The sequence below is a fragment of the Mesoplodon bidens genome (genome assembly GCF_964165515.1).
Source record: "Mesoplodon bidens genome assembly, chromosome: 18".
NCBI lineage: Eukaryota > Metazoa > Chordata > Mammalia > Artiodactyla > Ziphiidae > Mesoplodon > Mesoplodon bidens.
Window position 1 is genome coordinate 38,782,404 of NC_138175.1, and position 66,475 is coordinate 38,848,878.

The 66,475-nt window shown below is 48.0% G+C and overlaps 2 pseudogenes across 2 annotated transcripts; both read left to right on the plus strand.

Moving 5' to 3' along the window:
- Nucleotides 1-7,307: 7,307 nt before the first annotated feature.
- On the plus strand, nt 7,308-28,197 carry LOC308605734 (zinc finger protein 541-like; annotated as a pseudogene). Its single transcript has 11 exons — nt 7,308-7,756; nt 9,408-10,937; nt 11,336-11,339; nt 19,675-19,738; nt 20,332-20,474; nt 20,880-20,983; nt 22,221-22,296; nt 22,853-22,941; nt 26,439-26,579; nt 26,763-26,944; nt 27,062-28,197. The product of its transcript is annotated as a zinc finger protein 541-like (transcript).
- Nucleotides 28,198-31,190: 2,993 nt separating this feature from the next.
- LOC308606362 (zinc finger protein 541-like) lies at nt 31,191-55,189 on the plus strand (annotated as a pseudogene). Its single transcript has 13 exons — nt 31,191-32,867; nt 34,516-36,384; nt 38,123-38,181; nt 38,393-38,552; nt 39,773-40,097; nt 46,645-46,708; nt 47,302-47,444; nt 47,851-47,954; nt 49,193-49,268; nt 49,827-49,915; nt 53,428-53,568; nt 53,752-53,933; nt 54,051-55,189. The product of its transcript is annotated as a zinc finger protein 541-like (transcript).
- Nucleotides 55,190-66,475: the final 11,286 nt, after the last annotated feature.

Genomic DNA, 66,475 nt, shown 5'->3' on the forward strand with positions numbered 1-66,475 from the left:
CAGCTTATTGGGATGGATACCTAGAAGTGCGATGGCTGGATGGTATGGTAAGGCCCTGTTTATGTTTAGCTTTGTAAGAAACTGCCAGTGTGGAGCCCTTTCAGAGCCCTTGTTCCCCAAAGCATCTCACTCTCCAGCTTTTCTCCCTGGCTTTCAGTGCTGTCTGTTGTCGGCCTCAGTTAATATCCTTTGCCCCAGGCTGCAGTGACTGGTTGACTGCCTTGAATGTTTTTGACAAATGCCTTCTCCATGGCCACTCTCTGCTCTGAGCAAATTCTGAGTTAGACACAACTCAGAAGACAACTCCCAAAGGCAACACCTTTTCATTAGACCTTCAGAAGCTATTTGACAGGTCAGGACAGACAGCCTCAGTTCTTTGAGAACAAGGTTCTGTCTGCTCCCTCCCACACCAGGAACCCACAAGAGAAGGGGGGTGCTGTCTTCAGAATCACTGCTGAGTTGGAGAGTGGGGGAGCAGGAGTGGTTCATTCACCTTTCTCTTGATAAGTGTTTGCTTGGTTGCTGTAAACCTTACTATTTTCCACAGTTCAGACAAGGTAGATTGTTTTCACTGTTTCTATGCTGGCATGGGTGGGAAGTTTTTAAATTAGTAATTCAAGCTTTTTACCCTTATAGGTCTTTTCAGATAGTCTGTTTCCTCGAGTCAGTTTTGGTAATTTATATCTTTCTAGAAATCTGTCCGTTTTTCTCTGAGTTGCCTAATTTGTTGGCATGCAGTTGTTTATAGTATTCCTTTACAATCCTTTTAATTTTGTAAGATCATGAGTGATGTCCCTTCTTTAATTTCTGATTTTAATATTTTGACTCTTTTCTCTCTTTTTCTTTTTAGGATCAATTCTACTAGTTTACATGTTACATAGTTTATTCCTTTTGTCTGGCGGTTACGGTTAGATTCTTTGAGTGTGAATACTTAAAGTATGAAGTTAATCTTCATCTTTCTTTTTGTTTTTACTAAATGATTCAAAACCTGTGGTAGTGTTTGAGCCAAAGTCTACAAGGTACAGTCTTATGCCTTGTCTGGAAAAGTCTGTGTAGACTCTTGAATACTGGTTTTCCTGTGCATTGAGTTCTGCGCTGACTCCTGCCTTTCCTCAGTCTGCAGGTGGTGGGAGTCCTTGTCTTCTAGCCTCGTTTCTGTTGAGAAGTTGTAAATGATCTGCCTGGTCTTCCTGGTAGTCTTTAGGGTTTTCTCTTGGTCTTTAGGGTTCTGCAGTTCTGCTTGTGTGTCGAGGAGTGAATTCAATTTTTTTTTGTCCTGCTCTGGCCTTGCAGTGCTTGTTCATGATTAACCATATACCTTCAAGAATCATATCTTTAAGTCTGGAGCCCTGTGTTTCCGCAGTTCTGGAAATCCCTCCGCCATCCTGAGGTACCATGTCTTCTCCATCCTCTCCTCTTCCGTTTCAGGACCCCTTTAGGCATATGTTGGGCTTTTGCATTTGCTTCTTCATTTGTATTTTCCATTTGTTTCTCTCTCTGCACTGAATTCTGGGGGAGAATTATCTTCAGATTGCTCTGCCCGTTCGTTATTTGTCTCTTCAGCACTGTTTATCTGCTGTTTAACCCTCCCAGTGAGTTTTAAATTTAAAAGTCTTTCATTTCTAGAAGTTTCATTTGTTTCTTTTAAAAAAGTCCTTGCCCCTTGTGTCTTCTTCTTTTCTCTGCTAGGTTTTGTTGTCTCTCGTCCTGTTTTTAACTAGTTCTTGTGATGCTTTTCAAGGCTTGTGTGCGGTGTTTTTCTTTCATTTATTTAGTTTTCCTGTGGATGGCTTGGCTCTTCCAGGGTCCCAGGTCTCCCTTGCCTGTGAACTCAAGTCCCTGTTTCCTTTTCCATGTGTTTGTTACAACCTCAGGTCCCAGCCTCCAGGGTAGTGCCCTTTAAGAGAAATATAATATGAGCCACGTATATAATTTAAAATTTGCAAATAGCCACATTAAAAAATAAAGAGGTAGATGAAATTAATTTTAATAACATTACATTTAAGCCAGTAGATCCGAAATATTATCATTTCAACATGTAATCAATATGAAAATGAATTATTTGGGGTACTAAGTCTTCCAAATCCAGTGTATTTGACACTCACAGCAGGTCTCAATTCGGGGCCACATTTCAAGTGTGTCATCACCACATGTGACTGGTGGCCACCATATTGGATGACAGTTCCAGGCCCTGTATTGGAGTCTGACTTTCCCCTTGGGCCAACTTGTGCTCGCACCTGTGGCTTTGAGTTTCCTCATTGTTGCTGGCACTTGGGGTCTTACCTGTCTCTTGAGCTTGACTCTGTATTAAAAATGGTCTTTTCTCATATCTCTATGTGTTTATAGTTGGAGAAAGAGGTCAGTTTAGTCCACCATGTTGACAAAATCCTTTCATTTATTCCTTACAACAATCTTTTTTTTTCTTCTTCTTCTTTTTTAAAAATTTTTATAGGGGTATAGTTGATTTACAATGTTGTGTTAGTTTCAGGTGTACAGCAAAGTGAATCAGTTATACATATACATATATCAACTCTTTTTTGAGATTCGTTTCCCATATAGGCCATTACAGAGTATTGAGTAGAGTTACCTGTACTATACAGTAGGTTCTTATTAGTTATCTGTTTTATATATAGTAGTGTGTATGTCAATCCCAATCTCACAATTTATCCCTTCCCCCCACCATCCCCTGGTAAACATAAATTTGTTTTCTACATCCATGACTCTACTTCCGTTTTATAAATAAGTTCATTTGTATCCCCGTTTTTTTAGATTCCACATATAAGTGATATCATATGATATTTGTCTTTCTGTGTCTGACTTACTTCACTCAGTATGACAATCTCTAGGTCCATCCATGTTGCTGCAAATGGCATTAGTTTGTTCTCTTTTATTGCTGAGCAATATTGCATTGTATATATGTACCACATCTTCTTTATCCATTCCTCTGTTGATGGACATTTCGGTTGCTTTTTCCTTACAACACTCTTATGATGGAGGTACTCTTACGCTCAGTTTACAGATGAGGAAACTAGGGCTCATGGACCTTAAGTGACTTGCCCAAGGTCATGTGGCTGTTAAGTGGCCGAGAACAAACCCCCATACAGGTCTGTTTGAATTCCAAGTCCACGCTCTATCCACCACGTGTGTTGCCATCTCATAATTGTGATTCCTCCTCGTTCATTCTCAGGAAATAAACACCACCAAGAGCTCTCTCCTCCCTGACTCCGTACACAGCCTTGCTTGTCTAGAGAGTAGCTGTTGGCTGAGACCTGGTAGTGGAGAGCCATGGACCAGTGCAGCCTGGGGGACAAGGGCACCCTTCCATCCGAGATGCACCTCCCTTCGTTTCCCGAGAGCCAGGCGCTCAAATGCGGCGACACCCTCAACCGGGATCTGGGGCCTGGCTCACGAGACCTGCTGTACGACGGCCTGAGCCACTTGGACCTGGACCCCAGCCTCCTGATGCCTGACGCGCCCAGCGAGATGCTGGAGGACAACTTGGATGCCCTGTCCGTGTATTCAGGGAAGGACAGTGACTCCATGAAGCCGCTGGTGGAGTATGCAGATCCGGAATCTCAGACTGCCTTACAATAATACCCACTCTGCTTTCCCCCCAGAGTGCCAGCAGTAAGAAGCAAAAGAAGAAATGAAAGTAAAAGCACTTTGCAGGCTGGGAAGCACTGGACAGATGGTAGTGATTTTTACCAATACTGTTAGAATACCTTCCCACAGCCCATTGATGCAGTTCTAAGTCTTTCTCTTCCGCAGCGGAGGAGCAAAGGGAGAACTAGTGGAACAGTCAGAGACGTTGGTTACATCACCTTTTGGTTTACCTTCAGACTTCCGCCATAGGATAAATTTGATTTTTGTTTTTAACCCACTTCATGGGTTCTTGGGTAAGTTGCTTAGAGCTCCTTCGTATTTATAATCACACCACACGCATGGAAGGCCACATCCGGAACAGCCCTGCAGAACAAATGTCAATGTTAATTGGGATCAGCAGCTCAAGAACTGTCCTGCATACTCGCTAGAATGAAAGACTGCCGAGGCCCGCACTCCACACAATGTAGACAAGCCGTTAGCCTTGTCCCCGTGTTGGAACCATGGCTAAATGTGAAATCCTAGAAACCAAGGCCATCCTTGGTATTGCAGGTGCTGGGCCAGGCCTGGTTACAGTAATTAAGGTTCTCAACCTGAACCACAGAAATTACCTAAAAATGCTGCTAGGGTGAGTACGTGTGCGTTTTGCTGGGCAGAGAAACTGTGATATTTCACCAGATTTTCATATGGGCCTGTGCCCCCCAGTGAATGTTACAAAGCATTAATCTAGTTCAATTTTTCCTCATTTGTTTTAAACTTGAGGATTTTTTTTTTTGGTTACCTTATTAAAAAAAATCCACTGAACGTTAAATTTTAACTCTTTACACTTCTCTAACTTAAATTCAGATTCATACAAATGGATATGCTTATATATTTTAATTAGAAAGTGATATATATTTATATAGAAAAGTTAGAAAATAAAGAAAAGTAATAACAATTAAAATCCCCACCATGGCTCCCACACGTGGATTTTTTAAAAACGTAGGTGAGGCCACTAGGGTACACATGGTTTTGCAGAGATGTATTAAGTGTCTAATTCATTTGAAGTTTCTAAAACTTAGTGAGTCTGCTTTCTTACATGAAGGTAGACTATTCGGTGGTCATTGTAATGGTTATTCCATTGTATTGTCGGACCATATTCTTGCCTGATAGACTGTTAGAGTGGATCTGTGAATAACTTTTCCATTGACTTTTCTCTTGGATGAGTTCTTCGCACATATTCCTCCCTGTAGGCTTGCTGGTCGGAGAACACACACAGTTTTAGAGCTTGTGCACATGCTTTCTGGGAAGAGCAAGTGGCTTCCTGGGCCAGTGACTCTGTGCCTGTTTTTCAGTGTCCCTGCCAATTGTTTTGAAACCACATTTTGTTCTCTAGTTTAACAGTTGCTTTAATAAGCATTTAATTAATTTATTTATTTTTAGAGAAAAACTTCTGTTTGTTTATTTAGGCTGCGTTGGGTCTTCGTTGCTGCACGCGGGCTTTCTCTCTTTGTGGCGAGCGGGGGCTACTCTTCTTTGCGGTGTACGGGCTCTTCATCGCGGTGGCTTCTCGTTGCAGAGCACGGGCTCTAGGTGCACGGGCTTCAGTAATTGTGGCAGGTAGGCTCAGTAGTTGTGGCTTGCGGGCTGTAGAGTGCAGGCTCAGTAGTTGTGGCGCACGGGCTTAGTTTCTCCGCGGCATGTGGGATCTTCCCGGACCAGGGCTCGAACCCGTGTCCCCTGCATTGGCAGGCGGATTCTTAACCACTGTGCCACCGGGGAGGTCCTAATGAGCATTTGATGTGATTTGATTTGATTTTTATTTATTTATTTTAAATACTCATCTTTTAAAAAAAAAATTATTATTATTTATTTATTTGGTTGCACCAGGTGTTAGTTGTGGCAGGCGGGCTCCCCAGTTGTGGTATGCGAACTCTTAGTTGCCACATGCATATGGGATCTAGTTCCCTGACCAGGGATCGAACCCGGGCCCCCTGCATTGGGAGCGCGGAGTCTTATCCACTGTGCCACCAGGGAAGTCCTCTAATGAACATTTTAAAAGTAAGTTATCAAGGCAAGGACTTTCCCACATGGGAGTCCTATTTTCCCTCATTTAAACTGTTAGAATCATTCGACCACTCAACACAGCAGCTTTTCGTATGAAGAAGATGTAGACCAGACAGGTTAAGTGACAAATGGCCAGAGACAGAGTTGGGATGAGAGTCGAGGTTCCTTTCTGCTGTGTCTCTCAAGCTACATGTCAGCCACAGAGAATTAGCATTTGGGGTCCTTTAGTGCAGTATGCACGCCCTGACCTGTTGGATTCTTGGGTCCAGCCTCTGCTGCATCCTAGATGAAGGGCAGTTTTTAAACTTGCTATCACGTGAGGCAGTCTAATCCATCTTAAGGGGTAGAAAAATCTTCCATGATTCATCCATCCAACAGTTACTGTGTGCCTACGAGTACAGGAATGGGAATCCCAGGAGCTAGGAACACAGCAGCAAGCCTGCAGAGTTCTTAGGTCTTGTATCCACTGTCCTTACGTCTCTAGTGATTTAAAATCAGCTTCCCTATACTTTTTTTTACACATCATTTTAATATAAATTTATTTATTTATTTTTGGCTGCATTGGGTCTTCGTTGCTGCATGTGGGCTTTCCCTAGTTGCAGCAAGCGGGGGCTACTTTTCGTTGCGGTTCACGGGCTTCTCATTGAGGTGTCTTCTCTTGTTGCGGAGCACGGGCTCTGGGCGCGTGGGCTTCAGTAGTTGTGGCTCGTGGGCTCTAGAGCGCAGGCTCAGTAGTTGTGGCGCACGGGCTTTGCTGCTCCGCAGCATGTGGGATCTTCCTGGACCAGGGCTCGACCCCATGTCCCTTGCATTGGCAGGCGGATTCTTAATCACTGCGCCACCAGGGAAGTCCCTCTCTTTACCTTTTATTCATCAAATGTAGCTCTGCCCCTTGTAGCAAGACAGAAGCAGTGTGCTCCCTCCTCCACATCCTGGCCCTTCAGCTACTTGAAGACATCTCCCTCTCCCACATGGACATTCCCAGTCTCTTCACCTGTTCCTCTGATGAGGTGATTCGTGGAAATGCCTTTTATCATTTACCCAAGAAGTACATAAACATGGAAAATTCAGATATACAGGAAAAGGAAAATTAAGTTGATCCATGATCCTACCAATCAATCCCATTCTGTTTGTTTGTATTCAAATTTATTTGTCCCTTCTAAAGACTAGATCATTCGGTTTTTCAGCAATCCTCTTGTTAGTGGCACAGCACTTAGTGGTATGGCATGAACATCCTTTCACGTCATCGGATATTTTCCTACAGTTGTATCTTAAATGCCTGCGCCATAGACCATTGAGACCAGAATGCAGTCACCCACCTGCCCTCGTGTCAGTTATTAGGTGGTTTCTCACATTTCACCAGGAAAAACAATGCTGCAGTTAACTCGCTTGCAGTTCACTGCAAGATCTCCGTTAATTTGTACAGATCTGCCTTAATTTGCTTAATTAAAAAACCCAGAGTGGAATTGGCTGGGAGAAAGGACTTAAACTTTTCTAAGATTTTGCATTGTGCATTTCTGGATTGCACTTGCAAGTGTGCTGTTGATGTTACCGTCATGAAGTCCTGCCTGTTGAGTCACTCTGTCCTGGAAGCACTCAGACTGTTGCTGTCCCCTCCCTTACCCCCCAAGTGTGGCTTGAAGATTGGGTGCCGCCCTGGAGGGGTGGCCTGACCAGGGTCCCTTCTCCCCCTCACCTGGTGCTAAGCCTGGTCTTCTCTGCGAGTGCGGCTGCTGAAGTTGGGGTTCTCGGCCAACTCCCTGAGTTGGACTCAGCTGCTGAAGTTGGTCCGAGGGTGGTAGAGTGCTTGCGCCCGGGCTCCGATGTCCCCGGATGTCATAACCTATGCTTTCTCCCTCTGTCTAGACCTGGGGCTAGGCGTGCTCAAGGTGCCCAAAGAGGCTAACGAAGGAGGCAGGGCCACGTCTGGGAGCACAAGGAAAGGAAAGCGGCAGCACAGGTCCCCTCAGAACCCACTCCTGGACTGCAGCCTCTGCGGAAAGGTGTTCAGCAGCGCCAGTTCTCTCAGCAAGCACTACCTGATGCACAGCCAGGAGAGGAGACACGTGTGCAAAATCTTCAGCAAGGCCTTTAAGCGTCAGGACCACCTGTATGTAGGAGTCTGGTCGGGATGTCTGTTCAGGGGGCTGCTGGGGGCTGGGCATGTTCCCGGTTCTTTTGCATCCCCTCCCATCCACCTGCACCGCCCGCCACCGTCGGGTGTCCCAGGTGTGTGCAACCTGTTCTCCTTCCACGGCCAGTGTTTGGGGGGGGCAGGGCCTACACTGCCCTGGACAGCCCGCCCTCCCCAGCCTCCAGATTCACTCCAGTGAGGAGAATGCCGCTGCGATTTGCAGACAGGACCCTTGTGCTTTAAAAACACACTCCAGAGGCAATTTTGTCATGGAGGGAGTTTGGCTAACTGTGTAGAGAAATTTTCAGAGTCCCTGGTAGGTGTCTGAGCAGAACAGATATGCACTCCATGAGGAATATACGTTGGGATAACACCAGGGCGTAAGGGGTTCTGCGATGCCTGTTTCTAGAACATGGCAATGGAGAGTTCACTCTTTTTTTTTCCTTTTTAAATTACCCCTTTTATTAACTGTTTTTGTTTATACTTGACTTTAAAAAGCAAGGTCAGTGTAAGAGGAGCAGAATTCCATTTGTTCTTCATGTCTTAGAAATGATAAGCTTTTCTTGCTGCCGAGGGAGGAGAGACAGACTTTCAAACTGAGAGACTGGTACGTGGGAGAGGACGATCCCTTGCATGTTTACAGCTCTCCCAGCCTTTACTGACGCTTTGATGGATCCCGCTTTCATTGTATCCTCTCCCCTCTCGCCATTAAGGATGGGAAATGATTTACTCCTGTCACAAGCTGGTAATAGTTAGGGATAGAAAGTGGGTCTCCGGATGCCCTCTCTGCTGCTTCCCTCAGATGGAGGCCAAGGGTCCACGTTTGGGAAAGGGTTTCATTATTTACTGGGTCCCATTGATTAGAACCATCCGGAGTAGGATTGTTGGGAACCCAGAAGGTGATTTACCCATTTGTTTATAATATGTTAATGCAGGTATAAGTATGATGTAAATATAATACATACTTGCATTCTTTTATATTTGCAGAAATTATAGGCAAATTTGCCTTTTTCTTTTTCTTTTTTTTTTTCTTTTGCTGTGGGGCTCCCAGGTCACTGTCTAGAGGACTCCTGTGGGAAGGCAAAGACTCCTTTGTTCAAGGAAGGATCATCCCCAAGTTAGCATGTCCTCAAGTGCGTTCCCAGAACTCTGGTTGTCTGGTTCTCGGGGATGCTAAACGGGTCTATTTAAAAAAATGGTTTTGTGGGCAAATAAGTTTGAGAGACATGGAAAGTTCAACAGATCTCTCTTTATCTGCTCTGTGGCTTTTCAGTTTGCTCCTAGGAACCTCCAAGAAGTAAAGAGTGTTTTTCCCAAACTTATTTGCCAGCTGAGCCCAAGTCCTCAGGGAGCAACTCTGGAGACTGGTGTTCCTTAGGAACCCACTTTGGGGAACTCTGACTTGACTCCCACTGATTTTTTAAATCTCAGATTAGGGGTTTGCTTAGGGGTGAGGGTAAGAGCTCCCCCTTCCAGAGGGCTTTGGCCATAGCAGGGGTCTTTCCTCATAGGGTCTGAGCACAGTTTCTGAGTTGTGATGCTGCTGCCCCCTGGGGACACGCCTGGGTTCCTGCAGTTAGTGACCCACGCCGAGACACCCACTAACTTTCTCCTCATGTGATTCCAGGACTGGGCACACGCTCACCCACCAGAAGACCAAGCCCTTTGTGTGCAGTGCGCAGGGCTGCAGCAAGAGCTACTGCGACTACTGCTCCCTGCACTGGCCACAGATGGAGCCGGGCACGGACGTGTTCACAGCCATCCACTCGTGGGCAGTGGAGAACGGCGGCCCAACCCAGCTGAGCCGAAGCTGCCCCTGCTCCAGCCCCCACCATCCCTGGAGGGCTGGCCCGAGGGCGCTCTCCTGCCCGCCTGCCTACCTCTGTTCCATAGCCAGACTGTCCCCGCCAGTTCCCAGCCATCAAACCACAGTTTCCAGTGGCTCTGAAACCTGTCGGGCTGCCCTACGAGCAAAGGAAACAGTATGTTTGTCGTCCACAAGCCCTCTGCAGTGCCGTCCCAGGAGGGCTCCGAGCCTGGCCCCGGGCTCAGCAGCGACTCCCCTGCGGGGGAGCCCTCCCCCAGCCGGGGCACCGGTCTGGAGGCCATGCCGCCCTTCCCTCCCACGCTCCTGAAGGCACCAGGGGAGGCCGCCCTTCCCTCCCACGCTCCTGAAGGCACCAGGGGAGGCCTTGGGTGACCCCAGATATGTCAGCATCAGCGGGGAAGACGACTCCTGGGCTTCCAAGAGGCGCAAGTTCGACTGCGACTCCTCGTGGCAGAACCCTGGTGAGCCTGGCCCCCAGGGCAGCCCAAAGTCCAGCGGCCTCCCATCGGATGCCATGCCGCTCTTCCGGCAGCTGTTCCTGAGGTCTCAGGAGTCTCTGGTGAGCCACGAGCAGATGCAGGTGTTCCAGATGATCACCAAGTCCCAGCGGATCTCCTCCCACACCCAGGTGCCGCCGCCTCCTCCCAGCTTCCCACACCCGACGGCAAGCAAATTGCCCTGAAGTCACTGCAGGGGCTGTGGCTACAGTAGCCCCCGCCTATGGCGCACACTGTTGACTCTCTCCATGCTGGCCCCATGAACCCTGAGCCAGAGGGATCCCTAACCCGCAGGAGAAAATCCAAACCTGCTTTCCCCACAGAGGCCTCCCCCAGCAGAGTGAGCCAGGACACAAAGGGAAGACCAAAAGTGGCTGCTGCTCCACCTGCCCTCACAGTGTCGTCCCTGGACCCTCCTGGGAAGCCAGACATCTCCTCTCTGGCCAAGCAGTTGAGATCCTCGAAAGGGACCTTGGGCCTGTGGGACATCTTCTCCCCCGGGGCGCTGCGACAGACCCAGTTAGGAGGAGAGGAGCCATCCAGAGCCCACCTCCCACGGAAGCAGGCTCAGGCTGAGAATCGCATGGCTTCCGGGGCCACAAAAGGTGAAGAGGGCCCGGCCTGCTCCAAGGGCCGAGGATACAGGCTCATCTCTGGCAACTCCAGGGCCCAGCACTTTTCAGGCTTCCGGAAGGAGAAGGTGAAAATGGATATGTGCTGTGCGGCTTCTCCAAGCCAGGTAGCCATGGCCTCGTTCTCGTCGTTGGCCAGACCTCCAGAGGATCCTCCGTGGGACTCCAAGTCCAAGCGGATGATATTCAACAGGATCCAGGTACCAGGGCCCTCTCACGGGAGCTGACTGTGCGGGAGGCAGAGTCTCGTCCTTACCTGTGTCCGTGTTTCTGACTTGTCCAGGCACTGTATTTAACCTCAGCAAATCCTCAGATGCAGTTTGTTTACAGAGGGGGGAATGAAGGTCCAGAGAAGTGATGGTTCCTCCCATCACCCTCCACTCTGCAACACACACACACAACAGAACAGGGCTTTAGAGTTGTCAGAGACACTTTGCATCATGTTTCTTCACTAAACTTTTGCTATTTGCTTTCTTTCTGCCTTTTGCTTCCTTTTGGATTTGCCTCCTTCACTTCTTCAGAGCATGTAAAGGCAGAGCTCCTTTGCCCTTGATATTTGTACGTGAAATGCTGTATCTATTCTGGTGGTGATTCACAGGTCCGTAAGTCCGACTTGGCCCTTGCTGCAAGCCTGGCGCCGGTCCGCCCTTTTGGAGCAGCTTGGGTCCTCCCACATCGTGCCCATGAAGTCCTGGTCGCAGAGAGCTTGGCCACATCTCTTCGTGATGTTCTGAGGTCCAGCATCTTTCCTGTCACACCACAGCTACCTCCTCCTCTTTTTTTTCACAGCTTTAATATTCACGTGTCATCTAATTCGCCATCTTGAAGTGCACCATCCAGTTTGTTTACGAGGTTGTGCACCCATTGCCACTCTTTGCCAAAACACTTTCATCACCGTAGAAAGAAACCCCACACCCTTGGTTGTCACCCACAATCTCTCCAACCCTCCCAGCCCCTGTCAACCATGCATCTACCTTCTGTCTCCATGGATTTGCCTCTTCTGGACACTTCATGTGATTGGAATCCTAATGCTGCCTGGCCTTTGGTGTCTTTTGCTTCTTTCACTTCACATGATGTTCTCAGATTCCTCTGTGCTGTAGCACGGGTCAGAACTTCACTCCTTTTTATCGCTGGTAAGTTGTTCATTGTATGGATACACCGTATTTTATTTATCCATTCATCAGCTGACAGATATGTGGGTTGTTTTCACTTCTTGGCCATTGTGATAACGGTGCTATGAACATTTGTGTACAGATTATTGTTTAGACACATGTTTTCATTTCTCTTGGGAAATACCTAGGAGCGGAATTGCTGGGCTCTAGGGTAATTCTATTGGAGGAAGTGCCAGACTTTTCCAAAAAGCTGTGCTGTTTTATATCCCTACCCAGAGTGTATGAGGCCTCCAGTTTCTCTGCATCCTCACCAACACCTGTTATTGTCCAGTTGGTTCTTTTGATTACAGCCACCTTAGTGGGTGGGAAATGATAATCTTATTATGGTTTAATTTGCTTTTCCCTGATGGCTAATACTCCTGAGCATCTTTTAATGTGTTTATTGGCCATTTGTATATCCTCTTTGGATAAGTGTCTCTTCAGAGTCTTTGCCCATTTTTAAATTGGGTTGTGATTTTATTTTTGAGCTGTGAGAGTTCATTATGTATCACAGATACAGAAATATACATAGTCCCTTATCAGATACATGATTTGCAAATTCTTTCTCTTTTTTTTATTTTTTTAAAATTTTTTGCTTTATAACAAATTTAATCAGTTATACATATACATATGTTCCCATATCCCCTCCCTTTCGCGTCTCCCTCCCACCCTCCCTATCCCACCCCTCCAGGCGGTCACAAAGCACCGAGCTGATCTCCCTGTGCTATGCGGCTGCTTCCCACTAGCTATCTACCTTACGTTTGGTAGTGTATATATGTCCATGCCGCTCTTTCACTTTGTCACAGCTTACCCTTCCCCCTCCCCATATCCTCAAGTCCATTCTCAAGTAGGTCTGTGTCTTTATTCCTGTCTTACCCCTATGTTCTTCATGACATTTTTTTTTCTTAAATTCCATATATATGTGTCAGCATACAGTATTTGTCTTTCTCTTTCTGACTTACTTCACTCTGTATGACAGACTCTAGGTCCATCCACCTCATTACAACTAGCTCAATTTCATTTCTTTTTATGGCTGAGTAATATTCCATTGTATATATGTGCCACATCTTCTTTACCCATTCATCCGATGATGGACACTTAGGTTGTTTCCATCTCCGGGCTATTGTAAATAGGGCTGCTATGAACATTTTGGTACATGTCTCTTTTTGAATTATGGTTTCCTCAGGGTATATGCCCAGTAGTGGGATTGCTGGGTCATATGGTAGTTCTATTTGTAGTTTTTTAAGGAACCTCCATACCGTTCTCCATAGTGGCTGTACCAATTCACATTCCCACCAGCAGTGCAAGAGTGTTCCCTTTTTTCCACACCCTCTCCAGCATTTATTGTTTCTAGATGTTTTGATGATGGCCATTCTGACTGGTGCGAGATGATATCTCATTGTAGTTTTGATTTGCATTTCTCTAATGAGTAAAGATGTTGAGCATCCTTTCATGTGTTTGTTGGCAGTCTGTATATCTTCTGTGGAGAAATGTCTATTTAGGTCTTCTGCCCATTTTTGGATTGGGTTGTTTGTTTTTTTGTTATTGAGCTGCATGAGCTGCTTATAAATTTTGGAGATTAATCCTTTGTCAGTTGCTTCATTTGCAACTAGTTTCTCCCATTCTGAGGGTTGTCTTTTGGTCTTGTTTATGGTTTCCTTTGCTGTGCCAAAGCTTTGAAGTTTCATTAGGTCCCATGTGTTTATTTTTGTCTTTATTTCCATTTCTCTAGGAGGTGGGTCAAAAAGGATCTTGCTGTGATTTATGTCATAGAGTGTTCTGCCTATGTTTTCCTCTAAGAGTTTGATAGTGTCTGGCCTTACATTTAGGTCTTTAATCCATTCTGAGCTTATTTTTGTGTATGGTGTTAGGGAGTGATCTAATCTCATACTTGTACATGTCCCTGTCCAGTTTTCCCAGCACCACTTATTGAAGAGACTGTCCTTTCTCCACTGTACATTCCTGGCTCCTTTATCAAAGATAAGGTGACCATATGTCCGTGGGTTTATCTCTGGGCTTTCTATCCTGTTCCATTGATCTATCCTTCTGTTTTTGTGCCAGTACCATACTGTCTTGATTACTGTAGCTTTGTAGTATAGTCTGAAGTCAGGGAGCCTGATTCCTCCAGCTCCATTTTTCGTTCTCAAGATTGCTTTGGCTATTCGGGGTCTTTTGTGTTTCCATACAAATTGTGAAATTTTTTGTTCTAGTTCTGTGAAAAATGCCAGTGGTAGTTTGATAAGGATTGCATTGAATCTGTAGATTGCTTTGGGTAGTAGAGTCATTTTCACAATGTTGATTCTTCCAATCCAAGAACGTGGTACATCTCTCCATCTATTTGTATCATCTTTAATTTCTTTCATCAGTGTCTTATAATTTTCTGCATACAGGTCTTTTGTCTCCTTAGGTAGGTTTATTCCTAGATATTTTATTCTTTTTGTTGCAGTGGTAAATGGGAGTGTTTCCTTGATTTCACTTTCAGATTTTTCATCATTAGTATATAGGAATGCCAGAGATTTCTGTGCATTAATTTTGTATCGTGCAACTTTACCAAATTCATTGATGAGCTCTAGTAGTTTTCTGGTAGCATCTTTAGGATTCTCTATGTATAGTATCATGTCATCTGCAAACAGTGACAGCTTTACTTCTTCTTTTCCGATTTGGATTCCTTTTATTTCCTTTTCTTCTGTGATTGCTGTGGCTAAAACTTCCAAAACTATGTTGACTAAGAGTGGTGAGAGTGGGCATCCTTGTCTTGTTCCTGATCTTAGTGGAAATGGTTTCAGTTTTTCACCATTGAGGACGATGCTGGCTGTGGGTTTGTCATATATGGCCTTTATTATGTTGAGGAAAGTTCCCTCTATGCCTACTTTCTGCAGGGTTTTTATCATAAATGGGTGTTGAATTTTGTCGAAAGCTTTCTCTGCATCTATTGAGATGATCGTATGGTTTTTCTCCTTCAATTTGTTAATATGGTGTATCACGTTGATTGATTTGCGTATACTGAAGAATCCTTGCATTCCTGGAATAAACCCCACTTGATCATGGTGTATGATCCTTTTAATGTGCTGTTGGATTCTGTTTGCTAGTATTTTGTTGAGGAGTTTTGCATCTATGTTCATCAGTGATATTGGCCTGTAGTTTTCTTTCTTTGTGACATCCTTGTCTGGTTTTGGTATCAAGGTGATGGTGGCCTCGTAGAATGAGTTTGGGAGTGTTCCTCCCTCTGCTCTATTTTGGAAGAGTTTGAGAAGGATAGGTGTTAGCTCTTCTCTAAATGCTTGGTAGAATTCGCCTGTGAAGCCATCTGGTCTGGGCTTTTGTTTGTTGGAAGATTTTTTATCACAGTTTCAATTTCAGTGCTTGTGATTGGTCTGTTCCTATTTCCTATTTCTTCCTGATTCAGTCTTGGCAGGTTGTGCATTTCTAAGAGTTTGTCCATTTCTTCCAGGTTGTCCATTGTATTGGCATAGAGTTGCTTATAGTAATCTCTCATGATCTTTTGTACTTCTGCAGTGTCAGTTGTTACTTCTCCTTTTTCATTGCTAATTCTATTGATTTGAGTCTTCTCCCTTTTTTTCTTGATGAGTCTGGCTAATGGTTTATCAATTTTGTTTACCTTCTCAAAGAACCAGCTTTTAGTTTTATTGATCTTTGCTATCGTTTCCTTCATTTCTTTTTCATTTATTTCTGATCTGATTTTTATGATTTCTTTCCTTCTGCTAACTTTGGGATGTTTTTGTTCTTCTTTCTCTAATTGCTTTAGGTGCAAGGTTAGGTTGTTTATTCGAGATGTTTCCTGTTTCTTTTTTTTTTTTTTTTTTTTGCGGTACACGGGCCCCTCACTGTTGTGGCCTCTCCCGTTGCGGAGCACAGGCTCCGGACGCGCAGGCCCAGCGGCCATGGCTCACAGGCCCAGCCGCTCCACGGCACGTGGGATCCTCCCGGACCACGGCACGAACCCGTGTCCCCTGCATCGGCAGGCGGACTCTCAACCACTGCGCCACCAGGGAAGCCCTCCTGTTTCTTAAGGTGGGATTGTATTGCTCTAAACTTCCCTCTTAGAACTGCTTTTGCTGCATCCCATAGGTTTTGGGTCGTCGTGTCTCCATTGTCATTTGTTTCTAGGTATTTTTTAATTTCCTCTTTGATTTCTTCAGTGATCACTTCGTTATTAACTAGTGTATTGTTTAGCCTCCATGTGTTTGTATTTTTTACAGCTCTTTTCCTGTAATTGATATCTAGTCTCATAGCATTGTGGTCAGAAAAGATACTTGATACAATTTCAGTTTTCTTAAATTTACCAAGGCTTCATTTGTGACCCAAGGTATGATCTATCCTGGAGAATGTTCCATGAGCACTTGAGAAAAATGTGTATTCTGTTGTTTTTGGATGGAATGTCCTATAAATATCAATTAAGTCCATCTTGTTTAATGTATCATTTAAAGCTTGTGTTTCCTTATTTATTTTCATTTTGGATGATCTGTCCATTGGTGAAAGTGGGGTGTTAAAGTCCCCTACTATGAGTGTGTTACTGTCGATTTCTCCTTTTATGGCCGTTAGTATTTGCCTTATGTATTGAGGTGCTCCTATGTTGGGTGCATAAATATTTACAATTGTTATATCTTCTTCTTGGATCGATCCCTTGATCGTTATGTAGTGTCCTTCTTTGTCTCTTGTAGTAGTCTTTATTTTAAAGTCTATTTTGTCTGATATGAGAATTGCTACTCCAGCTTTCTTTTGGTTTCCATTTGCATGGAATATCTTTTTCCATCCCCTTACTTTCAGTCTGTATGTGTCTCTAGGTCTGAAGTGGGTCTCTTGTAGACAGCATATATATGGGTCTTGTTTTTGTATCCATTCAGCCAATCTGTGTCTTTTGGTGGGAGCATTTAGTCCATTTACATTTAAGGTAATTATCGATATGTATGTTCCTATTCCCATTTTCTTAATTGTTTTGGGTTCGTTATTGTAGGTCTTTTCCTTCTGTTGTGTTTCTTGCCTAGAGAAGTTCCTTTAGCATTTGTTGTAAAGCTGGTTTGGTGGTGCTGAACTCTCTCAAGCTTTTGCTTGTCTGTAAACGTTTTAATTTCTCCATCAAATCTGAATGAGATCCTTGCTGGGTAGAGTCATCTTGTTTGCAGGTTTTTCTCCTTCATCACTTTAATTATGTCCTGCCACTCCCTTCTGGCTTGTAGAGTTTCTGCTGAGAGATCAGCTGTTATCCTGATGGGGATTCCCTTGTGTGTTATTTGTTGTTTTTGCCTTGCTGCTTTTCATATGATTTCTTTGTGTTTAATTTTTGACAGTTTGATTAATCTGTGTCTTGGTGTACTTCTCCTTGGATTTATTTTGTATGGGACTCTCTGTGCCTCCTGGACTTGATTAACTCTTTCCTTTCCCATATTAGGGAAGTTTTCAGCTATAATCTCTTCAAATATTTTCTCAGTCCCTTTCTTTTTCTCTTCTTCTTCTGGAACCCCTATAATTCGAATGTTGGTGCGTTTAATGTTGTCCCAGAGGTCTCTGAGACTGTCCTCTGTTCTTTTCATTCTTTTCTCTTTATTTTGCTCTGCAGCAGTTATTTCCACTATTTTATCTTCCACCTCACTTATCCGTTCTTCTGCCTCAGTTATTCTGCTATTGATCCCATCTAGAGTATTTTTTATTTCATTTATTGTGTTTTTAATCGATGCTTGATTCATCTTTAGTTCTTCTAGGTCCTTGTTAACTGTTTCTTGCATTTTGTCTATTCTATTTCCAAGATTTTGGATCTTGGAAATAGAATCTTGGATCATCTTTACCATCGTTACTGTGAATTCTTTTTCAGGTAGACTGCCTATTACCTCTTCATTTGTTAGGTCTGGTGGGTTTTTATCTTGCTCCTTCTCCTGCTGTGTGTTTTTCTGTCTTCTCATTTTGCTTATGTTACTGTGTTTGGGGTCTCCTTTTTGCAGGCTGCAGGTTCGTAGTTCCCGTTGTTTTTGGTGTCTGTCCCCAGTGGCTAAGGTTGGTTTAGTGGGTTGTGTAGGCTTCCTGGTGGAGGGGACTAGTGCCTGTGTTCTGGTGGATGAGGCTGGATCTTGTCTTTCTGGTGGGCAGGTCCAGGTCTGGTGGTGTGTTTTGGGGTGTCTGCGGACTTTTTATGATTTTAGGCCACCTCTCTGCTAATGGGTGGCGTTGTGTTCCTGTCTTGCTGGTTGTTTGGCATAGGGTGTCCAGCACTGTAGCTTGTTGGTCGTTGAGTGAAGCTGGGTGCTGGTGTTGAGATGGAGATCTCTGGAAGATTTTCGCCGTTTGATATTATGTGGAGCTGGGAGGTCTCTTGTGGACCAGTGTCCTGAAGTTGGCTCTCCCACCTCAGAGGCACAGCACTGACTCCTGGCTCCTCAATTTGGGATGATTTGTTGTCTATTCATGTATTCCACAGATGCAGGGTACATCAAGTTGATTGTGGAGCTTTAATCCGCTGCTTCTGAGGCTGCTGGGAGAGGTTTCCCTTTCTCTTCTTTGTTCTCACAGCTCCTGGGTCTCAGCTTTGGATTTGGCCCCGCCTCTGCGTGTAGGTCGCCGGAGGGCGTCTGTTCTTCGCTCAGACAGGACAGGGTTAAAGGAGCAGCATCTTCGGGGACTCTGGCTCACTCAGGCCGGGCGGGAGGGAGGGGCATGGAGTGCGGGACGAACCTTTTGGGAGGTCTGGGGTCTTCGGCCAGCGTTCAGTAGGTGTTCTGTAGGAGTTGTTCCACGTGTAGCTGTATTTCTGGTGTATCTGTGGGAAGGAAGGTGATCTCCGCGTCTTACTCTTCCGCCATCTTACCCGGAAGTTCATAGATTCCTTTTCTATTCCATGCAATCTTTTTATTTTATTTTATTGTGGTGTGAACAGTTAATCTGTGATCTGCCCTTTTAACAAAGATGTAAGTGTGCAATACAGTATTGTTGACTATAGGTACAATGTTCTACAGCAGATTTCTAGAGCTTGATTAATTGAAACTTTATGCCCATTGATTAGTAACCTCCCATTTCCCACTGCCCCAACCCCTGGTAACCCCTATTCCACTCTTTGATTCTATCAATATGAATTCAACTACTTTAGGTACGTTATATAAGTGGAGTCATGCAGTATTTCTCTTTCTGTGACTGGCTTATGTCACTTAGTATAATGTCCTCAATGGTCATCCATGTTGTTGCATATTACAGAATTTCCTTTTAAGGCTAAATGGTATTTCATTGTCTGTTTATGTCACATTTCCTTTATGTGCTCATCTGTCAGTGGACATTTAGGTTGTTTCCACATCTTGGCTATTATGAATGGTGCTGGAGTGAACATGGGAGTTCAGATATCTTTTTGAGGTCTTGACTGCAGTTCTTTTGGATGAGTACCCAGAAGTGGGTTTGCTGCATGATATGGTAGTTCTACTTTTAATTTTTGAGGAAACTCCATACCCTGCAATCTTTGTTTTGTCATTTTCAATTTTACATTGGATTAGAGTTGATTTACAATGTGTTAGTTTCAGGTATACAGCAAAGTGATTTTGTTATACATATTCACATATCTATTCTTTTTGAGATTCTTTTCCCATAGAGGTTATTACAGAGCATTGAGTATAGTTCCCTGTGCTATACAGTAGGTCCTTGTTGATTATCTATTTTATATACAGTAGTGTGTGTATACCATGCAATCTTGAAGAGCCTGCTTTTAGCTGCTCTAGAAAGGCAGGCAGAAAGGGCCTCATGGGTCAGTTGTAGCCAGTCTTCTTGAGGCTCTTCTTTGGGTGTTTTCCAGATCACATGGACGGCTCTTTTGGCATCTATGTGGTGAAGGACAACAGCAAGATCAGCACTGAACCGTGAGTTGGAACAGACTTAGGACCTGAGGGTCCTTGCAATGTGGGGATGCTTTTACCCTCCTTGCATTCCAGTGTCGGTTTTTCCCAAGGGAGCCTTCATCACGGGAAAGTCAGGTCTAGATCCAGAGCCTCCCTAGGAGCGAAGTGGTGGATGTTTCCAGGCATTTCCCCAATATTCCTTCTGTCCAGACATACCATAGTTGTATCTCTGGGGACAGAATGCCCAGCACCCTGGGGTTCTAGATAGAATTGATGATGGCACAATGAGATACTCTTTTGTAGCTTGGATGTTACCTTGGATACAGAAGAATGCCAGGTATCAGCACATACCTCCCCTGTCCTAGACCCCGAACGCGTGAAGCCAGAAATCTGGCGATAAAGCAAATTGGAGGAAGGAAGGAAGTATCCCTCAAGAGGTCTCTGGAATACCTGCGCGTGTTTACTGGGCTGATGAGCACTCCCTGTGTCTGAGAGATGGCCAAAAGGTGGGTTCCACAGCCCTGGTGAGCAGGGCTCACTGCACACCTCTCTTGTATTTCCCATCTTGGTCACACACATGTGTCTCTATGTCCGTGTGTGTGGCCTCATTTCAGACACATCAACACAGGAAGCCAGTTTCAGGCTGAGATCCCAGAGCTCCAGGACAGATCACTGGCTGGAAGTGACGAGCATGTAGCTACTCTGGTCTGGAAGCCATGGGGAGATGTGATGACCAACCCGAAAACACAGGATAGAGGTGGCTGAGACTTTGGGGCCAGGTTCCCGAGGGCCCTCCTCCATCCCCAAGGGTTTTCTCCTCCCAGTTCTCACCTTGACCAAGAAGCAGTGATCCCCAGGCGGGGGTGGGGTGGGCAGAGCTGGCCTTCAGCGCAGGACTGCTTTGCTGTGCTGCAGTCCCTTGGCCCACCTCTCCTCTCACCCAGTAGCTGGGCAGGCCATCCAGAGCGGGTGCCAGGAGCAGGGTTTCTGCCCATCCTCCTTGTCCCTCCCTTCCCTCAGCCTGCTTTTAGCAGAGAGATGAGGGAGATGGTGACAGGAGCCCCCCGCCCCATCTGTGCTGTTGGGGAGGTTTCCTCTCTGGCACTTGCTGACCCTCTGTGTCTCTTCTCCTTCCCGCTGCCGGGCTGCCTGCTGGAAATAGTGACTGAGCTCTTCAACGTGGCCTGCTCCAGCGTGATGCCGGGCGGGGGCACCAACCTGGAGCTCGCTCTGCACTGCCTGCATGAAGCCCAGGGCAACATCCAGGTGCGGTGCAGGCGAGGGGTGCTCAGAGGAGCTGTGGGAAGCTCCCTGCTCTCTTAGGGCCAGGGGCTCTAGGCGCAAGACACGTGCCTTCTACTTGGGGCTTTGCAGCTCACGAGAACCAAAGGCTGGCCACCCACCGTTCTCCCTGGTCGCTTTGGGAGTGGTGGTGACCTTTTGAACGTAGGGGAAATGCACACATACGGGCTCAATCAGTTATTTATCTGGGGTGACAGCAGAGCACCAGGGTTCCTCCGGCGTTACCTCATGTCAGCGTGGCACTGGGGAGGCGGTGCCTAGCAGGACCAACTCAGGGCCTGCATTAATCTGGTTTATTTACTGAACATGAACTTTTGGATTAAAAATGGTGTATGAAAACCTCTGATGCAACAGAAATGCCTCTGCCTCCTCCAAGGACCCTCCTCACAATCCTGAAGTTTAGAAAATGAAGAAGTCCAACTGTGTGTAGTGGGAGAGGAAGTCACGTCACCCGAGTTGGAGACCCAAGAGTCAGGGCTACATGGTGCTTTTTGTCAAGCTGAGAGGCAGTGGCTGGCACGTGGTGGGTGCTCAGCAGAGTAATCAGCACACATTTACTGGGTCCTCCCGATACCTGGTGATGTCATGGTATCAGGCTGGGGCCAGCCCAGGGGCCCATTCTTGGTTTAATGCTCTGCTGCCACCATCTTGAAATTCTTAATAGTTTGTGAGCACAGGGCCCCGTGTTTCCATTTTGCGCTGGGTCCTGCAAACTGCATAGCGAGTCCTGACCAGGGTTATGCTGTTGAGCAAGACAAATGCCCTCTCTTTGCAGGGCTTACATTTTAGGAGAGTGAGCACATGAAATACATATTTTAAAAGTGATAGATAATGATTAGTGCTATGAGGACCATAACATGGGTTAGGGCGGGGGCAGTGCCTCTCCAAATGCTGCTCCCTGAAGAAATAAGGAGCTTGTGCCAGAATAAGTCCACACACTGTTTGGTCATCAAGTAAATCTTGCTATGAAAAAGGTAACGTCAGCTGCACTCCACAGTCCGCTTAGTGCTGTAGGCAATGTGTCCCAAGTGGTTCACAGCTGGTGGCCGGTCCACAGACCGACCACACTTTGAGTCGCCCTGGGGTAGGGGTGGCTTTAGGGAGGGCTGCACATATTTTCTGAATGAATGAAAGAATGAAGGCGGGCCTCTACCTCACCTTCCCTCCCTCAGAGAGTTGCCCACCACTCCTGTCGTTCCAGGTTGCCCTGGAGACCCTCTTACTGAGAGGACCCCAGAAGCCACAGACTCACCCTCTCGCCAACTATCACTACACAGGTAACGAGCGTGGCTGCCCGCGTGGTTTTGGCCTGGCTGAGGCCCCTGCGAGCCAGTCAGTTTCCATGGCAAGCTCTGCACGTGCCTCCCGGAGTTCTCTTGGGGCCTACACCTGCCCTCCCAGAAGGGCCCGTCCTCTCTGGGGGACTCAGTGGGTGCTGTTCTCTAGTTGGATCCAACCTTCCCCTTTCCACTGGTTCCCTCGTGGGCTCCCTGGCCAGAAGGGGGGTGCCAGGTTGGGGTGGGCTCAGGTTTCCCAGTTGAGCACTCCAGCGTTGGAGTCAGGCAACCAGGGGCCCACGGCTGCCCTTGGCAAGTCTCTTAACCAGAGGAAGCCTCAAGTTGCTGCACCTGTCAAGCGGGGATGGTAATAGCCCCTACCTGCTAAGGTTTTTGTGAGGATTGTGTGAGATAAAGCAAGTAAGGGGCTTAGCAGAAATCTTGGCATATAATTGGCGCTCGGTGGCCTGAAAAAGGAGGGGAGTCTGCACTTCAGCCGTGGCTGTGGTCCCAGAAGGAGAAACATCCTTCCTCCTCTTGGCCGTTTCTCCAATAGGATCGGACATCTGGACCTCCATGGAGAAGAGGCTCTTTAAGAAGGCGTTCTGTGCCTACAAGAAGGACTTCTACTTGATACACAAGATGGTAAGGCGAACATGGCCGGCTGGTGTAGACAAGGCTCCTTCACACGGCCGAGGCGCTAGAACTGCAGGGCCTGTCAGGGGCGATACTCTGCTCCTGCTGTGAACAGTTGACAACTACAATGCCATTGCTTGGAACAACCTGAAACGGTACAGAAATGAATCCCATGTTCAAAATAAAGCCCTCCAGGCCCCTCCCCACAATTCTACTTCTGATTGATAACCTGACAGGTATTTACTGACCATACGGATTTTACACACCTATATGCACTTTCTCAAAAAAGGATGACATCATATACTTAATATCCTGCTGATTAGTTTGCTCTTTTTTTTAACTTGATGTACGCAAAATTGCACATAATCAAAGTGTAAGATTTAATCTTTTTATATTTATACACTTGTAAGACCACCACCATAATCAAGATAATGAGAATATCTGTCACCCCCAAAAGTTCCCTCCTGCCCCTTTGCAACCCTTCCTTCCTGCCACCCGGGTCCCTAGTCAACTCTTGTCTACTTTCTGTCACTCTAAATGAGTTTGCATTTTCTAGAGGTTTATATAAATGGAATAATCATACAGCATGTGATCTGCTTTGTCTGGCTTCTTACACTCAACCTAATGATTTTGAGATTCATCTATGTTGTCGTGTGTACCCATAGGTCATCCCTTTACTGTTGAGGAGTATACCACTGGGTGGACGGACCACCGTTCATTTAATCATCCACCTGTTGGTGGTTTCCAGTTACTGATGACTACAGATAAAGCTGCTCTGCACATTTACATACAAGTCTTTGTACGGACATGTACTGGTTTTTTTTTTTTTTTTTTTTGCGGACACGGGGTTGGGATTATAAATACCTAGGAGGGGAATGAGGGTAACTTATAGTAGATGTATGTTTAACTTTTTAAGAAACTGCCAAACTGTTTTCCAAAGTGGCTCTACCACTTCCCATTCCCACCAGCCGGTTATGAAAGGTCCAGTTGCTCCACACCCTCGTCGACACTTGGTATGCTAAGTCTCTTTAATTTTAGCCATTCTAATGAGTGTACAGTAGCCTCTGACTCCATTTTCCTAATGACTAATGATGCTGAGCATCTTTGTGTTTTTTTGCTATATGTGCACCTTCTCTGGTGAGCTGTCTGTTCATATCTTTTGCCTCTGTTTTTATTGGAGTGTCTGTGTTTTTATTGAGCTGTAGGAGTTCGTATTTTGTTCTGAACACCAGTCCTTTATCCACATATATGCTTTGGAAATATTTTCTTCCATTATGCCATTTGTCAGTCTTCTAACAGTGTCTTTTGAAGAAAAGTTTTAAATTTTGCTTAAGCATAACTTACTAGTTTCTCTTTTATAGAGTGTGCTTTTCGTGTTGTATCTAAGACATCTTTGCCTAACCCAAAGTCACAAAGATTTTCCCCTGTGTTTTCTTCTGGAGGTTTTATAGTTTTAGGTTTTATTTCTAGATTTATGATCCATTGTAAGTTTATTTTTGTATGGGGTGCGAGGTGAGTTCATTTTTGCATATGGATATTTATTCCAATACCTTTTGTTGGAAAGACCATACTTTCTCCACTCAGTTGCTTTTGTACCTTTGTTAAATATCAGTTGGCCATATATATATGCATTTACTTCTGGACCCTGTATTCTGTTCCATTGATCTGTTTGTCTATTATTAAGCTATCCCCATCCTGTCTTTATTACTGTAGCTTTATTCTAAGTCTTGAAATTAGAAAATGTTAGTCCTTCAACTTTGTTATTCTTTTTCAAAGTTATTTTTTGTATTCTAGATCCTTTTTAATTCCCTATGAATTTTAGAAATAACTTGTCAATTTCAAAATAAAAATTCCTGCTAGGAACTTGATTGGTACTGTTTTTGACTCTCTACGTCAACTGGGGAGAGTTGTTACCTTAACAATATTGAGTCTTCTGACTCGTGAACAGGGTATATCTCTCGATTTCAATCTTTAATTTTTCAGCACTGTTTTGAAGTTTTTAGTGTACAGTTGTTGCATACTTTTTGTCAGATTTATTCCTAAGCGCTTGGTTTTTTTCTGTTTTGTTTTTGGTTTTTTTTTTTTTTGCGGTATGCGGGCCTCTCACCATTGTGGCCTCTCCCGCCGCGGAGCACAGGCTCCGGACGCGCAGGCCCAGCAGCCATGGCTCACGGGCCCCGCCGCTCCATGGCACGTGGGATCCCTCCAGGACCGTTGCACGAACTCGTGTCCCTTGCATCGACAGGCGGACTGTCAACCACTGCACCACCAGGGAAGCCCAGTACTTGTGTTTTTTATGATGTTATAGAGTTCTTTTTTATTTCAGTTTCCAGTGGTTTGTTGCTAGTATGTATAGAAATAAAATTGATTTTTATATTGATCTTGTGTTCTGAAATGTTGCCAAACTAACTTACTAGTTTTGGTAACTTTTTTGTGGATTCCACTGAATTTTCTACATAGACAGTCATATCATCTGTAAATAAAGACACTTTTATTTCTTCCTTTCCAACCTGGATGCCTTTACTTTTTTTCTTGCCTTTTTGCACTCTAGAACCACCAGTACAGTATTGAGTAGAAGTGGTGAGAGTGGAAATCCTTGTGTTGTTCATGATATTTGAGGGGAAACCACTCCACCGTTAGCTGTAGGGATATTGTAGGTATCATTGATCAGGTTGAAGAGAAGTTCCTTCTATTCCTATTGTGCTGAGAGTTTCCATCAGGAATGGACATTGGATTGTATCAAATGCTTTTTCTGCACCTATCAAGATGCTCATATGATTTCTCTTTTTTAAGTTTAATACGATGAATTACATTGATTTTCGATTGTTAAACCAACCTCACGTTTCTGGGATGAGCTCCACTTAGTCATGGTATATTGTCCTTTATATATATATATATATATATATATAGTTGGATTCTGTTCGTTAAAGTTTTGTTTAAAATTTTTCATCATGTTCATGAGGGACATTGGTCTGTAGCCTTCTTTCCTTGTAATATCTTTGTCTGGCTTTGGTATCAGAGAAATGTTGAACTTACGGACTGAGTTGGGAAGTATTCCTTCCTCTTCAGTTTTTTGGAGGGCTCTGCCTAGCTGTCGCATAAGGCTCTGAGGTATCCACCACGTAAGGACACTCTGCTTTAATTAGTCCCAGTCGGTAGACATGTGGCTCCACATGATGTCACAGTGAGCGTCCTCGTGTGTACCTTTGTGTGCGTTTTCCTGGAGAGAAGCCTTCCTGGGCCAGCCTTGTTGCTCAGAACGTGCAGAGCTTAGATGGTGTTGACTCTGGTGGCTTCTCTCTGAACTCCTTCATCCCCAGGAGGACTTTGTGATTCTCTGTCCCCCGTAGCAGAGGAGCATACCAAGCCGTAGGGGAGAGACGTTTCAGGAGGGCTTTCAAAAAGTGGCGGCTGGCCCCATGGGGAGGGGATTTAGGGCGTCAAGGCCATCCTCACTGCTGCTCCTGAGGCACTGTCCTTAGCCGGCTTCTGTCTTCCTCCACTAGGTCCAGACAAAAACAGTAGCCCAGTGTGTCGAGTACTACTACACGCAGAAAATAATGATCAATTTTGACTGCGGCCGAGCCCCAGTGCCGGAAAAGAGGGTCAAGAGAGAGCTGGGTGAAGCAGACAGGATAGAAGCGAAGGTAAAGGGTCTCGGGGTAGGGCTTCAGGAGTTCAGCACGGATCTGGATGCCCGGTGCCCATCCAAGCTGGGTGGCGGTGTGGGGATGCACCCCGCGACGTCTGGACGCTCTGGACACCTGCTTCTCCCTTAGAAGGGCGGCGGGGCGGTCAGCACCCTTTCATCACCTCTGCCCCCTCTGCAGGTCACTCGTAGCCCTCGGAGGAAACCCAGCCACCTTCCAACCCCCGAATTACAGAGGACTACTGAGAGTTACAGGAGGGAGTCCATCCCCAACTCCAGCCCAAACACCAGCTCGAAGCGAACCCCTGAGCTGCCGGGGAGCAGCAAGGGCCAGGGCTTCTTTCCCTGCCAGAAGTGTGAGAGGTACCGCCCTTTCCCTGGATGCTCCCACACCGCCTGCCCTCAGCCCTCTGGGGTGCCCCCCTCAGGGCTACCCGCCTCCCCCTGCTCTGACCCCTGTGTCCTCTGGTGCCTCCTCAGGGTGTTTGGCAAGATCAAGGGTCGGAATGCCCACATGAAGTGGCACCGGCTTCAGGACCACGTGGATCCCACCGTCAGGGCAAGGTGGCCCATGGAGCCCTTCCAAGTGTAGGAGGAGGAGGGCGAGCTAGGGGCTGGCATCGGCCCTCTGCATGGGCAGCTAGTTGGGACGGGCACCTCCAGCCCTGTTGCATCTCCTTTGTTAGGTTGTTTTTGTACATTTCTCCTTGTATATATTATTAAATTGGTTTCTAAAGCAGCTGTCTTCTGGCTTCCCTGCCTGTTGATCCAGCGAAGGCTTTTGAGCCCCTGCCGCTCCCAGAAGCCACAGTGACTGAGTCCCTGCCCTGGAGGAGCCTCATACATGAATGCAGCCAGCATTTATCAAGCACCTGCTGTAGCTGTGCCAGACAATGCCCAGTCCACGTGATGGGGACATAGTGATGGAGGGACAGGCCCCTCCGCTCACAGAGCTTACATTTTAGGAGCGGGAAGGTAGGCGTGATAAAGCAGCAAAAAGGTGAGTTTAGATATCTATAGTGCATATGCTTTGGGCCGTAATAACAGAGGAGTCAGCGTAGGTTTCAGCTCTCAGGACACGTGGTGGTGCCAGTGGCTCCACGGTGAAGTCAAGGCCTGCCAGCAGTGGCCAGCGTCTGCAAGTCGGCTGCAGCAGCAGCAGCAAGAATCCCCTCTTGTACGCGGAGCACCCAAACCTTCGGAGGGTGCAGGGCAGAGAGCAGCTCCCTCCCTTCCTTGTTCCCCTTTTTAAAAGTGAGGAAAGCTTGTAGCAGCGCCCAACAGAACGCCCCTCACGTGTCCTCGGCCAGAACTGTAGCCCGTGCTCTTTCTAAACTGATCCGTGGCAGTGGAAAGGGAAGTGGCCACCGTTATCCCAGACCCTCAGGATTTCTCTCCAGGACAAAAGCATAAGTTGTGTTCCCCCCAGTTCCAGGAGTGGGGAGAACCAGTGTGCTCCCTCAAATTTGTTGTCACCCGATCCAAACTGGAATCCCATTTGCCAGGAAAAGAAGAGGAAGCAGAAATGGCCACTGGGGAGTCAGACCTTGTGTCCACCACAAAGTGACATGAGGAAAGTACAGCAGGGGGCCAAGTCCGAGGGAGTGACGGAGTGGCAGACGCTGGCAGGTGGATGGCGCGGGGGTGGGAAACCACACTGAGGAGGCTGCTGAGGCTGAGACCCACTTCCAGGCCCCGGTGAAGCAAAGCACAGACTCTGCCGTGGGAACCAGGGGAGGCTGTGCAAAGCTCTAGCTGCTGTGTGGGGGCCGTGGGCGGCAAGACGGGAATCCTGGAGAGTAGCTGGAAGGCTCTCAGCGGAGATGGTGGCCTGGGCTGGAGTAGCAGTGAAGAGGCCAGAAACGCAAGGATTAGGGATCACGTTAGAAGTAGATTCAGACGTGCTGATGGGTCACACGTCACAGGGAGAGCTGGTAAGGAAAAGGACAGATGGAGGTTGGCAGGGCAGGTTGGGGTTTGAGCAACTGCGTAGATGCTATTAACTGAGATGAGGAAGAGGGACACCTCAGAGGATTGATGGCTTAAAGGCGTGATTGTGTCTGTAACTGTGTGCTGCCTTCGGAGGGACTGGCTAGGGGAGCAGGGCAAACGGTGGTGTCAGGAGGCTTCACAGAAGGGCCAGGTTTCAGCTCAGTCCATCTGAAAAGACGGGGAGGGAGGAGGAGCAGAGGAGGAAGTTGAGTTGGAGGCGGTGCGGTCACTGTGGTTGGGGAAAGGACTCTGGCATCAGATGAACCAGAATTTACAGCCTGGCTCTTCTTCCTTCTTTGCCACCTTGAGCAAGTCATTTTCCCTGTTTGAGTCTCAGTTTTCTCATTCTGTAACTGGGATGGAAAATGCCTACCCCCATATATCTGGTTTGTTTGTTTTGAATACCCTTTAACTTTTTGTTGTTGTTTTTTTGCTGTGCTGGGTCTTGGTTTCTGTGCGAGGGCTTTCTCTAGTTGCGGCGAGCGGGGGCCACTCTTCATCGCGGTGCGCGGGCCTCTCACCGTCACGGCCTCTCGTTGCGGAGCACAAGCTCCAGACACGCAGGGTCAGTAGTTGTGGCTCACGCGCCCAGTTGGTCCGTGGCATGTGGGATCTTCCAAGACCAGGGCTCGAACCCATGTCCCCTGCATTGGCAGGCAGATTCTCAACCACTGCGCCACCAGGGAAGCCTTGATGAGAAAAACGTAAATCGCATATTGGCAGGTGCCCCGTATGACCTGAGCACTCATGCTGTTGCTGTCACCGTGTGGGTCCCACCCTCCATAACAAGTCAAGCCTGATGACACTGGAAATGAAAGTCTCTGGCTTCATGGTCGGGTGGTATATTCGTTATCTATTGCTGTGTAAGAAATTAAGCTGAAACTTAACCGCTTTAAACTATTGGAAGCTTTTACAATAGTGCTGCTTAGAGGGGCAGGGAACCCAAACTGTTTGTGGTTATCCAAACTCACCCCCATCTTATCTGCTGTCAGAATACAGTGGCAAGCACAAGTGTGTGGTCCAGAAGAATTTCTGAATGTAAGAAGAGAGTTGGGCAAAGGTTTCTTATGAATGACCTCCCCCCAGCCAAACTCCACCCCCAGAAAACAGTGTTTTCTCAACCCCAAATTATCTGCATTGTAATCATCTAGGGGCCCTGTGAAAAATGCAAATTCCTGTACCCCACCACAGACTTTCCTAATCTGAATCATTGCAGGTAGGGCCCTGGAACTTAAATTTTTTAAAGAAACTTTCTTAGAAGACTAGTTTTTAGATATGCATAAAAATTGGGAAGATGGTATAGAGAATTTCCATATACCCCACACTCAGTTTCCCCTATTCTTATCTTACATGAGTATGGTACGTTTGTTACCATTAATGAACCAATATTGCTATATTATTATTAACTAAAGTCCATGCTTCATTCAGATTTCATTAGTTTTTACCTCATGTCCCTCTTCTGTGCCAGGATCCTCCCAGGACGCCACATCACATTTAGTTGTCACATCTCCTTAGGCTCCTCATGGCTGTGACAGTTTCCCAGACTTTCCTTGTTTTTGATGACAGTCATGAGAAGCCGTGGTCAGGTATTTTGGAGAATGTGCCTCAGCTGGGGTTTGTCTTATGTTTCTTATGATCTGAGGGGGAGGAAGACCACAGAAGTGAAGTGCCACTGTCCTCACATGGTATTCAGGGTGCACGGTGTCAGTGTGACTTGTCACTGTTGACGTGAACCTCCACCACCTGGCTGACAATGTTTGTCATGTTTCTACGCTGTAAACTTAGTCCCCGCCCCCAATACTGTCATCTGTGGAAGGAAGTCACTGTGCACAGTTCATGCGTAAGGTGTGAAGAGTCATGCTTCAACTTCTTGAGGGCAGAATAGCCACACAAATTATTTGGAATCATGCACGGCCGTTTATTTCTTTGTTCAGTCATTCATTTATATCAGCATGGGCTCACGGAGAGTTTATAGACTGGGTTATTATCCAGTGCTACTTTGTTACTCAAGTTGTTCCAGCTTTGACTATTGGGAGCTCTTTCAGTTGGCTCCTGTGTCTCTTTGACATACCCCATTTGTGTGTGTGTGTGTGTGTGTGTGTATGAGAGAGAGAGAGACAACGAGATGGAGGCTGAGAGACTTCTGTTCTGGAACTACAAGATACTCTAAGGACATCCTGTATAATTTCCTGCCCAGTCTTCGAACCAGCCCTTTATCCAAGGAGCCCTGGTTACTTTTATTGGAGAACAGTATTAAAAACTAAGATCTGGGCACTAGGTGTGTTTGAACCTGAATGTTTAACACAGTCTCACCAGCTATTTCTTAATGAAACCAGAGTTAGAGAATCTCTGCTCTCAGTTTTGACTGCCGTCACTCAAGTATCAGCATACCTCAGAGGTACTGCAGGTCCGGTTCCAGACCACCACCATAAGGCCAATCATAGGAGTTTTGTTTGTTTCTTTCCCAGTGCCCATAAGTTATGTTTACACTATACTATAGTCTATTCAGTGTGGAGTAGCATTTTGTGTTAAAAAAAAAAAAGTGGGGCTTCCCTGTTGGCGAAGTTGTTGAGAGTGCCTGCCGATGCAGGGGACACGGGTTCGTGCCCCGGTCCGGGAATATCCCACATGCCGTGAAGAGGCTGGGCCCGTGAGCCATGGCCGCTGAGCCTGCGCGTCCGGAGCCTGTGCTCCGCAACGGGAGAGGCCACAACAGTGAGAGGCCCGCGTACCACACACACACACACAAAAGTACATATGTTAATTTAAGAATACTTTATTGCAGACTTCCCTGGTGGCGCAGTGATTAAGAATCCACCTGCCAGTGAAGGGGACACAGGTTCGAGCCCTGCTCCCGGAAGCTCCCACATGCCGCGGAGCAACTAAGCTCATGCGCCACAACTACTGAGCCTGCGCTCTAGAGCCTGCAAGCCACAAGTACTGAGCCCGCGTGCCACAACTACGGAAGCCCGTGAGCCTAGAGCCCATGCTCCGCAATAAGAGAAGCCCACACACCGCAACAAAGAGTAGCCCCCACTCGCCACAACTAGAGAAAGCTCGCGCAGCAATGAAGACCCAATGCAGCCAAAAATAAATAAATAAATAAAAGAAAGAAGAGAAAGAAGTCTTCAAGTATTTGGAAACTAAAGAACACTCTTCTAAAATAACTCATGGGTCAAAGAAAAAAAATCAAAAATGAAATTATAAAAAAAACCTACTCATTTACCCAAGGAGTAGAGAAACATGGAAAATTCAGATATATAGGAAAAGGAAAATTAAGTTGATCCATGATGCTACCAATCAATCCCATTCTGTTTGTTTCTATTCAAATTTATTTTTCCCTTTTAAAGACTAGATCATTCCGTTTTTCAACAATCCTCTTGTTAGTGGCACAGCACTTAGTGATACAGCATGAACATCCTTTCACGTCAATGGATATTTTCCTACAGTTGTATCTTAAATGCCTGCGCCATAGACCATTGAGACCAGAATGCAGTCACCCACCTGCCCTCGTGTCAGTTATTAGGTGGTTTCTCACATTTCACCAGGAAAAATAATGCTGCAGTTAACTCGCTTGCAGTTCACTGCAAGATCTCCGTTAATTTGTACAGATCTGCCTTAATTTCCTTAATTAAAAAACCAGAGTGGAATTGGCTGGGAGAAAGGACTTAAACTTTTCTAAGATTTTGCATTGTGCATTTCTGGATTGCACTTGCAAGTGTGCTGTTGATGTTACCGTCATGAAGTCCTGCCTGTCCAGTCACTGTGTCCTGGAAGCACTCAGACTGTTGCTGTCCCCTCCCTTACCCCCCAAGTGTGGCTTGAAGATTGCGTGCCGCCCTGGAGGGGTGGCCTGACCAGGGTCCCTTCTCCCCCTCACCTGGTGCTAAGCCTGGTCTTCTCTGCGAGTGAAGCTGCTGAAGTTGGGGTTCTCGGCCAACTCCCTGAGTTGGTCTCAGCTGCTGAAGTTGGTCCGAGGGTGGTAGAGTGCTTGCGCCCGGGCTCCAATGTCCCCGGATGTCATAACCTGTGCTTTCTCCCTCTGTCTAGACCTGGGGCTAGGCGTGCTCAAGGTGCCCAAAGAGGCTAACGAAGGAGGCAGGGCCACGTCTGGGAGCACAAGGAAAGGAAAGCGGCAGCACAGGTCCCCTCAGAACCCACTCCTGGACTGCAGCCTCTGCGGGAAGGTGTTCAGCAGCGCCAGTTCTCTCAGCAAGCACTACCTGACGCACAGCCAGGAGAGGAGACACGTGTGCAAAATCTGCAGGAAGGCCTTTAAGCGTCAGGACCACCTGTATGTAGGAGTCTGGTCGGGATGTCTGTTCAGGGGGCTGCTGGGGGCTGGGCGTGTTCCCGGTTCTTTTGCATCCCCTCCCATCCACCTGCACCGCCCCCCACCGTCGGGTGTCCCAGGTGTGTGCGACCTGTGCTCCTACCACGGCCAGTGTTTGGGGGGGGGGGCAGGGCCTACACTGCCCCGCACAGCCCACCCTCCCCAGCCTCCAGATTCACTCCAGTGAGGAGAGCGCCGCTGCGATTTGCAGACAGGACCCATTTGCTTTCAAAACACACTCCTGAGGCAATTTTGTCATGGAGGGAGTTGGGCTAACTGTGTAGAGAAAGTTTCAGAGTCCCTGGTGGGTGTCTGAGCAGAACAGATATGCACTCCATGAGGAATATATGTTGGGATAACACCAGGGCGTGAGGGGTTCTGAAATGCCTGTTTCTAGAACATGGCAATGGAGTGTTCACTCTGTTTTTTCCTTTTTTAATTCCCCCTTTTATTAACTCGAGTTTTTTTTAAAACTTGACTTTAAAAAGCAAGCTCAGTGTAAGAGCAGCAGAATTCCGTTTGTTCTTCATGTCTTAGAAATGATAAGCTTTTCTTGCTGCCGAGGGAGGAGAGACAGACTTTCAAACTGAGAGACTCGTAAGTGGGAGAGGACGATCCCTTGCATGTTTACAGCTCGCCCAGCCTTTACTGAGGCTTCGATGAATCCCGCTTTCATTGTATCCTCTCCTCTCTCACCATTAAGGATGGGAAATGATTTACTCCTGTCACAAGCTGGTAACAGTTAGGGCTAGAAAGTGGGTCTCCAGATGCCCTCTCTGCTGCTTCCCTCAGATGGAGGCCAAGGGTCCACGTTTGGGAAAGGGTTTCATTATTTACTGGGTCCCATTGATTAGAACCATCCGGAGTAGGATTGTTGGGAACCCAGAGGGTGATTTACCCATTTGTTTATATTTATAATATATTAATGCAGGTATAAGTATGATGTAAATATAATACATACTTGTATTCGTTTATATTTGCAGAAATTATAGGCAAATTTGGCTTTTTGTTGTTGTTGCTGTGGGGCTCCCAGGTAGCTGTCTAGAGGACTCCTGTGGGAAGGCAAAGACTCCTTTGTTCGAGGAAGGATCATCCCCAAGTTAGCATTTCCTCAAGTGCGTTCTCAGAACTCTGGTTGTCTGGTTCTCGGGGATGCTAAACGGGTCTATTTAAAAAAAGGGTTTTGTGGGCAAATAAGTTTGAGAGACATGGAAAGTTCAACAGATCTCTCTTTATCTGCTCTGTGGCTTTTCAGTTTGCTCCTAGGAACCTCCAAGAAGTAAAGAGTGTTTTTCCCAAACTTATTTGCCAGCTGAGCCCAAGTCCTCAGGGAGCAACTCTGGAGACTGGTGTTCCTTAGGAACCCACTTTGGGGAACTCTGCCTTGACTCCCACTGATTTTTTAAATCTCAGATTAGGGGTTTGCTTAGGGGTGAGGGCAAGAGCTCCCCCTTCCAGACGGCTTTGGCCGTAGCAGGGGTCTTTCCTCATAGGGTCTGAGCACAGTTTCTGAGTTGCGATGCTGCTGGCCCCTGGGGACACGCCTGGGCTCCTGCAGTGGGTGACCCACGCCGAGACACCTACTAACTTTCTCCTCATGTGATTCCAGGACCTGGCACACGCTCACTCACCAGAAGACCAAGCCCTTTGTGTGCATTGAGCAGGGCTGCAGTCAGAGCTACTGCGACTACCGCTCCGTGCGCCGGCACTATGAGGTCCAGCACGGCCTGTGCATCCTCAAGTAGGCCCCCCCGGAGGAGGAGCCCTGCGGGAACTCACCCCACGCGCACGAGTTTGCCAACCAGCCCGCACCCGCGAGCCTGTTGTCCCTGGTGCCCCCGGAAGCCCCGTCCCCCAGCTCCCTCTTCCCCAACCAAGACCTCCTGCGCTGTATCATGAACAGCATCGTCTGCCAGAAGATCCCTTCTCCCAGGCCAGCCCCGGGAGGGCCTTCAGACAGCGGCGAAGGGAGGATCACGGCCTGTTCCTCCCTGCCCTCGTCAGGGTCCTCCTTCTGGGGCCCAGCCAGCACCCCAGCGGCCCCAGGAGCCCTGGGCACTGAGGTTCCCGAGGAGCCCTGGCCCCCATGGAAGGAGCCTGCCACGGACGTGTTCACGGCTGTCCACTCGCATGCAGCGGAGAACAGCGGCCCCTACCCAGCCGAGCCGGAGCTGCCGCTGCTCCAGCCCCCATCATCCCTGGAGGGCTGGCCCGAGGGCGCTCCCCTGCCCGCCTGCCTGCCTCTGTTCCGTGGCCAGACTGTCCCCGCCAGTTCCCAGCCATCAGACCACAGTTTCCAGTGGCTCCGAAACCTGTCGGGCTGCCCTAAGAGCTAAGGAAACAGTATGTTTGTCGTCCACAAGCCCTCTGCAGTGCCGTCCCAGGAGGGCTCCGGGCCTGCCCCGGGCTCAGCAGCGACTCCCCTGCGGGGGAGCCCTCACCCAGCCGGGGCACCGGTGTGGAGGACACGCCGCCTTTCCCTCCCACGCTCCTGAAGGCACCGGGGGAAGCCTCGGGTGACCCCAGATATGCCAGCACCAGCCGGGAAGAGGACTCCTGGGCTTCCAAGAAGAGCAAGTTCGACTGCGACTCCTCCTCGTGGCAGAACCCTGGTGAGCCTGGACCCCAGAACGGCCCAGAGTCCAGCGGCCTCCCGTCGGATGCCCCGCCGCTCTTCCGGCAGCTGTTCCTGAGGTCTCAGGAGTCTCTGGTGAGCCACGAGCAGATGCAGGTGTTCCAGATGATCACCAAGTCCCAGCGGATCTTCTCCCACACCCGGGTGGCTGCCGCCTCCTCCCAGCTTCCCACACCCGACGGCAAGCAAGTTGCCCTGAAGTCACTGCAGGGGCCGTGGCCACAGCAGCCCCCACCTATGGCGCCCACTGTTGACTCTCTGCATGCTGGCCCCATGAACCCTGAGCCAGAGGGATCCCTAGCCCGCAGGAGAAAATCCACACCCTCTCTCCCCACAGAGGCCTCCCCCAGCAGCGTGAGGCAGGACACAAAGGGAAGACCAAAAGTGGCTGCTGCTCCACCTGCCCTCACAGCATCGTCCCTGGACCCTCCTGGGAAGCCAGACATCTCCTCTCTGGCCAAGCAGTTGAGATCCTCGAAAGGGACCTTGGACCTGGGGGACATCTCCCCCGGGAGCCTGCGTCAGACCCAGTTAGGAGGGGAGGAGCCATCCAGAGCCCACCTCCCAGGGAAGCAGGCCCAGGCTGAGAATGGCACGGCTTCCGGGGCCACAAAAGGTGGAGAGGGCCCGGCCTGCTCCTGGGGCGGAGGCTGCAGGCTCTTCTCTGGCAACTCCAGGGCCCAGGGCTTTCCAGGCTTCCGGAAGGAGAAAGTGAAAATGGATATGTGCTGTGCGGCTTCTCCAAGCCAGGTAGCCATGGCCTCCTTCTCGTCGTTGGCCGGGCCTCCAGCGGATCCCCCCTGGGACTCCAAGTCCAAGCTGATGATACTCAACAGGATCCAGGTACCAGGGCCCTCTCACGGGACCTGACCATGCGGGAGGCAGAGTCTCGTCCTTACCTGTGTCCGTGTTTCTGACTTGTCCAGGCACTGTATTTAACCTCAGCAAATCCTCAGATGCAGTTTGTTTACAGAGGGGGGAATGAAGGTCCAGAGAAGTGATGGTTCCTCCCATCACCCTCCGCCCTGCAACACACACACACAAAACAGAACAGGGCTTTAGAGTTGTCAGAGACACTTTGCATCATGTTTCTTCACTAAACTTTTTCTATTTGCTTTCTTTCTGCCTTTCGCTTCCTTTTGGATTTGCCTCCTTCACTTCTTCAGAGCATGTAAAGGCAGAGCTCCTTTGCCCTTGATATTTGTACGTGAAATGCTGTGTCTATTCTGGTTGTGAATCACAGGTCCACAAGTCCGACTTGGCCCCTACTGCACGCCTGGCACTGGTCCGCCCTTTTGGAGCAGCTTGGGTCCTCCCACATCGTGCCCGTGAGGTCCTGGGTGCAGAGAGCTTGGCCACGTCTCTTCGTGATATTCCGAGGTCCAGCATCCTTCCTGTCACACCACAGCTACCTCCTCCTCTTTTTTTTTCTCACAGCTTTAATATTCACGTGCCATCTAATTCACCATCTTGAAGTGCACCATCCAGTAGTTTTTAGTTTGTTTACGAGGTCGTGCACGCATCGCCACTCTTTGCCAAAACACTTTCATCACCGCAAAAAGAAACCCCACACCGTTGGTTGTCACCCGCAATCTCTCCATCCCTCCCAGCCCCTGGCAACCATGCATCTACCTTCTGTCTCCATGGATTTGCCTATCCTGGACACTTCATGTGATTGGAATCCTAACGCTGCGTGGCCTTTCGTGTCTTTTGCTTCTTTCACTTAACCTGATGTTCTCAGAGTTCCTCTGTGCTGTAGCACGGGTCAGAACTTCACTCCTTTTTATCGCTGGTAACTTGTCCATTGTATGGATACACCATATTTTATTTATCCATTCATCAGCTGATAGGTATTTGGGTTGTTTACCCTTCTTGGCCATTGTGATAACGGCGCTATGAACATTTGTGTACAGATTATTGTTTAGACATATGTTTTCATTTCTCTTGGGAAATACCTTGGAGGGGAATTGCTGGGCTCTAGGGTAATTCTATTGGAGGAAGTGCCAGACTTTTCCAAAATGCTGTGCTGTTTTATATCCCTACCCAGAGTGTATGAGGCCTCCAGTTTCTCTGCATCCTCACCAACACTTGTTATTGTCCAGTTGGTTCACCTTAGTGGGTGGGAAATGATAATCTCATTATAGTTTAATTTGCATTTCCCCGATGGCTAATAATCCTGAGCATCTTTTAATGGCCACTTGTACATCCTCTTTGGGTAAGTGTCTATTCAGACCCTTTGCCCATTTTTAAATTGGGCTGTGATTTTACTTTTGAGCTGTGAGAGTTCATTATGTATCACAGATACATAAATCTACATAGTCCCTTATCAGATACATGATTTGCAACTTTTTTCTCTTATTCTGTCTTTTCACTTCTTGATGATGTCCTTTGAAGCACAGAAGTTGTAAGTTTTGATGAAGTCCAATACATCTGTCTTTTGTTTGGTTTTGGAGTCATCCAAGAAACCACTGCTTACTCCAGGGTCACCAAGAATTACACCTGTGTTTTCTTCCAAGACTTATAGTTTTCACTCTTGCATCTCATTTCTGATATGTTGGCTCAGAGGTATTTTCGTCTTCAGGGTGGAAATATCTACCGGCTCCCCCACCCGATGAAGGAGGAGAACATGGCGGGTGGCTGGTAAGTTCAGAAGCCCCTCGGGAGTCCTGTGGTGGCTTTGATGTGCTGGCCCTGGGTGAGCGAGCTCTGGATGCTCCACTCCTGAAGGGGCGAGCACCAGGCCACGGAGAATCGGGGGCATCATGTCCATTTCTTTAGGGTTCGTCCAAAGCTGTCTGTCAGAGGATCAGTGTTTGGGGACGGAGCCCCATTCTCCCTTTCTTCCCCACAGTAACCAGCACAATGGTGGTCCCACAGACTGGGCAGAGCCAAGGAGCACTTACGTCTGCAAGAATTGCAGCCAGATGTTTTATACAGAGAGAGGGCTGAGCAGCCACATGTGTTTTCACAGCGACCAGTGGCCGTCACCTCGAGGGAAGCAGGAGCCGCAGGTGAAGGGGCTCGAAGCTGCCATTCATCTCAGGATGGAGCCGTCCTCCTGCGGGGAGCCTGGCTGGGGGCCGGGAGTCAGGGCTGTGCTGCTCTGGAGGGGCCCCTTGCTCCCTACCTACTGTGTCTCTTAAAGGGCTGGCTCTGCTCTGTGTGTAGGTGTGTGGCATGGAGTTTTGCAAGCCACCAAGACAGGTAGGTGCTGAGGCCAGAGGGGGACAGGCAGAGTTCCCCGGGAGGCAGGAAGTCCTTGGACAACATGACCGCAGCCCCTTTGGTGGTCCCAGTGTCGGTGCCAGTGGCTCCAGCGAACCATCCCCCGGGGAGCAAGGTGGGTGCACTTCCTTCCAGCTGCTTTCCAGCTTCCAGTGGGAGCTGTGAGAAAAGCCCCCAAATCCTGACTCCAGAAGAGCTTGATTTGCATGTTCCTTCATCCCTTCAACCTCCAGTGAACTTCCTTTGTGTCTGGCCCTGTGCTGGGCAGGGCTGGGGACACTGCAGCGACCACAACAGGCCTGCCCCCGTCTCCTGGGGCTCCCAGCCCAGCGGAGTAGATAGACCCATCCCCGGACACTGAGGACCCAGAACGGGCCGGGCTGGGAGAGTGAGCTGTGGGAGCCCCGAGGGCACGAGAGACCCTGCCTGAGGAAGGGGGCGTTGCAGCTGAGAGCTGGAGGATGAGGAGGGGTAAGATGGGCAGAGAGGAGGGGAGATTGTGTGGAGGTAAGAGAGAGTGTAGCAAGGTCAAGCCGTCGTCTCTTCAGCCTGTGCTGGAAGACCCCACCTGGAGAAGTCCATGCTGGACTCGGGTACGGGGTGCACGGAGCCCACTGTTTGTCTCCCAGGAGCTGCTGTCATTTTGAGGGCAACAGGTTTTCCTTTTGTCATGCTGTTGCATCTGTCTGGCCCCCACACTTTAAGTGCCAGTCACTTTAACAACGGACATGAGTTTCCAAAATGGTCTGAGTGAGGGCCCTCCTTGGGGGGTGTGGGTGCCTGAGAAGGCCCCAGCGTCAAATGTCGCCCGGCTTAGGGTCTGGAGTCTGGCTCAGGCGTGGTGGCCCTGCCCGGCTTCCTGCGCTGAGGACTCTGGGCACGGCCATGCTGGGTGTGCATCTGGCTGGTCAGTACCCTTTCCCACTCTCAGGCCATCTTGAGGTCTGAGGTTTGGGGCCGGTGGCCTCAGGTGACCCCCGTGGTTCTGAAGTCTCTTCTTCTCCAGGGTCAGGAGAAGGACGGGGAAGAGAGAGACATCAAGGAGAGCAGCCAACACAGGAAGCGGAAGAAGCTCCTCCGGCCCAAGGCACTGCTCATCCCTCCTCCGCCCTCCATGTCTGGGGAGCCGGGCCCGGGAGGATGCCGCCAGGGCTGCCTGCGCTCGCCCGTGTTCCTGATGGACCACCTCCTGAAGGGACTGTCCCAGTGACCTCCCTACACACCGCCCCCGATGCTCAGCCCCATCCGGGAGGGCTCTGGACTGTATTTCAACACTCTCTGTTCCACATCTGCCCGGGCCCGTCCCGACAGGCTCATCAGCGCCATGCTTGGTGAGTGAGCTTGATCACCCCATGATAGGCCTGCGGGGGGCCAGACCCCCGCCCCCTGTAGAATTTGGTCCAGCCACTCTCTCTGGCCTACGCCTGGGTCTGCTCTGGGGGTCCCGTTGCTGTTCAGAACTATCCCAGGACCATCTGGGACCAGCAGCCTTCTAGGTGCTTATAACTTTGTAGCCAGAAAGAAAATAGACGCCATTTAGCCTAACCACCCTTCTGCCTGCCCTTTCGAGTAATTGTTTAAACAGCTTTATTGAGGTATAATTCACATGCCATATGAATCACCCATTTAAAGTGTACAGTGATTTTTTAGTGTATTCTTAGGATTGTACACCCATCCCACAATCTAATTCTAGAGCATTTTCATCACCCCAGAAGATTATATCCACGAGCGGTGACACACAGGCCCTGTAGCCCCCAAGTCCTCAGCCCTGGGCAACCACCAGTCTACCAACCTACTTTTTCTATGGGTCTCCCTATTCTGGACATTTCATGTAATTGGAATCATAAATTACGGGACATTCTGTGTCTAGTTTGTTCACTTAGAATAATGTTGTCAAGGTTCATGTTGTAGTATGCATCAGTGCTTCACTTCTTTTTATGGATGAATGATATTGAATTCTCTGGATAGACAACATTTTATTTATCCATTCATTAGTTGACGAGCATTTGGGTTGTTTGTGTCCTTTGGCTATTGCAAACAGAGCCGTTAAGAACATTTATGTGTAAGTTTTTGTTGGACATAAGTCCTCATTTCTCTTGGGTATATAACTCAGAGTGGAATTGCTGGGTCAAAGGGTAACTATATCTAACCATTTAAGGAACTGCCAGACTGCTTTCCAAAATGGCTGGGTCACATTAAATTTCCACCAGCATTGTATGAAAGTTCCAGTTTCTCCACGTCCTTGCTAACACTTCTTAGCTGTCTTTTTTATTACACCCATCCTAGTGGGTGTAAAGTGGTAGCTCATTGTGAGGTGTTTGTTTGTTTGTTTGTTTTGCGGTACGTGGGCCTCTCACTGTTTGTGGCCTCACCCGTTGTGGAGCACAGGCTCCGGATACTCAGGCTCAGCAGCCATGGCTCACGGGCCCAGCCGCTCCGCGGCACGCGGGATCCTCCCGGACCGGGGCACGAACCTGCGTCCCCTGCATCGGCAGGCGGACTCCCAACCACTGCGCCACCCGGGAAGCCCCCTCATTGTGGTTTTGATTTACATTTCCCTGATGGCTAATGATGTTGAGCATCTTTCCATGTGCTTATTATCCATTTGTATATCTTCTCGGGAGAAATGTCTATTCGGATCCTTTGCCCATTTTTTCAATTGAATTCTTATCCTTTTATTATTGAGTTGTCTCAGTTCCTTATATAGTCTGCATGCAAGCCCCTTATCAGATATATGATTTGCAAATTCTCTCCCGTTTTGTGGGTTGTCTTTTCATTTTATTTGTGATATGGTTTGCAGTACACAAGTTTTTAATTGTGATGAAGTCCAACTTATTCTTAGGCCTGCGATCAATCTTTAGTTAACTTTTATATACTGTATGAGGTAGGAGTCCAAATTCACTCTTTTGCATGTATGTATCAGTTCTTCTAGCACTAGAAAATACTCTTCTTTTCTCATTGAATTGTCCTCGTACCATGTTTTGTTTTGTTTTGTTTTGCTGTACGTGGGCCTCTCACCGTTGTGGCCTCTCCCGTTGCGGAGCACAGGCTCCGGACGCGCAGGCTCAGTGGCCATGGCTCACGGGCCCAGCCGCTCCGCGGCATGTGGGATCTTCCCAGACCGGGGCACGAACCCATGTCCCCTGCATCGGCAGGCAGACTCTCAACCACTGCGCCACCAGGGAAGCCCTGTCTTGCTACCTTTGTGGAAAGTCAGTAGACCATAAATGATTTCAGATGTTTCTTCTTCTTTTTTTTTTTTTTTTTTGCGGTATGTGGGCCTCTCATTGTTGTGGCCTCTCCCGTTGCGAAGCACAGGCTCCGGACGCGCAGGCTCAGCAGCCATGGCTCACGGGCCGAGCCGCTCCGCGGCATGTGGGATCTTCCCAGACCGGGGCACGAACCCGTGTCCCCTGCATCGGCAGGCGGACTCTCAACCACTGTGCCACCAGGGAAGCCCTGTCTTGCTACCTTTGTGGAAAGTCAGTAGACCATAAATGATTTGAGATGTTTCTTCTTTTTTAATACAGACATTTTACAGCTATAGATTTCCTTCTGAACATTGCTTTAGCTACATTTTGTAAGTTTTAGTATGTTGTGTTTTTATATTCATTCAGCTAAAGTATTTTCTAATTTATCATTCCACTTCTTGTTTAATACACTGACTATTAATGAGTGTGTTGCTTAATTTTCACATATTTGTGAATTTTCCAAATTGCTGCCTTTTATTGATTTGTAATCTAATTCTCTTTTGGTCAGAGTACATACTTTGTTTCTTTATCAATTTAATTTATTTAATTAATTAATTAATTTTTTTTTTGGCTGTGCTGTGCGGTTTGCAGGATCTTAGTTCCCCCACCAGGGGTCGAACCCATGCCCCCTGCAGCGGAAGCGTGGAGTCCTAATGACTGGACCGCCAGGGAATTCCCTTAAATTTATTTTAAAATTTAAAATTTATTGAGGCATGTTATATGGGCTAGAATCCAGTCTGTCTTGAAGAATGTTCCATGTGAATTTGAGAAGAATGTATTCTACTGATGTTTGGTGGAATGCTGTATTTTGTCTGTTTTGTCTAGTTAGTTTCAATTTCCTTGTTGATCTTCTGCCTAGTTGCCCTATCCACTGTTGAAAGTATTGAAATCTCCAACTGTTCTTTTTTAATGGTTTATTTCATCCTTCAGTTCTGTCGTTTGTTGCTTGGTGTATTTTGGGGGTCTGTTTTTAGGTGTGTATATGTTTGTAATTGTCACATCTTCCTCACGGCTTGACCTTTTATCATTAGGATGTGATTGTGACATCATTTGTCATAATTACAATAATTTTATCATTATCTCTAGTAATATTTTTGGTTTTAAAGTCTAATGTGCCTGACATTAGTATAGCCATTCCATTCTCTTTTTTGGTTGTTGTTTGCTTGGTATATATATATTTTTCTCGTCTTTTACTTTCAGACTATTTGTGTCTTTGAAAATAAAGCATGTTACCTCTAGACACCATTAGTTGGATCATGTGTTTTTTATCCAGTCTTACAAACTCTGCCTTTTGATTGGTTTGTTTAATCCCTTCTTGTTTAATGTTAGATTGATATGGTTGGATTTACATCTGCCATTTTGCTTTCTATTTTCTATACGTTACATGTCTTTTTCTCCCTCTGTTCCTCCTTTCCTGCTTTCTTTTGTATAAAGAGAGTATTTTCTAGTGTAACATTTTAATTCTGTTAATTTTTCACTTTTTCTTAGTCATTTCTTAGTGGTTGCTCTAGGACTTAAAATATATGTCTTATCAGAATCTGTTAGGATGTGTAATAACTCACTAACAATGAAATATAGAAACACTGCTCCTATCTAGCTCTCTTCCTTCTAACTCTTTTGCTATTATATGTGAGAGACCCAGTAATAACCTTACTGGTCATGTTTCTTGCTTTATATACTTTTATTTCGTGTAAAAACACTGAGAGAATAAAGGAAAGCAAGCATGATTTATAGAGGTTGTTATATTAACCTTCTTCTTTACCATTTCTGATCTCTTCATTTATTCTTGTGGATTTGAGTTACTGTCTGAGGTGGTATTCCTTTACTCCAATGCAGCTGTGCTCCTTGTGCAGTTACTGTCACATATATTATATCTCTGTATGTTACAGGCCCACAATACATATTGTTTTATGCAGTTATATTTAAGGCCATTAAGAAACGAAAAGAAATATGTAATCATAGTGATTTTTATAGTTACCCATATTTACTAGCGCTTCGCTTTTTTTTTTTTTTTTTTTTGTTTGGATTCAACTCACCATCTGATGTCATTTGCTTTCAATCTGAAGGACTTTCTTTAGTATCTATTTTTATTAGGGATATATAATTCACATACCATACAGTTCATCCCTTTCAAGTATAGAATTCAATGGTTTTTAGTATATTCACAGAGCTGTGCAACCATCACTACCATCAGTTTTCAGAAATTTTCATCATCCCCAAAAGAAGCCCTGTACTTATTAGCAGTCCCTCCTTTCCATCCTCCCCATCCGCAGCCATGGGTAATGACTAATCTACTTTGTCTCTATCGATTTGGCTATTCTGCCTATTTCATATGGGTGGAATCATACAGTATGTGGTCCTTTATGAACGCCTTCTTTTAGTTAGCATGATGTTTTTAGGTTTCATCCACGTTGCACTATGTATCAGTACTTTGTTCCTTTTTGTGGGCTGAATAATATTTCACCTTCAATATTTCTTGTAAGACAGGTCTGCCAGCAACAGTTATCCTCAGTTTTTATTTATCTGGGAGTGTCTTTATTTTACCTTCATTTTTGCAAGATAATTTGCTGAATATAAGATACTTGGTTAACACTCTTTTACTTTCAGTAATTTGAATATATTATGCCATTGCCTTGTAACCTACATCGTTTCTCTTAAGAAGTTAGCTGTTAATTTTACTGTAGTGCCGTTGTGTGTAACAAATTGTTTTTCCCTTTTTGCTTTCAAGATCTTATCTTTATTTTTGCTTTCCACATTTTGCCTATGTTATGTCTGGATGTAGAGCTCTTTGTGTTTAATCTTTCTTGGAGTTTGTAGAGTTTGCTGGATATACATATTGTTTTTCATCAACGTTGGGAAATTTTCAGCCATTAATACTTTAAATATTCTGTCCCTTTCTCCCCTCTTTCTGGTACTCCCACTACATATATATTGTTGCATTTAATGACATCTCACATTTCTCTGAGGCTCTCTTCAGTTTCCTGCATTTTTTTTCTCTCTCTTCTTCAGATTTCATAGTCTCCATTGTTCTATCTTCAGGTTTGCTGATCATTTCTTCTGCGAGCTCAGATCTACTGTTGAGCCTTATTTTGGTTATTGTACTTTTTTAACCCCTGAATTATTTCCATTTGGTTCTTCTTCTTCTTCTTTTTTTTTTTTTGTTTTGTTTTGGCTGCATCGCACAGCATGCAGGATCCTAGTTCCTCGACTAGGTATCAAACCCGTGCCCCCTGCAGTGGAAGCGTGGAATCTTAACCACTGGACCGCCAGTGAAGTCCACATTTGTTTCTTTTTAAAAAATAATTTCCATCTCTTGATGGCATTTTCTCTTTGATGAGAAATTTTTATTTTATCTTACTTTAATTCTTTAAGCATGGGAGCCAGGGGAAGAAGAAGTCCCCATCTCCTTGGCTGCACCTACCTGGGTAGAGCTTCCATTACAAAGAGCTGGGGGCTAGGTGGGTAAGGGAGTGGGCCATGGCTCCAGTGCCACAGACTCTCACTGTTCTTCCCACGATTTAGTAGATTTCCTTGGATGAGTATTTCTTAAAATGCTGTATGCCTTTAGGACAACTTGCAGAGACTTTAGCTTACTGTTCTTCTCTTTTTAATGATTTTTGTCAGTAAATTTGTTGTTTTGCCCAGTTCCTTACTCTAGTTTTTCAGAAGTCTTATCCCCCTTCCATGCAATCTTTTTATTTTATTTTATTGTGATGTGAACAGTTAATCTGTGATCTGCCCTTTTAACAAATATTGAATGAAGTGTGCAATACAGTATTGTTGACTATAGGTACAATGTTCTACAGCAGATTTCTAGAGCTTGATTAATTGAAACTTTATGCCCATTGATTAGTAACCTCCCATTTCCCACTGCCCCAACCCCTGGTAACCCCTATTCCACTCTTTGATTCTATCAATATGAATTCAACTACTTTAGATATGTTATATAAGTGGAGTCATGCAGTGTTTCTCTTTCTGTGACTGGCTTATGTCACTTAGTATAATGTCCTCAATGGTCATCCATGTTGTTGCATATTGCAGAATTTCCTTTTAAGGCTAAATGGTATTTCATTGTATGTTTATGGCACATTTCCTTTATGTGCTCATCTGTCAGTGGACATTTAGGTTGTTTCCACATCTTGGCTATTATGAATGGTGCTGGAGTGAACATGGGAGTTCAGATATCTTTTTGAGGTCTTGACTGCAGTTCTTTTGGATGAGTACCCAGAAGTGGGTTTGCTGCATGATATGGTAGTTCTACTTTTAATTTTTGAGGAAACTCCATACCCTGCAATCTTTGTTTTGTCATTTTCAATTTTACATTGGATTAGAGTTGATTTACAATGTGTTAGTTTCAGGTATACAGCAAAGTGATTTTGTTATACATATTCACATATCTATTCTTTTTTAGATTCTTTTCCCATATAGGTTATTACAGAGCATTGAGTATAGTTCCCTGTGCTATACAGTAGGTCCTTGTTGATTATCTATTTTATATACAGTAGTGTGTGTATACCATGCAATCTTGAAGAGCCTGCTTTTAGCTGCTCTGGAAAGTCAGGCAAAACGGGCCTCATGGGTCAGTTGTAGCCAGTCTTCTTGAGGCTCTTCTTTGGGTGTTTTCCAGATCACATGGACGGCTCTTTTGGCATCAGTGTGGTGAAGGACAACAGCAAGATCAGCACTGAACCGTGAGTTGGAACAGACTTAGAACCTGAGGGTCCTTGCAATGTGGGGATGCTTTTACCCTCCTTGCATTCCAGTGTCGGTTTTCCCCAAGGGAGCCTTCATCACGGGAAAGTCAGGTCTAGATCCAGAGCCTCCCTAGGAGAGAAGTGGTGGATTTTTCCAGGCATTTCCCCAATATTCCTTCTGTCCAGACATACCATAGTTGGATCTCTGGGGACAGAATGCCCAGCACCCTGGGGTTCTAGATAGAATTGATGATGGCACAATGAGATACTCTTTTGTAGCTTGGATGTTACCTTGGATACAGAAGAATGCCAGGTATCAGCACATACCTCCCCTGTCCTAGACCCCAAACGCCTGAAGCCAGAAATCTGGCGATAAAGCAAATTGGAGGAAGGAAGGAAGTATCCCTCAAGAGGTCTCTGGAATACCTGCGCGTGTCTACTGGGCTGATGAGCACTCCCTGTGTCTGAGAGATGGCCAAAAGGTGGGTTCCACAGCCCTGGTGAGCAGGGCTCACCGCACATCTCTCTTGTATTTCCCATCTTGGTCACACACATATGTCTCTATGTCCGTGTGTGTGGCCTCATTTCAGACACATCAACATAGGAAGCCAGTTTCAGGCTGAGATCCCAGAGCTCCAGGACAGATCACTGGCTGGAAGTGACGAGCATGTAGCTACTCTGGTCTGGAAGCCATGGGGAGATGTGATGACCAACCCGAAAACACAGGATAGAGGTGGCTGAGACTTTGGGGCCAGGTTCCCGAGGGCCCTCCTCCATCCCCAAGGGTTTTCTCCTCCCAGTTCTCACCTTGACCAAGAAGCAGTGATCCCCAGGCGGGGGTGGGGTGGGCAGAGCTGGCCTTCAGCGCAGGACGGATTTGCTGTGCTGAAGTTCCCTTGGCCCACCTCTCCTCTCACCCAGTAGCTGGGCAGGCCATCCAGAGCAGGTGCCAGGAGCAGGGTTTCTGCCCATCCTCCTTGTCCCTCCCTTCCCTCAGCCTGCTTTTAGCAGAGAGATGAGGGAGATGGTGACAGGAGCCCCCCGCCCCATCTGTGCTGTTGGGGAGGTTTCCTCTCTGGCACTTGCTGACCCTCTGTGTCTCCTCTCCTTCCCGCTGCCGGGCTGCCTGCTGGAAACAGTGACTGAGCTCTTCAACGTGGCCTGCTCCAGCGTGATGCCGGGCGGGGGCACCAACCTGGAGCTCGCTCTGCACTGCCTGCATGAAGCCCAGGGCAACATCCAGGTGCGGTGCAGGCGAGGGAGGGCTCAGAGGAGCTGTGGGAAGCTCCCTGCTCTCTTAGGGCCAGGGGCTCTAGGCGCAAGACACGTGCCTTCTACTTGGGGCTTTGCAGCTCATGAGAACCAAAGGCTGGCCACCCACCCTTCTCCCTGGTCGCTTTGGGAGTGGTGGTGTCCTTTTGAACGTAGGGGAAATGCACACATACGGGCTCAATCAGTTATTTATCTGGGGTGACAGCAGAGCACCAGGGTTCCTCCAGCGTTACCTCATGTCAGCGCGGCACTGGGGAGGCAGTGCCTAGCAGAACCAACTCAGGGCCTGCATTAATCTGGTTTATTTACTGAACATGAACTTTTGGATTAAAAACGGTGTATGAAAACCTCTGATGCAACAGAAATGCCTCTGGCTCCTCCAAGGACCCTCCTCACAATCCTGAAGTTTAGAAAATGAAGAAGTCCAACTGTGTGTAGTGGGAGAGGAAGTCACGTCACCCGAGTTGGAGACCCAAGAGTCAGGGCTACATGGTGCTATTTCTCAAGCTGAGAGGCAGTGGCTGGCACGTGGTGGGTGCTCAGCAGAGTAATCAGCACACATTTACTGGGTCCTCCCGATACCTGGTGATGTCATGGTATCAGGCTGGGGCCAGCTCAGGGGCCCATTCTTGGTTTAATGCTCTGCTGCCACCATCTTGAAATTCTTAATAGTTTGTGAGCACGGGGCCCCGTGTTTCCATTTTGCGCTGGGTCCTGCAAACTGCATAGCGAGTCCTGACCGGGGTTACGCTGTTGAGCAAGACAAATGCCCTCTCTTTGCAGGGCTTACATTTTAGGAGAGTGAGCACATGAAATACATTTTTAAAAAGTGATAGATAATGATTAGTGCTATGAGGACCATAACATGGGTTAGGGCGGGGGCAGTGCCACTCCAAATGCTGCTCCCTGAAGAAATAAGGAGCTTGTGCCAGAATAAGTCCACACACTGTTTGGTCATCAAGTAAATCTTGCTATGAAAAAGGTAACGTCAGCTGCACTCAACAGTCCGCTTAGTGCTGTAGGCAATGTGTCCCAAGTGGTTCACAGCTGGTGGCCGGTCCACAGACCGACCACACTTTGAGTCGCCCTGGGGTAGGGGTGGCTTTAGGGAGGGCTGCACATATTTTCTGAATGGATGAAAGAATGAAGGCGGGCCTCTACCTCACCTTCCCTCCCTCAGAGAGTTGCCCACCACTCCTGTCGTTCCAGGTTGCCCTGGAGACCCTCTTACTGAGAGGACCCCAGAAGCCACAGACTCACCCTCTCGCCAACTATCACTACACAGGTAACGAGCGTGGCGGCCCGCGTGGTTTTGGCCTGGCTGAGGCCCCTGCGAGCCAGTCAGTTTCCATGGCAAGCTCTGCACGTGCCTCCCGGAGTTCTCTTGGGGCCTACACCTGCCCTCCCAGAAGGGCCCATCCTCTCTGGGGGACTCAGTGGGTGCTGTTCTCTAGTTGGATCCAACCTTCCCCTTTCCACTGGTTCCCTCGTGGGCTCTTCCTGGCCAGAAGGGGGGTGCCAGGTTGGGGTGGGCTCAGGTTTCCCAGTTGAGCACTCCAGCGTTGGAGTCAGGCAACCAGGGGCCCACGGCTGCCCTTGGCAAGTCTCTTAACCAGAGGAAGCCTCGAGTTGCTGCACCTGTCAAGTGGGTATGGTAATAGCCCCTACCTGCTAAGGTTTTTGTGAGGATTGTGTGAGATAAAGCAAGTAAGGGGCTTAGCAGAAATCTTGGCATATAAGTGGCGCTCGGTGGCCTGAAAAAGGAGGGGAGTCTGCACTTCAGCCGTGGCTGTGGTCCCAGAAGGAGAAACATCCTTCCTCCTCTTGGCTGTTTCTCCAATAGGTTCGGACATCTGGACCTCCATGGAGAAGAGGCTCTTTAAGAAGGCGTTCTGTGCCTACAAGAAGGACTTCTACTTGATACACAAGATGGTAAGGCGAACATGGCCGGCTGGTGTAGACAAGGCTCCTTCACACGGCCGAGGCGCTAGAACTGCAGGGCCTGTCAGGGGCGATACTCTGCTCCTGCTGTGAACAGTTGACAACTAAAATGCCATTGCTTTGAACAACCTGAAACAGTACAGAAATGAATCTCATGTTCAAAATAAAGCCCTCCAGGCCCCTCCCCACAATCCTACTTCTGATTGATAACCTGACAGGTATTTACTGCCCATACGGATTTTACGCACCTATATGTATGCACTTTCTCAAAAAAGGATGACATCATATACTTAATATCCTGCTGATTATTTTGCTCTTTTTTTAACTTGATGTAAGCAAAATTGCACATAATCAAAGTGTAAGATTTAATGTTTTGACATATTTATACACTTGTAAGACCACCACCATGATCAAGATAATGAGAATATCTGTCACCCCCAAAAGTTCCCTCCTGCCCCTTTGCAACCCTTCCTTCCTGCCACCCGGGTCCCTAGTCAACTCTTGTCTACTTTCTGTCACTCTAAATGAGTTTGCATTTTCTAGAGGTTTATATAAATGGAATAATCATACAGCATGTGATCTGCTTTGTCTGGCTTCTTACACTCAACGTAATGATTTTGAGAGTCATCTCTGTTGTCGTGTGTACCCATAGTTCATCCCTTTACTTTTGAGGAGTATACCACTGTGTGGACGGACCACCGTTCATTTAATCATCCACCTGTTGGTGGTTTCCAGTTACTGATGACTACAGATAAAACTGCTCTGCACATTTACATACAAGTCTTTGTACGGACATGTACTGGGTTTGTTTTTTTTTTTTTTTTTTTGCGGACACGGGGTTGGGATTATAAATACCTAGGAGGGGAATGAGGGTAACTTATAGTAGATGTATGTTTAACTTTTTAAGAAACTGCCAAACTGTTTTCCAAAGTGGCTCTCCCACTTCCCATTCCCACCAGCCGGTTATGAAAGGTCCAGTTGCTCCACACCCTCGTCGACACTTGGTATGCTAAGTCTCTTTAGTTTTAGCCATTCTAATGAGTGTACAGTAGCCTCTGACTCCATTTTCCTAATGACTAATGATGCTGAGCATCTTTGTGTTTTTTTGCTATATGTGCACCTTCTCTGGTGAGCTGTCTGTTCATATCTTTTGCCTCTGTTTTTATTGGAGTGTCTGTGTTTTTATTGAGCTGTAGGAGTTCTTATTTTGTTCTGAACACCGGTCCTTTATGCAGATATATGCTTTGGAAATATTTTCTCCCAATATGCCATTTGTCAGTCTTAACAGTGTCTTTTGAAGAAAAGTTTTAAATTTTGCTTAAGCATAACTTACTAGTTTCTCTTTTATAGACTGTGCTTTTCGTGTTGTATCTAAGAAATCTTTGCCTAACCCAAAGTCACAAAGATTTTCCCCTATGTTTTCTTCTGGAGGTTTCATAGTTTTCGGTTTTATTTCTAGATTTATGATCCATTTTAAGTTTATTTTTGTATGGGGTGCGAGGTGAGTTCATTTTTGCATATGGATATTTATTCCAATACCTTTTGTTGGAAAGACCATACTTTCTCCACTCAGTTGCTTTTGTACCTTTGTTAAATATCAGTTGGCCATATATATATATGCATCTACTTCTGGACCCTGTATTCTGTTCCATTGATCTGTTTGTCTTTTATTAAGCTATTCCCATACTGTCTTTATTACTGTAGCTTTATTCTAAGTCTTGAAATTAAAAAATGTTGGTCCTTCAACTTTGTTATTCTTTTTCAAAGTTATTTTTTTATTCTAGATCCTTTTTAATTCCCTATGAATTTTAGAAATAACTTGTCAATTTCAAAATAAAAATTCCTGCTAGGAACTTGATTGGTACTGTTTTTGACTCTCTACGTCAACTGGGGAGAGTTGTTACCTTAACAATATTGAGTCTTCTGCCTCGTGAACAGGGTATATCTCTCTATTTCAATCTTTAATTTTTCAGCAATATTTTGAAGTTTTTAGTGTACAGTTGTTGCATACTTTTTGTCAGACTTATTCCTAAGCGCTTGGTTTTTGTCTGTTTTGTTTTTGGTTTGTTTTTTTTTTTGCGGTATGCGGGCCTCTCACCATTGTGGCCTCTCCCGCCGCGGAGCACAGGCTCCGGACGCGCAGGCCCAGCGGCCATGGCTCACGGGCCCCACCGCTCCATGGCACGTGGGATCCCTCCAGGACCGTTGCACGAACTCGTGCCTCTTGCATCGGCAGGCGGACTCTCAACCACTGCGCCACCAGGGAAGCCCAGTACTTGTGTTTTTTATGATGTTATAGAGTTCTTTTTTATTTCAGTTTCCAATGGTTTGTTGCTAGTATGTATAGAAATAAAATTGATTTTTATATTGATCTTGTGTTCTGAAATGTTGCCAAACTAACTTACTAGTTTTGGTAACGTTTTTGTGGATTCCACTGAATTTTCTACATAGACAGTCATATCATCTGCAAATAAAGACACTTTTATTTCTTCCTTTCCAACCTGGATGCCTTTACTTTTTGTCTTGCCTTTTTGCACTCTAGAACCACCAGTACAGTATTGAGTAGAAGTGGTGAGAGTGGAAATCCTTGTGTTATTCATGATATTTGAGGGGAAACCACTCCACCGTTAGCTGTAGGGATATTGTAGGTATCATTGATCAGGTTGAAGAGAAGTTCCTTCTATTCCTATTGTGCTGAGAGTTTCCATCAGGAATGGACATTGGATTGTATCAAATGCTTTTTCTGCACCTATCAAGATGCTCATATGATTTTTCTTTTCTAAGTTTAATATGATGAATTACATTGATTTTCGATTGTTAAACCAACCTCACGTTTCTGGGATGAGCTCCACTTAGTCATGGTATATTGTCCTTTTCATATATATATATATATATATATATATATAGTTGGATTCTGTTCGTTAAAGTTTTGTTTAAAATTTTTCATCATGTTCATGAGGGACATTGGTCTGTAGCCTTCTTTCCTTGTAATATCTTTGTCTGGCTTTGGTATCAGAGAAATGTTGAACTTACGGACTGAGTTGGGAAGTATTCCTTCCTCTTCAGTTTTTTGGAGGGCTCTGCCTAGCTGTCGCATAAGGCTCTGAGGTATCCACCACGTAAGGACACTCTGCTTTAATTAGTCCCAGTCGGTAGACATGTGGCTCCACATGATGTCACAGTGAGCGTCCTCGTGTGTACCTTTGTGTGCGTTTTCCTGGAGAGAAGCCTTCCTGGGCCAGCCTTGTTGCTCAGAACGTGCAGAGCTTAGATGGTGTTGACTCTGGTGGCTTCTCTCTGAACTCCTTCATCCCCAGGAGGACTTTGTGATTCTCTGTCCCCCGTAGCAGAGGAGCATACCAAGCCGTAGGGGAGAGACGTTTCAGGAGGGCTTTCAAAAAGTGGCGGCTGGCCCCATGGGGAGGGGATTTAGGGCGTCAAGGCCATCCTCACTGCTGCTCCTGAGGCACTGTCCTTAGCCGGCTTCTGTCTTCCTCCACTAGGTCCAGACAAAAACAGTAGCCCAGTGTGTCGAGTACTACTACACGCAGAAAATAATGATCAATTTTGACTGCGGCCGAGCCCCAGTGCCGGAAAAGAGGGTCAAGAGAGAGCTGGGTGAAGCAGACAGGATAGAAGCGAAGGTAAAGGGTCTCGGGGTAGGGCTTCAGGAGTTCAGCACGGATCTGGATGCCCGGTGCCCATCCAAGCTGGGTGGCGGTGTGGGGATGCACCCCGCGACGTCTGGACGCTCTGGACACCTGCTTCTCCCTTAGAAGGGCGGCGGGGCGGTCAGCACCCTTTCATCACCTCTGCCCCCTCTGCAGGTCACTCGTAGCCCTCGGAGGAAACCCAGCCACCTTCCAACCCCCGAATTACAGAGGACTACTGAGAGTTACAGGAGGGAGTCCATCCCCAACTCCAGCCCAAACACCAGCTCGAAGCGAACCCCTGAGCTGCCGGGGAGCAGCAAGGGCCAGGGCTTCTTTCCCTGCCAGAAGTGTGAGAGGTACCGCCCTTTCCCTGGATGCTCCCACACCGCCTGCCCTCAGCCCTCTGGGGTGCCCCCCTCAGGGCTACCCGCCTCCCCCTGCTCTGACCCCTGTGTCCTCTGGTGCCTCCTCAGGGTGTTTGGCAAGATCAAGGGTCGGAATGCCCACATGAAGTGGCACCGGCTTCAGGACCACGTGGATCCCACCGTCAGGGCAAGGTGGCCCATGGAGCCCTTCCAAGTGTAGGAGGAGGAGGGCGAGCTAGGGGCTGGCATCGGCCCTCTGCATGGGCAGCTAGTTGGGACGGGCACCTCCAGCCCTGTTGCATCTCCTTTGTTAGGTTGTTTTTGTACATTTCTCCTTGTATATATTATTAAATTGGTTTCTAAAGCAGCTGTCTTCTGGCTTCCCTGCCTGTTGATCCAGCGAAGGCTTTTGAGCCCCTGCCGCTCCCAGAAGCCACAGTGACTGAGTCCCTGCCCTGGAGGAGCCTCATACATGAATGCAGCCAGCATTTATCAAGCACCTGCTGTAGCTGTGCCAGACAATGCCCAGTCCACGTGATGGGGACATAGTGATGGAGGGACAGGCCCCTCCGCTCACAGAGCTTACATTTTAGGAGCGGGAAGGTAGGCGTGATAAAGCAGCAAAAAGGTGAGTTTAGATATCTATAGTGCATATGCTTTGGGCCGTAATAACAGAGGAGTCAGCGTAGGTTTCAGCTCTCAGGACACGTGGTGGTGCCAGTGGCTCCACGGTGAAGTCAAGGCCTGCCAGCAGTGGCCAGCGTCTGCAAGTCGGCTGCAGCAGCAGCAGCAAGAATCCCCTCTTGTACGCGGAGCACCCAAACCTTCGGAGGGTGCAGGGCAGAGAGCAGCTCCCTCCCTTCCTTGTTCCCCTTTTTAAAAGTGAGGAAAGCTTGTAGCAGCGCCCAACAGAACGCCCCTCACGTGTCCTCGGCCAGAACTGTAGCCCGTGCTCTTTCTAAACTGATCCGTGGCAGTGGAAAGGGAAGTGGCCACCGTTATCCCAGACCCTCAGGATTTCTCTCCAGGACAAAAGCATAAGTTGTGTTCCCCCCAGTTCCAGGAGTGGGGAGAACCAGTGTGCTCCCTCAAATTTGTTGTCACCCGATCCAAACTGGAATCCCATTTGCCAGGAAAAGAAGAGGAAGCAGAAATGGCCACTGGGGAGTCAGACCTTGTGTCCACCACAAAGTGACATGAGGAAAGTACAGCAGGGGGCCAAGTCCGAGGGAGTGACGGAGTGGCAGACGCTGGCAGGTGGATGGCGCGGGGGTGGGAAACCACACTGAGGAGGCTGCTGAGGCTGAGACCCACTTCCAGGCCCCGGTGAAGCAAAGCACAGACTCTGCCGTGGGAACCAGGGGAGGCTGTGCAAAGCTCTAGCTGCTGTGTGGGGGCCGTGGGCGGCAAGACGGGAATCCTGGAGAGTAGCTGGAAGGCTCTCAGCGGAGATGGTGGCCTGGGCTGGAGTAGCAGTGAAGAGGCCAGAAACGCAAGGATTAGGGATCACGTTAGAAGTAGATTCAGACGTGCTGATGGGTCACACGTCACAGGGAGAGCTGGTAAGGAAAAGGACAGATGGAGGTTGGCAGGGCAGGTTGGGGTTTGAGCAACTGCGTAGATGCTATTAACTGAGATGAGGAAGAGGGACACCTCAGAGGATTGATGGCTTAAAGGCGTGATTGTGTCTGTAACTGTGTGCTGCCTTCGGAGGGACTGGCTAGGGGAGCAGGGCAAACGGTGGTGTCAGGAGGCTTCACAGAAGGGCCAGGTTTCAGCTCAGTCCATCTGAAAAGACGGGGAGGGAGGAGGAGCAGAGGAGGAAGTTGAGTTGGAGGCGGTGCGGTCACTGTGGTTGGGGAAAGGACTGTGGCATCAGATGAACCAGAATTTACAGCCTGGCTCTTCTTCCTTCTTTGCCACCTTGAGCAAGTCATTTTCCCTGTTTGAGTCTCAGTTTTCTCATTCTGTAACTGGGATGGAAAATGCCTACCCCCATATATCTGGTTTGTTTGTTTTGAATACCCTTTAACTTTTTGTTGTTGTTTTTTTGCTGTGCTGGGTCTTGGTTTCTGTGCGAGGGCTTTCTCTAGTTGCGGCGAGCGGGGGCCACTCTTCATCGCGGTGCGCGGGCCTCTCACCGTCACGGCCTCTCGTTGCGGAGCACAAGCTCCAGACACGCAGGGTCAGTAGTTGTGGCTCACGCGCCCAGTTGGTCCGTGGCATGTGGGATCTTCCAAGACCAGGGCTCGAACCCATGTCCCCTGCATTGGCAGGCAGATTCTCAACCACTGCGCCACCAGGGAAGCCTTGATGAGAAAAACGTAAATCGCATATTGGCAGGTGCCCCGTATGACCTGAGCACTCATACTGTTGCTGTCACCGTGTGGGTCCCACCCTCCATAACAAGTGAAGCCTGATGACACTGGAAATGAAAGTCTCTGGCTTCATGGTCGGGTGGTATATTAGTTATCTATTGCTGTGTAAGAAATTAAGCTGAAACTTAACAGCTTTAAACTATTGGAAGCTTTTACAGTAGTGCTGCTTAGAGGGGCAGGGAACCCAAACTGTTTGTGGTTATCCAAACTCACCCCCATCTTATCTGCTGTCAGAATACAGTGGCAAGCACAAGTGTGTGGTCCAGAAGAATTTCTGAATGTAAGAAGAGAGTTGGGCAAAGGTTTCTTACGAATGACCTCCCCCCAGCCAAACTCCACCCCCAGAAAACAGTGTTTTCTCAACCCCAAATTATCTGCATTGTAATCATCTAGGGGTCCTGTGAAAAATGCAAATTCCTGTACCCCACCACAGACTTTCCTAATCTGAAGCATTGGAGGTAGGGCCCTGGAACTTAAATTTTTTAAAGAAACTTTCTTAGAAGACTAGTTTTTAGATATGCATAAAAATTGGGAAGATGGTATAGAGAATTTCCATATACCCCACACTCAGTTTCCCCTATTCTTATCTTACATGAGTATGGTACGTTTGTTACCATTAATGAACCAATATTGCTATATTATTATTAACTAAAGTCCATGCTTCATTCAGATTTCATTAGTTTTTACCTCATGTCCCTCTTCTGTGCCAGGATCCTCCCAGGACGCCACATCACATTTAGTTGTCACATCTCCTTAGGCTCCTCATGGCTGTGACAGTTTCCCAGACTTTCCTTGTTTTTGATGACAGTCATGAGAAGCCGTGGTCAGGTATTTTGGAGAATGTGCCTCAGCTGGGGTTTGTCTTATGTTTCTTATGATCTGAGGGGGAGGAAGACCACAGAAGTGAAGTGCCACTGTCCTCACATGGTATTCAGGGTGCACGGTGTCAGTGTGACTTGTCACTGTTGACGTTAACCTCCACCACCTGGCTGACAATGTTTGTCATGTTTCTACGCTGTAAACTTAGTCCCCGCCCCTAATACTGTCATCTGTGGAAGGAAGTCACTGTGCACAGTTCATGCGTAAGGTGTGAAGAGTCATGCTTCAACTTCTTGAGGGCAGAATAGCCACACAAATTATTTGGAATCATGCACGGCCATTTATTTCTTTGTTCAGTCATTCATTTATATCAGCATGGGCTCACGGAGAGTTTATAGACTGGGTTATTATCCAGTGCTACTTTGTTACTCAAGTTGTTCCAGCTTTGACTATTGGGAGCTCTTTCAGTTGGCTCCTGTGTCTCTTTGACATACCCCATTTGTGTGTGTGTGTGTGTGTGTGTGTATGAGAGAGAGAGAGACAACGAGATGGAGGCTGAGAGACTTCTGTTCTGGAACTACAAGATACTCTAAGGACATCCTGTATAATTTCCTGCCCAGTCTTCGAACCAGCCCTTTATCCAAGGAGCCCTGGTTACTTTTATTGGAGAACAGTATTAAAAACTAAGATCTGGGCACTAGGTGTGTTTGAACCTGAATGTTTAACACAGTCTCACCAGCTATTTCTTAATGAAACCAGAGTTAGAGAATCTCTGCTCTCAGTTTTGACTGCCGTCACTCAAGTATCAGCATACCTCAGAGGTACTGCAGGTCCGGTTCCAGACCACCACCATAAGGCCAATCATAGGAGTTTTGTTTGTTTCTTTCCCAGTGCCCATAAGTTATGTTTACACTATACTATAGTCTATTCAGTGTGGAGTAGCATTTTGTGTTAAAAAAAAAAAAGTGGGGCTTCCCTGTTGGCGAAGTTGTTGAGAGTGCCTGCCGATGCAGGGGACACGGGTTCGTGCCCCGGTCCGGGAATATCCCACATGCCGTGAAGAGGCTGGGCCCGTGAGCCATGGCCGCTGAGCCTGCGCGTCCGGAGCCTGTGCTCCGCAACGGGAGAGGCCACAACAGTGAGAGGCCCGCGTACCACACACACACACACAAAAGTACATATGTTAATTTAAGAATACTTTATTGCAGACTTCCCTGGTGGCGCAGTGATTAAGAATCCACCTGCCAGTGAAGGGGACACAGGTTCGAGCCCTGCTCCCGGAAGCTCCCACATGCCGCGGAGCAACTAAGCTCATGCGCCACAACTACTGAGCCTGCGCTCTAGAGCCTGCAAGCCACAAGTACTGAGCCCGCGTGCCACAACTACGGAAGCCCGTGAGCCTAGAGCCCATGCTCCGCAATAAGAGAAGCCCACACACCGCAACAAAGAGTAGCCCCCACTCGCCACAACTAGAGAAAGCTCGCGCAGCAATGAAGACCCAATGCAGCCAAAAATAAATAAATAAATAAAAGAAAGAAGAGAAAGAAGTCTTCAAGTATTTGGAAACTAAAGAACACTCTTCTAAAATAACTCATGGGTCAAAGAAAAAAAATCAAAAATGAAATTATAAAAAAAACCTACTCATTTACCCAAGGAGTAGAGAAACATGGAAAATTCAGATATATAGGAAAAGGAAAATTAAGTTGATCCATGATGCTACCAATCAATCCCATTCTGTTTGTTTCTATTCAAATTTATTTTTCCCTTTTAAAGACTAGATCATTCCGTTTTTCAACAATCCTCTTGTTAGTGGCACAGCACTTAGTGATACAGCATGAACATCCTTTCACGTCAATGGATATTTTCCTACAGTTGTATCTTAAATGCCTGCGCCATAGACCATTGAGACCAGAATGCAGTCACCCACCTGCCCTCGTGTCAGTTATTAGGTGGTTTCTCACATTTCACCAGGAAAAATAATGCTGCAGTTAACTCGCTTGCAGTTCACTGCAAGATCTCCGTTAATTTGTACAGATCTGCCTTAATTTCCTTAATTAAAAAACCAGAGTGGAATTGGCTGGGAGAAAGGACTTAAACTTTTCTAAGATTTTGCATTGTGCATTTCTGGATTGCACTTGCAAGTGTGCTGTTGATGTTACCGTCATGAAGTCCTGCCTGTCCAGTCACTGTGTCCTGGAAGCACTCAGACTGTTGCTGTCCCCTCCCTTACCCCCCAAGTGTGGCTTGAAGATTGCGTGCCGCCCTGGAGGGGTGGCCTGACCAGGGTCCCTTCTCCCCCTCACCTGGTGCTAAGCCTGGTCTTCTCTGCGAGTGAAGCTGCTGAAGTTGGGGTTCTCGGCCAACTCCCTGAGTTGGTCTCAGCTGCTGAAGTTGGTCCGAGGGTGGTAGAGTGCTTGCGCCCGGGCTCCAATGTCCCCGGATGTCATAACCTGTGCTTTCTCCCTCTGTCTAGACCTGGGGCTAGGCGTGCTCAAGGTGCCCAAAGAGGCTAACGAAGGAGGCAGGGCCACGTCTGGGAGCACAAGGAAAGGAAAGCGGCAGCACAGGTCCCCTCAGAACCCACTCCTGGACTGCAGCCTCTGCGGGAAGGTGTTCAGCAGCGCCAGTTCTCTCAGCAAGCACTACCTGACGCACAGCCAGGAGAGGAGACACGTGTGCAAAATCTGCAGGAAGGCCTTTAAGCGTCAGGACCACCTGTATGTAGGAGTCTGGTCGGGATGTCTGTTCAGGGGGCTGCTGGGGGCTGGGCGTGTTCCCGGTTCTTTTGCATCCCCTCCCATCCACCTGCACCGCCCCCCACCGTCGGGTGTCCCAGGTGTGTGCGACCTGTGCTCCTACCACGGCCAGTGTTTGGGGGGGGGGGGCAGGGCCTACACTGCCCCGCACAGCCCACCCTCCCCAGCCTCCAGATTCACTCCAGTGAGGAGAGCGCCGCTGCGATTTGCAGACAGGACCCATTTGCTTTCAAAACACACTCCTGAGGCAATTTTGTCATGGAGGGAGTTGGGCTAACTGTGTAGAGAAAGTTTCAGAGTCCCTGGTGGGTGTCTGAGCAGAACAGATATGCACTCCATGAGGAATATATGTTGGGATAACACCAGGGCGTGAGGGGTTCTGAAATGCCTGTTTCTAGAACATGGCAATGGAGTGTTCACTCTGTTTTTTCCTTTTTTAATTCCCCCTTTTATTAACTCGAGTTTTTTTTAAAACTTGACTTTAAAAAGCAAGCTCAGTGTAAGAGCAGCAGAATTCCGTTTGTTCTTCATGTCTTAGAAATGATAAGCTTTTCTTGCTGCCGAGGGAGGAGAGACAGACTTTCAAACTGAGAGACTCGTAAGTGGGAGAGGACGATCCCTTGCATGTTTACAGCTCGCCCAGCCTTTACTGAGGCTTCGATGAATCCCGCTTTCATTGTATCCTCTCCTCTCTCACCATTAAGGATGGGAAATGATTTACTCCTGTCACAAGCTGGTAACAGTTAGGGCTAGAAAGTGGGTCTCCAGATGCCCTCTCTGCTGCTTCCCTCAGATGGAGGCCAAGGGTCCACGTTTGGGAAAGGGTTTCATTATTTACTGGGTCCCATTGATTAGAACCATCCGGAGTAGGATTGTTGGGAACCCAGAGGGTGATTTACCCATTTGTTTATATTTATAATATATTAATGCAGGTATAAGTATGATGTAAATATAATACATACTTGTATTCGTTTATATTTGCAGAAATTATAGGCAAATTTGGCTTTTTGTTGTTGTTGCTGTGGGGCTCCCAGGTAGCTGTCTAGAGGACTCCTGTGGGAAGGCAAAGACTCCTTTGTTCGAGGAAGGATCATCCCCAAGTTAGCATTTCCTCAAGTGCGTTCTCAGAACTCTGGTTGTCTGGTTCTCGGGGATGCTAAACGGGTCTATTTAAAAAAAGGGTTTTGTGGGCAAATAAGTTTGAGAGACATGGAAAGTTCAACAGATCTCTCTTTATCTGCTCTGTGGCTTTTCAGTTTGCTCCTAGGAACCTCCAAGAAGTAAAGAGTGTTTTTCCCAAACTTATTTGCCAGCTGAGCCCAAGTCCTCAGGGAGCAACTCTGGAGACTGGTGTTCCTTAGGAACCCACTTTGGGGAACTCTGCCTTGACTCCCACTGATTTTTTAAATCTCAGATTAGGGGTTTGCTTAGGGGTGAGGGCAAGAGCTCCCCCTTCCAGACGGCTTTGGCCGTAGCAGGGGTCTTTCCTCATAGGGTCTGAGCACAGTTTCTGAGTTGCGATGCTGCTGGCCCCTGGGGACACGCCTGGGCTCCTGCAGTGGGTGACCCACGCCGAGACACCTACTAACTTTCTCCTCATGTGATTCCAGGACCTGGCACACGCTCACTCACCAGAAGACCAAGCCCTTTGTGTGCATTGAGCAGGGCTGCAGTCAGAGCTACTGCGACTACCGCTCCGTGCGCCGGCACTATGAGGTCCAGCACGGCCTGTGCATCCTCAAGTAGGCCCCCCCGGAGGAGGAGCCCTGCGGGAACTCACCCCACGCGCACGAGTTTGCCAACCAGCCCGCACCCGCGAGCCTGTTGTCCCTGGTGCCCCCGGAAGCCCCGTCCCCCAGCTCCCTCTTCCCCAACCAAGACCTCCTGCGCTGTATCATGAACAGCATCGTCTGCCAGAAGATCCCTTCTCCCAGGCCAGCCCCGGGAGGGCCTTCAGACAGCGGCGAAGGGAGGATCACGGCCTGTTCCTCCCTGCCCTCGTCAGGGTCCTCCTTCTGGGGCCCAGCCAGCACCCCAGCGGCCCCAGGAGCCCTGGGCACTGAGGTTCCCGAGGAGCCCTGGCCCCCATGGAAGGAGCCTGCCACGGACGTGTTCACGGCTGTCCACTCGCATGCAGCGGAGAACAGCGGCCCCTACCCAGCCGAGCCGGAGCTGCCGCTGCTCCAGCCCCCATCATCCCTGGAGGGCTGGCCCGAGGGCGCTCCCCTGCCCGCCTGCCTGCCTCTGTTCCGTGGCCAGACTGTCCCCGCCAGTTCCCAGCCATCAGACCACAGTTTCCAGTGGCTCCGAAACCTGTCGGGCTGCCCTAAGAGCTAAGGAAACAGTATGTTTGTCGTCCACAAGCCCTCTGCAGTGCCGTCCCAGGAGGGCTCCGGGCCTGCCCCGGGCTCAGCAGCGACTCCCCTGCGGGGGAGCCCTCACCCAGCCGGGGCACCGGTGTGGAGGACACGCCGCCTTTCCCTCCCACGCTCCTGAAGGCACCGGGGGAAGCCTCGGGTGACCCCAGATATGCCAGCACCAGCCGGGAAGAGGACTCCTGGGCTTCCAAGAAGAGCAAGTTCGACTGCGACTCCTCCTCGTGGCAGAACCCTGGTGAGCCTGGACCCCAGAACGGCCCAGAGTCCAGCGGCCTCCCGTCGGATGCCCCGCCGCTCTTCCGGCAGCTGTTCCTGAGGTCTCAGGAGTCTCTGGTGAGCCACGAGCAGATGCAGGTGTTCCAGATGATCACCAAGTCCCAGCGGATCTTCTCCCACACCCGGGTGGCTGCCGCCTCCTCCCAGCTTCCCACACCCGACGGCAAGCAAGTTGCCCTGAAGTCACTGCAGGGGCCGTGGCCACAGCAGCCCCCACCTATGGCGCCCACTGTTGACTCTCTGCATGCTGGCCCCATGAACCCTGAGCCAGAGGGATCCCTAGCCCGCAGGAGAAAATCCACACCCTCTCTCCCCACAGAGGCCTCCCCCAGCAGCGTGAGGCAGGACACAAAGGGAAGACCAAAAGTGGCTGCTGCTCCACCTGCCCTCACAGCATCGTCCCTGGACCCTCCTGGGAAGCCAGACATCTCCTCTCTGGCCAAGCAGTTGAGATCCTCGAAAGGGACCTTGGACCTGGGGGACATCTCCCCCGGGAGCCTGCGTCAGACCCAGTTAGGAGGGGAGGAGCCATCCAGAGCCCACCTCCCAGGGAAGCAGGCCCAGGCTGAGAATGGCACGGCTTCCGGGGCCACAAAAGGTGGAGAGGGCCCGGCCTGCTCCTGGGGCGGAGGCTACAGGCTCTTCTCTGGCAACTCCAGGGCCCAGGGCTTTCCAGGCTTCCGGAAGGAGAAAGTGAAAATGGATATGTGCTGTGCGGCTTCTCCAAGCCAGGTAGCCATGGCCTCCTTCTCGTCGTTGGCCGGGCCTCCAGCGGATCCCCCCTGGGACTCCAAGTCCAAGCTGATGATACTCAACAGGATCCAGGTACCAGGGCCCTCTCACGGGACCTGACCATGCGGGAGGCAGAGTCTCGTCCTTACCTGTGTCCGTGTTTCTGACTTGTCCAGGCACTGTATTTAACCTCAGCAAATCCTCAGATGCAGTTTGTTTACAGAGGGGGGAATGAAGGTCCAGAGAAGTGATGGTTCCTCCCATCACCCTCCGCCCTGCAACACACACACACAAAACAGAACAGGGCTTTAGAGTTGTCAGAGACACTTTGCATCATGTTTCTTCACTAAACTTTTGCTATTTGCTTTCTTTCTGCCTTTCGCTTCCTTTTGGATTTGCCTCCTTCACTTCTTCAGAGCATGTAAAGGCAGAGCTCCTTTGCCCTTGATATTTGTACGTGAAATGCTGTGTCTATTCTGGTTGTGAATCACAGGTCCACAAGTCCGACTTGGCCCCTACTGCAGGCCTGGCACTGGTCCGCCCTTTTGGAGCAGCTTGGGTCCTCCCACATCGTGCCCATGAGGTCCTGGGTGCAGAGAGCTTGGCCACGTCTCTTCGTGATATTCCGAGGTCCAGCATCCTTCCTGTCACACCACAGCTACCTCCTCCTCTTTTTTTTTCTCACAGCTTTAATATTCACGTGCCATCTAATTCACCATCTTGAAGTGCACCATCCAGTAGTTTTTAGTTTGTTTACGAGGTCGTGCACGCATCGCCACTCTTTGCCAAAACACTTTCATCACCGCAAAAAGAAACCCCACACCGTTGGTTGTCACCCGCAATCTCTCCATCCCTCCCAGCCCCTGGCAACCATGCATCTACCTTCTGTCTCCATGGATTTGCCTATCCTGGACACTTCATGTGATTGGAATCCTAACGCTGCGTGGCCTTTCGTGTCTTTTGCTTCTTTCACTTAACCTGATGTTCTCAGAGTTCCTCTGTGCTGTAGCACGGGTCAGAACTTCACTCCTTTTTATCGCTGGTAACTTGTCCATTGTATGGATACACCATATTTTATTTATCCATTCATCAGCTGATAGGTATTTGGGTTGTTTACCCTTCTTGGCCATTGTGATAACGGCGCTATGAACATTTGTGTACAGATTATTGTTTAGACATATGTTTTCATTTCTCTTGGGAAATACCTTGGAGGGGAATTGCTGGGCTCTAGGGTAATTCTATTGGAGGAAGTGCCAGACTTTTCCAAAATGCTGTGCTGTTTTATATCCCTACCCAGAGTGTATGAGGCCTCCAGTTTCTCTGCATCCTCACCAACACTTGTTATTGTCCAGTTGGTTCACCTTAGTGGGTGGGAAATGATAATCTCATTATAGTTTAATTTGCATTTCCCCGATGGCTAATAATCCTGAGCATCTTTTAATGGCCACTTGTACATCCTCTTTGGGTAAGTGTCTATTCAGACCCTTTGCCCATTTTTAAATTGGGCTGTGATTTTACTTTTGAGCTGTGAGAGTTCATTATGTATCACAGATACATAAATCTACATAGTCCCTTATCAGATACATGATTTGCAACTTTTTTCTCTTATTCTGTCTTTTCACTTCTTGATGATGTCCTTTGAAGCACAGAAGTTGTAAGTTTTGATGAAGTCCAATACATCTGTCTTTTGTTTGGTTTTGGAGTCATCCAAGAAACCACTGCTTACTCCAGGGTCACCAAGAATTACACCTGTGTTTTCTTCCAAGACTTACAGTTTTCACTCTTGCATCTCATTTCTGATATGTTGGCTCAGATGTATTTTCGTCTTCAGGGTGGAAATATCTACCGGCTCCCCCACCCGATGAAGGAGGAGAACATGGCGGGTGGCTGGTAAGTTCAGAAGCCCCTCGGGAGTCCTGTGGTGGCTTTGATGTGCTGGCCCTGGGTGAGCGAGCTCTGGATGCTCCACTCCTGAAGGGGCGAGCACCAGGCCACGGAGAATCGGGGGCATCATGTCCATTTCTTTAGGGTTCGTCCAAAGCTGTCTGTCAGAGGATCAGTGTTTGGGGACGGAGTCCCATTCTCCCTTTCTTCCCCACAGTAACCAGCACAATGGTGGTCCCACAGACTGGGCAGAGCCAAGGAGCACTTACGTCTGCAAGAATTGCAGCCAGATGTTTTATACAGAGAGAGGGCTGAGCAGCCACATGTGTTTTCACAGCGACCAGTGGCCGTCACCTCGAGGGAAGCAGGAGCCGCAGGTGAAGGGGCTCGAAGCTGCCATTCATCTCAGGATGGAGCCGTCCTCCTGCGGGGAGCCTGCCTGGGGGCCGGGAGTCAGGGCTGTGCTGCTCTGGAGGGGCCCCTTGCTCCCTACCTACTGTGTCTCTTAAAGGGCTGGCTCTGCTCTGTGTGTAGGTGTGTGGCATGGAGTTTTGCAAGCCACCAAGACAGGTGCTGAGGCCAGAGGGGGACAGGCAGAGTTCCCCGGGAGGCAGGAAGTCCTTGGACAACATGACCGCAGCCCCTTTGGTGGTCCCAGTGTCGGTGCCAGTGGCTCCAGCGAACCATCCCCCGGGGAGCAAGGTGGGTGCACTTCCTTCCAGCTGCTTTCCAGCTTCCAGTGGGAGCTGTGAGAAAAGCCCCCAAATCCTGACTCCAGAAGAGCTTGATTTGCATGTTCCTTCATCCCTTCAACCTCCAGTGAACTTCCTTTGTGTCTGGCCCTGTGCTGGGCAGGGCTGGGGACACTGCAGCGACCACAACAGGCCTGCCCCCGTCTCCTGGGGCTCCCAGCCCAGCGGAGTAGATAGACCCATCCCCGGACACTGAGGACCCAGAACGGGCCGGGCTGGGAGAGTGAGCTGTGGGAGCCCCGAGGGCACGAGAGACCCTGCCTGAGGAAGGGGGCGTTGCAGCTGAGAGCTGGAGGATGAGGAGGGGTAAGATGGGCAGAGAGGAGGGGAGATTGTGTGGAGGTAAGAGAGAGTGTAGCAAGGTCAAGCCGTCGTCTCTTCAGCCTGTGCTGGAAGACCCCACCTGGAGAAGTCCATGCTGGACTCGGGTACGGGGTGCACGGAGCCCACTGTTTGTCTCCCAAGAGCTGCTGTCATTTTGAGGGCAACAGGTTTTCCTTTTGTCATGCTGTTGCATCTGTCTGGCCCCCACACTTTAAGTGCCAGTCACTTTAACAA